This window comes from Vitis riparia, unplaced genomic scaffold, assembly GCF_004353265.1.
Source record: "Vitis riparia cultivar Riparia Gloire de Montpellier isolate 1030 unplaced genomic scaffold, EGFV_Vit.rip_1.0 scaffold349_pilon_pilon, whole genome shotgun sequence".
NCBI classification, from domain to species: domain Eukaryota; kingdom Viridiplantae; phylum Streptophyta; class Magnoliopsida; order Vitales; family Vitaceae; genus Vitis; species Vitis riparia.
In genome coordinates, this window is record NW_023269670.1 from 117,002 (window position 1) to 180,000 (window position 62,999).

The 62,999-nt window shown below is 33.8% G+C and overlaps 2 protein-coding genes across 2 annotated transcripts; one reads left to right on the top strand and one right to left on the bottom strand.

Annotated features, from left to right (window-relative positions):
• The first annotated feature begins 13,399 nt into the window (after window positions 1-13,399).
• Window positions 13,400-14,290, top strand: LOC117909782 (DNA-directed RNA polymerase II subunit RPB1-like). The gene has a single exon (XM_034823834.1). It carries the CDS (start codon window positions 13,400-13,402, stop codon window positions 14,288-14,290), a length of 891 nt encoding a protein of 296 aa, XP_034679725.1.
• Window positions 14,291-43,447: 29,157 nt separating this feature from the next.
• Window positions 43,448-46,715, bottom strand: LOC117909779 (ankyrin repeat-containing protein At5g02620-like). The gene is made up of 6 exons (XM_034823831.1): window positions 46,666-46,715; window positions 46,442-46,584; window positions 45,845-46,321; window positions 45,517-45,666; window positions 44,396-44,835; window positions 43,448-44,240 (listed from the first exon to the last, which is right to left on the bottom strand). The coding sequence occupies exons 2-6, from the start codon at window positions 46,560-46,562 to the stop codon at window positions 43,638-43,640; spliced, it is 1,791 nt and encodes a 596-aa protein (XP_034679722.1). The 5' UTR covers window positions 46,563-46,584; window positions 46,666-46,715; the 3' UTR covers window positions 43,448-43,637.
• Window positions 46,716-62,999: the final 16,284 nt, after the last annotated feature.

A 62,999-nucleotide genomic window follows, 5' to 3' on the forward strand; every position in this document is an offset into this window, starting at 1 on the left:
AGTGCCTTGATTGTCGTAGCCATTACGAGGTAAAATGCCAATCTTTAAGGCTCATCAACACAAGATAACAGTTATGAGCTGGTAATCATTGACACAATAACACACAATCAAGCGCTCTCACATGTGTCTAGTAGGGCTTGCCATGCCTTAGCGTTTGCAAGCCGAGCGACTTCATAGAACAGAAAGTCCTTTAAGACAAAGTGCTCGTTGGGCACTAAAGTGGAATATGTGACCTGGGGAAAGACAGGAATCACGAACGACTTTGGATGCTCTAGAACGGTCTTTAAATTCTTTTCCATGAGCAATATGAGATGAGTTTGTTTGGATTTATCAATCTTGAACAACTTGTTGAGACGAGTGAAAGAAGACTTCCCTACCCACTCAACCAGATGCCCCTGTTTCTCTTTGCATGCATAAAAGAAGAATGTGTTAGATGACCATTCAACTAGTTTATGCAGTGATATAATAATAAAACTCAGATGCAGCAAGTACTTCGTATTTCAAGGGAATGTTTGGTTTGAAAAGTTGGTCTGAACCCTCAGTTGACCCACTCCATGGATTGAACACTAGAAAGTTAGCCTAACCTTTACTTGAGTCGGGAAGGCCAGTTACAAACTAGAGAGATAGAATGTGGGCTGACAAGCTAAAATGCTCCTTAGGGCTCATTTTGGTCGTGTAAATGAAGAGGACCTCCAACAGGGAGATATCCAATTGATATAATGCATCCAAAACACTGCATACATCAAAATTCAGATGACATTGGGGTGGAAAAAAGCAGGTGGAATTTTAGAAAAGTGGAGGAGCTGCTTGAGAATGATGGAATAGAGAGACGGAGTCCTATTGCAAATTGTTCCTTGGTGAAGTAGATCATGTTATGAAGAAGCCCATTTGTCAATGAAGCTTTCCTGCGTGATGATTGAATAGAGATCGAGTTAGGGATGTAGATACGAACTTGAAACTCTTGTTTGGAAAGCTTGTCTATAAGGTAGTCCGTCCTGGAACAACCAATTCTAGAAGTCTTAGATCCATCGCGCTATGACTTGCCGCTTGTGGATGCAACCCCTTCCCTATCCATAATTGCAGGCGGAATAAGGGTTGAATAAACACATGCGCGGCAAAAGTGCAAACCAATCAGCACAGGGATGACCTAGACGGATGATCAACTTAAGCTAACCCTCATAAAGAGACACGTTACTTGCCCTAGACAAGCTCACCTTAGATGAGCTAAAATGAGAGACTTGTTAGGCAAGTTATGTATAACTACCTAAACACTCATAGAGACAAAGCTCTCTACTGGAGCTAAAAAATGCTAAGGAATGAAATACAAAGCAACAACAAACAAACAAGAAATACAAACCAACAACAAACAAGCAAGAATGTTTGAAGGCAAAGTTATATTCATGATGCAGAAAACATCCAGATTTGCTAGAATGCATCCAAAAGAAATAACTACAAGAAACCATAAAGTAGAGTGAAAAACGAACCTAACGAAGGAAACCACAACTGCTGATAGTGAGAATTGTAGGTGAGAATAGTTGTTGACAGTGACCACCAAAAGCCAAGAGCATCGCCGGTGATAATGGTGAAAATGTAATAACACGGGAATGGTAGAGAAACAAATAAAGCAAAGATGAAATGAAACAAAACTCAAAAAACAACTAACCTATATAAGGTTAGTTGTCTGCCAAGTTGCCTTAATTGATGTGACCCTTCGAAAGCGTGAGCAATGGACACGTGTCCCATGGAGCCAAAAGTTTCAAATAGTCAAGTGGCTCAATTCTTCCACCTGGCCATCTACTTACTATTTGGACATAGCTGCAAGACTCATAGGGCATTGTGGGCCACTCACAGTCGTCCCATATAGTCGTTTAGATCATGAGATAGTTGTCTAGATCATGAGATAAACATCTGGATCATGAGACACAAGGCTGAGTGGTTTTTCCATCTGGACCAAGGGTAGTAGATGAACATCCAAATGATCGGGCAATGAATATGGTACCCGAGATGCCTGTAAGCATTAATTGCAATAGGTAGTAAGTGCCTTGATTGCTACAACCATTACGAGGTAAAATACTAGTCTTTAAGGCTCATTAAGGCGAAACAACCATTATGAGCTGGTAATCATTGACACAGTAACGCACAATCAAGCGCAATTAAAGCTTCATTAAAGCACCTTAGGAGATGTTACACTTGAGCAGGAATAAATAGCCGCCCATGGCCACAAGAAAGGTACGCTGCCACTATTTTACAACAATCTTTCCTTGCTCAAGTCTTTTCTCTCTCTAACTTAAGCTTTAGAGGGGACATGCTTGAAAACCCATCCGAACATTCCTTTGTGCAGGTCAAATTGTCGTCCACGCTTTGAAATCTAAACAAACTTTATTCTCATTGATCATGCACCAACAATAATAATCTTATATAGAAAGTTTTTTCGTTATCTATTATAGAGAAAAAAGAAATTATGATTATAGATGAAATGGGCACCATAAGGAGTACAAGAAATCATAGGGTAGTTGTCTTAGGGCACGAACACAAGCTAACCTTATTGAAACTGTGTTCTCAATAACACAACCATATAATTCTAGAGAATATTCTTCAGTTAGGAATAGTTGCCCTCTTGGCCAATTAGGAAGTGACACATGGACTTATAGTGGAAGATAAAAACCAGAGAATGTTATGGAAGAATCTATGTGAAAATTATTTAGTGTAACAACAGTAAAGAATGGAAAAATTATTGTGAAAATGAATCAAACTTACTTTTTGATCAACTTTTTGTGTATTTGAAAATTTATATCATTATTTTTAAATATTTAAGCATTTGTAAAATTTAAGAAATAATTTTTTTTCTACATTTTATCAATGAAAATTATTGGAGGGGCAAAAAGATTTTGTTGTCTTTATTATTGTTAAATTTAACTCTCTTGCAAAATAGTTCAGCAAATATGCACATAGTTATTAATTAATATATTTTTAATTAAAATAGATTTGATAGTTGAAATGGCATCTTAGGATGGCATGCATAAGAATATTACTCTTTGGATAATATTTTTAGAGATATATTTCAATAAATTCAGCTTTCTATACAATATTTTTAAGTGGTATAACTAGAAATTTAATAAATAGAAAGTTGAGAGATAATATATAATATCAAATTAATGGGGAGCTTATAATTAATAGGTGAAGTTTTCTTGTCCTTATGGAAGGGAATAATTTAATATTGCCTTTGGAAGAGGAGAGAGTTTCTTGGTTCATGGGGAATAATTTTCCAAGAAAATATGTGGAACCTATGTATCTTTTGAGTCTATGATCACTTCCTTTGCTTGGATCAAAAGAAATTAGGTGCATATGCCATAAGTTTGTGGTTAACTAGAGCAGACCTGTGTATCATAATTTTCTAAATTTTTTTAGACAAACAAACTCACAAATTATACAAAACTTAATGCATTCATTTCATTAGTAAATCTAGTAATTATATTTATGAATTAAAGTTGGTCTACAAGAATTGTATTATTTCTCTTCTACATAAATTTATTTATTTTTTTTAATTTTCTGGTTAGACAAATACACTCAAAATCATATAAGACTTAATGTGTTTAATTTATTTACAATTTCATTAATTTTAAATTTTAATTTGGTACTAAAAAAAAAACCTAATTATTACTACAAATTCAAGGATTAATATTGATGTGAAATGACTTTTTTGTTTTTCCTCATACAACTACATATGAATTTTCTCACTAAATAAATGGACTTCTAATCAACTAAAACTTAATGTGTTAAATTTATTAATAAGTCTAATGGTTTTCTGAAAAGAATTTAAAACTAAAAAATAAATCCAATTAGTATAAAAAAATAATAAACTAAAGCCAGTCTAAAATAACTCGACTCTTTTTCCTTTCGGACACAACTATATTTTTTTGAATTTTCCAATGAGATTATGACACTAAGATTTGGTTAATATTATTTTTGATAATAACAAAACAAGGTTTGGAGTTATGATTTATCCTAATTGTATTAAGGTAAGAACATTTCCAAAGAAATGATAAAAAAATGTATCATGTTAAAGAGAAATTAAGAAAAAGAGGAAGGTCTCAAAGAAATGGTATTCCAAGATAGTACTTCTAGGATCTTTTTGTAAGATTGTTGGTGTAGTAAACTCATATTGTATTATATTTTTATTTAAATACCTCAAATCATTCAAATGCCTAAATCAATTTTACTTATTTTTATAAATTCGATGAAGAATCTTAATAAGTGAAAACCACCTTTGATTGATGTTATTCTTGGTTAAAAAGGTTTTCACAATGTTAAGAAGTTTATCTAATTAGTTTTCCCTTAGGATTTTGTGCTAAAGATGCAAATTAAAGTTCCAAATATTTTATGCATTTTTTTAAATGATTTTATAAAAAAATGAGTCAATTATTTCAAGAACAAAAACTCATGTTTTGACATGCATTTGATAATTAAAAAGAGTTTTTCAACCTTGATTAAGTTTTTATATTGAAACAATTTGAGCTATTAAAGGTCATTTGTGCATCATTTTCATATATATATTTTTGTATGTTTAGCCAAAAGTTGACCAAAGTGATTGACCAATTGGCCTAGGAGGACAAGTGGTTCAGGAAAATTTCATAAATTAAATTGGCAAAAACATATTTCAACCGGTTGAGATAGAACCTTAAATGGTTAAGTATCGATTGAATTAGTTGCTTGATTGAACAAGCTTCTAGCACCCAATGGTCACCTCTTATACCTTTTGATGTCCAACAACTAGAAGCGACTTCGACTAATCGACCTTAAACTATGTCTAATGGTTAGTTTGAGTTTTCAACTCTTATTGAAAGACTTAATGCTATTTGTTATGTATGACAGTTTGTTCAAAACCATTATTGATCATTATTTGAGCCTAAAGGGAGTATGTTTAAGTACACTTTCCTTGTTAACTTGCATTTTATCTTGATGCACCTCAATTCTTATTTTATTAATTTGTATCGAATTGTGTGTTATTTTTATACTTGGATTATTCTATCATTTGCAAACCTTGTGAGGTATTGCCAAGTGTGGGAACATTTAAGGAAGCTTAAGAGTGAGGTATCTATTACGAGGGTGGTTTGGAACCATAATCCAAAAGGAATAAATTGGAGACTTTGACTTTAAAAATCTAAATATAAACATAATTCATGTGTAAGGCTTGAAGGTTTGGGAGCCTTGATTAGTGGAATTCTCACTTGGATAAGAGCTTGAGGACAGTGAATGTAAGTTGTGTTGCATCGAACCACTGTAAAAATTAGTGTTTGCAATTTATTTTTCCCACTCTCCTTGCTTTATGTGCAATTTTTTCCCATTATATTTGTAATATTATTGCTTACATTTGTCATTTTCATTCTCAATTGTTTAAATTATAAAACGTGACTATCATTCTATTTACCCCCGTTTATGGTGATTACCTTAGGTTGGTTAACACTTAAAACCTAACATAGGTAAATGATCAACACTAAAAAGCTAGTGTTTTTCCATGTATAAAAAATAGGTTCTTGTAAAGATTTTGGATGCAAATCATTGTCTTCTAATCTAAGTATATGCTAACCCATTTATGGATTAAGATTTGAATTTAGTAAAAAAAAAAACAAAAAGAAGATAAAATATGCATAAATGCAAGTATCAAGGCAACTAAAGATACAAGGATGATGGAAGCAAGGTGTAGAAGTTGAAAAGGGATGAGAATGAGTTTGGGATGAATGAAATCATGAAAAAAAAGAAGAATAAGAAGAAGAAAGGTCATTGTTGAAATTCTAGATGCATTTGATACAAGTTCGATACATGCAAACTCATTTTGATCTAAGGTCAAGGAGTTCACAAAACTGTAGAAAGAAATATCCTTTATCATAATCATTTAGATACAAGCTAAAGAAAATCGATACATCAAGTCCTAATATATAAATTTTGATACCTAAACCAATAAAGGGTTCAACATCTAAGTTCTAGCAGAAAAAAATAAGCTTTTATTGATTTCCAATATAATACAAGGAAATATAACATTTGAGACAACGTATCAATATCAATGCCATTTGGATACAACCTCAAAAATTAGATACAAGTCAAAACATATTTTATTTCTTTTTAGTACAATTTAGATACAAGACCCAGATTTAGATACCTCCCAATACCTTCTAATACATTGCGAAATATGGAGGTAAACTTGATATCAAGCTAAAAGATGCACAAATTTAGAAATATTCATTGGATTCAATCCGACACCATAAAGGATGTATCAAAATTTTCAATGCCACAATGGATTTGCATGTTCTAGCTCGAGACTTGCTCTATTCAACTCTATTGTTTGATTTAGGACATTTTAAGTATTTAATTAATGTTTTTAAGGTTAGGAAGTAGGCATATATACTTTCCTTTGAATTGTTTTTTATCTATACAATGATCATCGAAGACAATACACATTCTTTCTTTTTTAATTCATGTTCCATTAATTCTTTCTTTTGAATTAATGACATGAGTTGAATTAAACATGAGTAGCTAAACACTTTATTATCCATATGGAGGAGGATCTCCTAAGGGAGAACAGAAATGCACCCATGATATGGTGAGAATGAATCCGTACTCTAAGATTCGTATAATCTCAATGTTTCAAAAGGAGTAAGAACTCTTAGATAAATCTAACAGGATAAGGTATGTTTAATGCCTATATAAATTTAATGAATGGTCCCTCCATATTGGTTTATTAAAATCCAATTTGACTATTCATATGGAAAACCTTGGATCAATATTTAAAAGTAATTAAAATCTAAATTTAATTGAGAAACGAATGTGAAAGAGGGGGCTATCATTAGAATAATCGAAATCCTATTACCCATAGGTTTCAAACTTTATTAAGTAATCTTTTAATCATTATAATTTGATTTACTTTTTCATAAAAATTTCATTTTCTAGTTTAACTAAAGTTATAGGTTAATTAGGGAAAAGATATTAAATCCTTACATCATTAACCAAACTGCTATCACTATAGTTGTTTGTTTTCTTTCTTTTTCTTTAATCTTTTGGCTTGAAAAACAAAGGCATGACCTTGATTCATAAAAATTATTGATAAAAACACTTTTTAAAATTACTGTCGAACACACTCTTAAAGTTATTATGCCTAAGAGTGAATTGATAAAATGACTTTGTATATGATTTTTATTTTTTCTTTTTATTATAGGCCTCATTTAGATTTTTTTTTAAATTTTTGAAAAACAGAAAGTGGTAGCAAGTTCCATATAAAATGTAGGAACTCCTAATGTGTTCTTATAAATTACTTTCAAAATTTTTTAAATCCAAGGCAATAATAAAAACTTTTTAATACCTGAAATTTTAAATAGATTTTAAAAACCATTAATTTTTCAAGATAAATCTTTTAAGAATGAATGTTTGTGAGTCCATCCAAATTATATAAGAATTATTATATTTTGTATAGAAGTTTCTACCCTTTTCTATTTTATAAGAATGACCGGTTTGGACTTCGGATTACATACTGCCGGCTGAAATTGTTCCTGTTCTGCAATGGGAGGTGAATTATCCATGGCTGGTAACAGTTAACCTCGACGGTCTTGATAAACAGTACTAGAATCAATTAGAGGGTCGAGTGAATGGTTGTTGGAACCTGCAGGGGGCAGTGTAGAAGTCCTTGAATGATGGTAACTGCCTGCCAATTCAAATGGCCTGGAGCGTGATGATAGCTCATCCGGTTTGTCTACTGCTAAGTCTAATATCCAATATCCCGAAAGTGGCTTTTAATTAGCTACTGAAAATAATGCGGCGCCACCAACACTAAGTCCTGTAGCACAAATTGTGTGAACACCACCTGCTTAATTTTCTCATGTTTATACTGGAACAGTGATGTAGGTACAATAAAATGAACAAACATAGCTTCTTAGTTTGCTAGAGCTAGCATGTACAAATTCAAAAGTTAACAAAAATAATAATAATAATAATAATAAAATAACAAAAATCCTTTGATTTCATCGAGAATGATACTCAAATGATTTTTTATACTTTTCGGTAAAATAAGCAAAGATGATGTTGATATTTATTATAAGTCACTATTGAATTTATACATGGCAATTGACTTTCTATGAGCTACTTAAAATGACAAGACCAAGTCCCTTTTTTGTCTTATTGTACAATTTGTAAGAATCAGTTGTATCACCACCACCCTCCTAATTTTCTCATGTTTACATTGGAAAGTATTCTTTATATAACTTTTGGAAGTTTCCTAAATTATATCATAATCCTACATAGAATAATGTTTATATGATACCACTTTTATTTCCACACTACTATAAATTAAGGGATAACATATCTAGGCATATTAGAAATTGTAAGACCCAAATTTAGATTATTTAGGATATCATTTTATCATACATTGAATTCCTATGAAGCTCAAATTTAAAGGAATGCTTGAAGTCAATGGTATGAAAAGCATTTAAACATAATTTGTAGATTGCACTAACCTCTTGAAGGTTCAAAACTATACAAAATTTCAAAAAATATATTCAACAATTATACCCAAATTTAGAGAAGCAATATTTAACTTATTATTTTCCAAAATAATATTTGAACAATGACATAACTACAATAAAATGAGAAAATGTAATTTTCATAGAACAGGCATGGAAAATTTCAAATGACTTTTAGATGGTCAAAATAACATGGTTTCTTCAACACCAAGTGATATATAATATTCATTACATTAATTTATTAGTCGGCTTTGTTTTATATTAAAATTAGTCACAATCATGTTGAATCAACAACCCTTCTCTTTCATATTCACACCCAAATGGACTATAATTAAAATATATATATTCATTTGTTTTTTATAAGTCAAAGTCATATAAAATGAATCAACTAGTACTTCTCTTATTTTCACATTGCAAAGGATTTTAATATTTTGCAATAAATTATAGGCTCTTATGTGCTCATAAAAAAAAAATTAAATTTCTTCATTTCCACAAAAACGTTGTATAGAACAATTGGTAGAATGATGTAAGAAGTTTGATAATTTCAGGTTCATAATTTAGGATTGTTTGGTCTATTATATTACAAGTAATATTTGTCTCCCTAAATTTTGGGTAACTTAAAACCTGACATGAGACTATAAAATTAAATATCTAACCCTAAGCATTATGATGCCTAGGATGACACTCAACTACTAAACCTAATTCTTTAAGCCATTGTAAGTTAAGTCATTGCTAAAAATTAGATCAATTTGATGGAATGCATGTAAATCTAACACAATCTTTCAGAATAAATGAATTGATATTTGTTTAACATAATTATTTTAATAAAATTCCAAAGTGATTCATATCCTTTAACCTGATGCTCTTTTTTCTATTATTAGCTTTTCACAACCGACATTTGCATCCAAAAAGAAATAAAACGGGAATAGATGATGAGAAAATTATAAAGCAAATGTTAGTAAAATGCCTTATAACTCGACAAAAAAATCATAAGTTGTCGAGTGCACTTCACCACCGCTTGAGCACCTTGGGTGCTTGAGTGGTGTTAAGCGCTTGAGCAATCCCAATACTTGAGTGCTACTGCTCTCTTGAGCATCCCCTGTTTCTTTCAATATTTATAAAAAAAAAAAAAAAAAGTTTTCATTAAGTAAAAAGATACCATTCATCCTTATACTTCATAGGAGCTTAAATTGTTACAAGCTAAACCTTCTTAGACGTACCTATGACTTCCCAATTGGATAAATAACAACCCTCGATCTTCAATGGAGACTGAGTCACTATCCAAAAAGACTTTTATGATCAAACATTAAAAAGAACAAAATTGCCAATATACAAACAAGACTTAATGTCCTAACAATTCATAAATACTTGCTATTCATGAAGCAAGTCATATATGTATATGGCTAAGATCTATGATCTAACACGTTCGGGAAATCATGTGGATTCTCCTCTATCAAAGGCAACTCGACAATGTTATTTAAAGATAATGTTACATGCATTACATTAATAAAAAGGGGTTATATTAAAGGAGACAGAACTAAACATATTACACCAAAATTCTTTTATACACATGAACTCTAGAAGAGTAGTGAAATTGATGTTCAACAAATATGCTCAAGTGATAATCTAGAAGATTTATTCACAAAGTCATTGTTAATCTCAACATTCAAGAAGTTAATACACAATAATGGAATGCGTCAACTCAAGGATATTGACATGAGGGGAAGTATGTTTATAAAAGAATGTTAGTGTATTGTACTTTTTTTCCTTTCTTCCAAGTTTTGTCCTATTTGATTTTATTGGTAAAGTTTTTAACGAGACAATCTTAACAAATGAAGAGCAGTTTAAAGAATTATAAGAATATTATACTATTTTCCCTTCATTGGGCTTTTCCCATAGGGTTTTTAACTAGCAAGGTTTAATATGGTGGTCATCCAAGGGGGAGTAGTGTTGTAGAGTAGTGAATGACCACATTGAATTTCATTTATTGAAGTTCATTTGTGAACTTCCATTTCATCATCTTAAAGATATGTAATGGAAGGTCATTTGGTGAAGCCTATAAAGGCTTCTCATACCTTGTATAAGCATCCATCTCGAGTAAGAAAAAAATTATCTCTTAATTCTTTTCCCTAATTCCCTCCTTCCCATTATATATATTATTAAAAGTAATATACATTTCTCTCTACTTTTCTTTGCATTGCATTTATTGCCGTTTTATAACAAGATTGATATTTAAAAGTAATTAAGAGCTTAATTTAATTGAGAAACAAATGTGAAAGATGGGTATCATTAGAATAATCTAGATCCTATTACCCATGAGTTTCAAACTTTTTTAAGTAACCTTTTAATCATTATAATTTGATTTAGTTTTTCAAAAAAAAAAAAAAATCATTTTTTTAGTTTAACTAAATTTCTAGGTTAATTAGGGAAAAGATCTTAAATCTTTACATCATTAAGTATTTCATAGTAGTCTTGGTGGCATGGACCAAACTACAATCATTATAGTTGTTTGTTTTCTTTTTCTTCTTTATTCTTTTGCTTTGGAAAACAAAGACATGATCTTGATTCATAAAAATCATATTTTAATTATTATTATTATTATTTTTCACAAATTTAAAGCCAAACCAATAAATGGATTCTAAATCAAGTGAGACTACGTTAAAGAAGATTTATTGCTTTTAATTTTTAATGAATCTAATAATTTAAGTTTAGAATCCAAAAAATTGAACTAATTAATTATAGATTGAAATAAAATTACTTCCAAACACTTTATGTGGGAGTATTAAATATGTACATTAAATGAAAAACTTGGCTTATTTACATATTAAAAAAATATTAATTTTTTTTTAAATTTTATTTTAAATAAAATGTTATTAATCATTATTAGTTTTTAATTATCATTATTAATTTGTTATGCTTTTATGAAAATGTTAATATTCATACTTTATAACATATACTAAAATAGTATTATTATTTAATAAAGAAATATAAGTTACGATTTTATTATATTTTTAGTCTTTATATTTTGCTAAAACTATTTATTTGTTAATTTACATGTAATTCAAAAGTAATTTTACTTTAATTAGAGTTGAACTTAATTTAATTTATATTATGAACTAGACAAGTCAAAATGATCAAGGTGCTCTATGATGATGAAGATGAGGTTGACCAGGGGTTAAATTAAATTTACAAATTGTTTATAAAATTAAAATAGAAAAATTACTTTAAAAAAATTAAATTTATTTACACGAGAGAGTTTTTGTCCTTTGAAAAGTTTTTAACATCTTTATATTTACAAAATACCAATAAATTGTTTTGTGTTGTTCAACTTTAATACAATTTTTTAAAAATAAGTACAAGAAAACATGGGCGTAGGAGTCTTAAATTGTTTTGTTTTTGAAGAAAGACTCAACCATATAACAAAATAATGTGGTATAGTGTTGATTAAGTTCATAAATTTGAAATTCGATATAATTTCAAGTCACTAAAATGGGTTACTAAATCTAATTTTACTTTATATATTACGCTCAAAATATTTATGTGTTAATCCTTAGACCTAATTTGTCAATCTTGCTTAAGGCTATGTTGAGTTTCTAGAAAATTTAGGTTGTGTTTGATTCCCAAAAAATGTGAAGGAAATAAAATAAAAAGGAAAAGTAGAAGAGAAGAAAAAATAGAGGAAAATAAAAAATAGATTCAAAGTCAATAAATTATTTTTATATGTTTTTTTAAATTCGTTTCATTTATTTTCCTCTATTATATAAAGATTAAATAATTTTAAACTGTATAAATTTCTAACTAATTTTAATTATATTTAATTTTCTTTCGTATTTTCAATAATGAAATCAAATATGAGAAAATCATTTTCTTTAACATTTTTTTTTCTTTCCTTAGTACTTTTTGGGAACCAAACATAATATTAAGAAAAAGAAAATAAAAATGAAGTTATGTTTAGTTCCAAAAAATTTGAGGAAAAATATAAAGAAAAGAAAATAAAGAGAAGAAGTATAAGTAAAAAAAAAAAAAAGTGAAGGAAAATAAACAAAATTTCGAATTCATAATTTATTTTTATATGCTACTTCAAAGTAATTTAACACTTAGATCTTCAACATATCTGCATGCTTCAATTAAATAATTAAGTTTTTGTAATTTCTTCTCGATCATAATATGTTTATGCTCTTAAATTTTTACATATATATAAATTCGGCCAATCAACGAGTAAATTCTTCCAGAACATATACGTAACAACTACAAATGAAAGATGCATAAATTCAACTACCAAATTAAATAATTTCAACATGAAAGTTCCAAGAAATTCAAAGTTGTTATTTTATGCCCAACTATTAAAAAGTCCAATTTTACCAACAAAATTTTATTTATATATAATTAAAAAAATTCAAACAGCGGAATTAATTAAATGGTTGCTTTCACACTTAGGGGACTTCCTAATAGATATTAATTAGGTAAGTATGAATATGATTTAGTGTTGAAGAAGTTGGGCAATTTTGACTAGTAAAAGTCCTCTTCAGAGGGAGTTTAAAAGGATGATCAAACTTAATTTCTTCCACGATTCGTAGTTATCCCTGATTCTTCTCAGGCAGAAATATAGCAATACCAGCAAGCAGCTACGTCGGATGTACCATCTTTCCTCCAACCAATAGCAGGTGCCCTTCTTGAAACAAGCATCAGCCCTCCTCGCCGTGGATTGTCGTCAAGCTCTCAACATCAACGCTCGTTGAATTCTGGGCGTGTACAGTCGTCCAGCCCCCAGCCCCCAGCCTGTACCGAGGTCAAGCAGCAACACACAGCAAGTAGCAGGCATTCCGGGTCAAAGACCGTCCGGCCTTTCGCCTGAATCACCATTTGCCCGAACTACGCAGAGAAGTATTGGAATGGATCCTCAAAATTCAAAAGAACCATTTGCACGAAGGACACAGAACAGGACTCGAATGAATCCTACTCAACACTCATCGAACCCTTTTGCACGAACTACACAGCATAGGACTCCAACGAATCCTACTCGATTCTCATCGGGCCCTTTTGCACGAACTACACAGCAAAGGACTCCAACGAATCCTACTCAATACACATCGGGCCCTTTTGCACGAACCACACAGCGTAGGACTCCAACGAGTCCTACTCAATACACATCGGGCCCTTTTTCACGAACCACACAGCGTAGGACTCCAACGAATCCTACTCAACACACATCGAGCTCTTCTGGGAATAGGACCCTAACAAATCCTACTCAATACTCATCGAGCTCTTCTGCGAATAGGACTCTAACGAATCCTACTCAATACTCATTGAGCTCTTCTGCCCGAACCACACGGAGTAGGACTCCATCGAATCCTACTCAATACTCATCGAGCTCTTCTGCACGAACTACACAGAATATGACTCCAACGAATCCTACTCAATACTCATCGAGCTCTTCTGCACGAACTACACAGAATATGACTCCAACGAATCCTACTCAATACGCATCGAGCTCTTCTGCCCGAACCACACGGAATAGGACTCCAACGAATCCTACTCAATACTCATCGACCTCTTCTGCACGAACTACACAGAATAGGACTCCAACGAATCCTACTCAATACTCATCGACCTCTTCTGCACGAACTACACAGAATAGGACTCCAACGAATCCTACTCAATACTCATCGACCTCTTCTGCACGAACTACACAGAATAGGACTCCAAGGAATCCTACTCAATACTCATCGAGCCCTTCTGCACGAACTACACAGAGTAGAACTCGAAACAATTCTACTCGATAATCATTGAGCCCTTTTGCAGGGAACAGACAAACTCATTGATGTTTGGGTAGTTTTAAGGTTTTTTGCAGTTTTGAGGTGCTATTGTGTAGTTTTGATGCGTTGTTCTTTGCGTACGAATTTTGGAATGTTGTTTTATGATTGAACTAAAGTGTAAGTCTGCTTCCTTCTTCCTTGGTCACTTTCTTTGTTGTTAGAATGAGTGCCTCAAGTTTATTTGGTTTTTCCTGAAATCTAAAAGTCTTCTTCTTGATGATTAATTAGCCAGTGTTTGTTGAATTTTTGTTTTCAATTTCAGTTTTTCCAAAGATTAAAAATTTCCAAATTGATGTTCCTCTGCCTGCTAAATTTCTTTATATTTAAAACCATTGTGTTAATTACATTACCACTCATATCAAGTGTAGTACCAGAATATGGAGTTAATCTGAGTGCATTAATAAATAAGGAACAGAAAGAATTTCATTTGATCAGGATGAAATTTTTGGATGAACTTATTTTGGATGAAAACAAAGGAATATTAAATTTGATGGGGAGAATGAATCCGTTTAGTCACACCAAGTGTTTGCAACAAAATTACTCCATTTAAGTCAAATTAATCATTGAGCTAAAGAATAAATTTTGGGTATTGGCCACCAAGAGGAAGATGATAACACTTAGGTGGGACATTCCTCTTCAATTAAGTAGTCTTAATAAGTTCGTACCAACAATTAGGTCCAAATTGATCAATCAAATGCAGGGTGGTTTGGTTGGTTGGAATGGCCACATATAATATTGATTTTCAGATCAGTCAACGTTTTCTCCTCAGTGGTGGTAGGATTTAGATTTTAAATTTCAAGAGTGAGTAGGCCTTGGAATTTAGAAACAAAGCATGTTCTAATCCTTGAATTAGCTTCTCATATTCAAAACTCTCTTTTTTTTTTATATTCTTTTCCTTTTTTTTTTTCACCCTTGAAGGAATGACTTTAACCTTACTATTGATGCTTCATCATCAGATTATTTATTGGGGGTTTTTTCTGCTTCAAATAATCTCTTTAACCTCAATATTTAACATTAATTTATAACATGATGTAAAAACTTACCTTCTTGACACTTTACCTATTTACATATAATACGAATGTAATTAGATTAACTAATACACTCTATGAACATCTTTTTTGCCTCATAGGTGTAAACCTTTCCCAACATTGATTGCAAACAAATTAGTGGTATTGAATTCCAAAAAAGATTCAAAGAGAAAAAGAGAGACAAGAAAATTTAGGATTTCTCATTATGAATTATCTTTATAATAGGTACAACACCATTAGAATTTAAATAGACCTAATAAAAGGAAATAAAAACTAATTTACTTTTACTTCTAAAAAGAAAGAATATAATTCTAATGTAGTAACTAAATAAATAAGAGATATAAAAACTAAATAAATAAATATATGGTAACTAAATATATAATTTTAATATAGTAACTAAATATATTGATAATTTCAACTAGCCAAAGATAGTTCACCTTCTTGATATATTTGGGATCTTCGTTGTTGAGAGTTCAAAGAAGCTTTAGCTCGTTTTTGCTTTAGAGTTGCCTAGGTATCTTGCTTATGTTGATAATGTATTTGAGGGCATTGTTAGCCCAATTATGGTAAAGTTTGATCTTGTGGGTCCATCATTTTCTTTTGATGCATTGCTAGGTTTTGTCTCTTATTCAAACAATGTACCTACTTCTTCATGTATGGATTTGAGTACTTTTTTAGAACTTGTTTAGCTATTGTGATGGTATTCTTCTTGTGCACTCTATCCATCCCACATCATAGATCATGGAGATTCATCTATTCTAGGACATCCTAGAGACTTGCTTGGAGTATGCCACATGTCATTGGAGAGTTGACCTTGGAGATGACAACATGATTGACATATTTAGATGGAAATCAATTCTTAAACCCAACTAATGTAGTTCAACTAAAGAAGTATTATGTTTGAGACCATGGTGGCAGGATGAGTGGCCATCATTTCAATTAGTCTTGCACCTTATTACCCTTAATGATATATAGATTGTTGCCAGCCCATTGAGCCTCATAGATACATTATAGTTTTTCCTTTCCTATAGCCTTGCTTACCTTTTTATACATTGGGTAGAGGCCTTTTGGTGTATATGTATGCTTTGATAAGTCTCATGAGCTTTGGACTTATAGGCATATCTTCCTCATCCTTGTTATTATCACTTTATCATCTCATTTTGTTTTATTTCCTTATTATCTCCTTTTCATTCTCTTCTTTACTTTTATCATTATTTGCTTCATTTTATCTCTTCCTTTACTTGGAATGGCAATTCTTCGTATTTTAGTGCATAGAGGACAATTATATCACCTTCCTTCACTTCATTCTTTGGCATTGATATGGAGATTTTATCTTGAGAGGTTGTATCATGGGTGAGGGTTCACATGTTCATCAATGATTGGGGAGAGCTTGGTTCATTCCTAATATTTTCTTGTTGGAGTTTGATTTATTGATGATCGGAGTATGCACATTCATTCAAAAAATAAAATAAAAATAAAAACAAAGAAAGAAAAAATAAATAAATAAATAAAAAGCATAATGATATGTTTGTGTCTAGTATCCTACTCCATTAGGCACTTATATAACCTTTTAAAGATTGTTTATTGGGTTTATCTATCATTGAGGGTTCATGTGAGAGTTTTATGAGATCCTTTGCTTCTTGAGTCACTATTGTTATACATTTGAAGTGTTGAGAGTTCATGTTAGAGTTTTATGAGATCATTCACTTCTTAGATCATTATTGATATATTTATGGATGTGAGAGATAAATAACCTTTTGCTTGGGTCTCTAGATCATTGTCTTTTCCACCATTCCATCATTGGTGATATGACTTTTTCTTTTTTGTACTGGTAAATATTGATCATCATTTATTCTACTTTCTCTTTGTCTTTCTATGTTTTCCCATTATTTGTTTCCAGGTAGTTCTTCCACATTTTTATTCCTTTCTTACATCATTACATGTTTTTGATTCGATACCTTCTTTGCATCATTCATATATTTCATTCATTGTTTGACCATTTATCTTTTCTCTCTTTTTCCCACTGACATTTTCTATTGGTTACCTTTAGTTCATGACTCATGAGATTTTTTCCATGTATTACATTTTGTGCATGAGGGAATGGGTTTGATCATTAGGTATTTGAGCCTAGTTTTCATTTTATTTCTTTCACCTTATTGCCTTGGCCTATGTTTTGTTCCGTGTCTTAAGGCCACCTTAAGGCCATGTGATCAGATGTTATCTTTGACAACCTTTACTTAGGCAAGTGTTTGGGATTTGGTTGATATGTCTTTTTTTTTCTAGGAGATGCTTCTTTAAGGCTTGGAGATGACACATGGATAGACGTAGATGATTATTTGATTTTGTTGTGGATGTTTGATGTTATCTAACTTTCCGTTCTGCTTTGCATTGACTACCATACTAGGGCATATATATATATATATATATATATATATATATATATATATTTTGTTGAGATTGCTAGCTTGTCATTGGTTGGCATGGTCACTTTGGTTTATGATGATAGACGATGATTTAACTATTTGGTTTTACCATATTTCCTCAATGGAGTTTCTCCCGAACCATTGAGTCATGCTCATATTTTTTTATATCATTGCTATTCTAGATGGAGTTACCTTAGTGAGCAATGCTTTCATCCATACTCTTAGTGGGGTAGTTTAGCATGATTACTTTCAATTCTTAGTGGTGTTTGCTTTGAGCTAGTATGATAGGTCATTACACATGTACCTTTTGAGTTGATTGTCTCATTCTTAGACATGAAGATGATGAGTTAGTGTCATTTGGTTACCCTTGTGACCTCGCACTAGTTACTATATTAGGGCGTATTCCTCTTTCTTTTGTTTAAGATGAGTCCTTAGTAGAGCACTTTCTTTTAGCCTAGATTTTTTCATCAATCAGAGATTCTCAATGGACTATTTTTGAGGTAGCATCAGCTCTAATGGAGTGTTATTTGAGATTGAGACATTTTTTTATCATCATAACTCCTTATTGGAGTGCTTTCAAGATAAATTAGTTTGATTATTATGCATTCTAGTTCCTTAGTGGGGTAAATTTAAAGGCATGGACAATTTTTAGTGGATATGCTTTGTGGTCATCTTGAGTTCCTAGTGGAGAGCCTTCGAGACAGATCAAATTGATTCTTCTATATCATGATTGATGTAAAGATAGTTTTCAATAGAGTGCTTTTGAGATGGATCATTTGTTTATTAGCCTTGTGGATTGTTATTGAGATGGAGATAGTCCTTAGTGGAGTATTGTTGGGTTTAATGATGATTTTCATCATTTTGGGTTCCTCATGGAGAGTACTTCTGAGATAGACTAGTGGATTATTGTTGAGTTGGAGAACATTAAGAAGTGCAATGTGCATATCCTGTATATTGAAGCATATTTCCCCACTTCAAGGTTATCAAATTCACATTAGATTATGTTGGGCCTTTATTAAAGACGTGCTTCTATTCTTGAGATTATCAGATCCCTCGTCTTTTTGGTTATTATTTGAGTTTTAATTTTGAGTATTTTTCCTTGAGACATTGATAAATTCTTCATTTTGATTTCTTAGTGGATTATTGTCGAGTTAGAAATAGTTCTTAGTATAGTTTGTAGATCCTTTACATTAGACCATATTTTCCCACTTCAATGGTTATCATATTCACATCAAATTCAGTTGGGGTTTCATCAGATGTGTGCTTTTAGTCTTGAGATTATCATATTTCTAGTCATTTTTGTCATCCCTTTGAGATTTGATTTAGAGTATTTTCCTTGAGACATCGACAAATTTATATTTGATTTTTTTAGTGGATTATCTTTAAGTCAAAGACATTTTAATTACCATAGTTCATCGAGGAGTACTGTAAGTCAGTTAGATGAGTGAGGATGTCTATGCTTTCAGTAAAGTGGATGAGTATAGTCTATTTTCATTAGCATGTTTTCTTAAGAAGTGTGTTGATATTTCATCAGGGTGTCTAGTTTGATATCGTTTTATTTAAAATATTTAATTAGCATATCATTCCCCATCATGGAACATTTTAAATGGTATATTGGCAATTGCAATTCAAGTATTGGACAGAGCTTTGATATGACTCATGTTTATGATAGAGTTTTAGGTGATGTAATGGCTTTTTAGTATTATGACATATTTTGGATTCACAATCTAGATACTTTTGAAACATATAAAGTCTAGACTCATTGAGGATTGATCTTTTCAAAGGAGTTTAGACATGAGTTTGTAGTTATTTTTAGTTGAGTATTTGTGATGTAGAGATGTTTTAGTGACATATGCTTACCATTCCATTGGTCCTACGCGCTTATGCATTTATAGCAAGGCATTGTGTTAGATAAACTGGGAGGCATGAATGATCATTATTTGATATTGGGGCATTCCTCCTTATAGTCTTATTCTAGTGGATGATTTGTTGACTTTAGTTATCTCTATTAACGGATTGCCATTTAGAGGATTTTATTGATTATCCTTGCACATTAGGGCATACCCACTTCATTGAGATTATTTGATCTTCTATTGACTTCATGACCACTTGATTCATTTGCTGACCACTATGAGTTATCATCTTTAGCGTGTATCCCTTTTCTTTGAGTTAATTATTTCAATCGCTCAGTTTTTTTAGTCTCTCATTTATTTTTGGCTACGAATCATATTCCTTTGTTCCCATTTCAATTTTAGGTGTTTAGAGCCATTTTTTTCAATTTAGGTGTTCAGAGCCATTTTTTTTTTCAATTTAGGTGTTCAGAGCCACTTTTTTCAATTTAGGTATTCCGAGCCACATTTTTCAATTTAGGCATTCACAGCCATAGTTTAGGCATTCAGAGTTGCAGTTTTAGGGATTCAGAACCACCTTTTTCAGTTTAGACATTTAGAGTCACAATTTTAGATGTGTAGAGCCATCTTATTTAGGTATTCAAAGCCTCATATTTAGGCTTTTAAAGCCATTTTTTCAATTTAGGCGTTCAAAGTCATGGTATTAGGCATTCAAAGCCACTCTCATAGTTTAGGTGTTTAGAGTCATAGTTTTAGGTGTTTAGAGCCATCTTATTTAAGTATTCAAAGCGTCGGATTTAGGCTTTTAGAGCCATTTTTTCAGTTTAGATGTTCAAAGTCATGGTGTTAGGCATTCAGAGCCACTTTCATAGTTTAGGTGTTTAGAGTCGTAGTTTTAGGTGTTTAGAGCTACCTTTTTTAGTTTTTGGTGTTTAAACTCACCTTTTTCAATTTAGGTGTTTAGAGCCTTGATTTTAGAGCATTTAGAGCTAACATTCTTAGACATTCAGAGTCTACAGCTTGGAGTTGTTCATTGCATCTTAGTTTTTAGAGTTTATCATCATTTTAGTTTCCTTAGTGGCATCTCTTCATTTCAATTTCCTTTTTGGCATCATTTTTCTTTAAGAATCATCTAGGGCAAACCCCTTTTTTTGAGATAGTTATATTCTCATTTTTAGTGAGTTGATCATCCCTTTATCTTAGTTACCCTTTGGTGGTTTGAATTTGAGTTGTGGTTTGTGATCTTCCTTAGGTGTTCAAAGCCCATAACCTAGAGTTGTTCATTGCATCTTTGTCTCAAGTTTATTATATTTCAGTTTCATTTGTGGCATCCCTTTGTTTCAATATCTTTTATGGCATCATTTTCTTAGAGTATCATCTAGGGCAAACCCCTTTTCTTGAGGTAGTTAGATCCTCATTTTTAGTGAGTTAATCAGCCTTATCATAGCCACTCTTTAGTGGTTTGACTTGGAGTCGTAGTTCTCAATCTTCCTTAGGCATTTAAAACCCATAACTCAGAGTTGTTCCTTACATCTTAGTTTGGAGTTTATTATGATTTCAATTTTCTTTGTGGCATCTCTTCATTTCAGCTTCATTTATGCGATCTTTTTCTTTAAGTATCTTTTGGGGCATACTCCCTTCTTGGAGATAGTTAATCACCCTTTATTGGTTTGATTTAGAGTTGTGATTTGCAATCTCTCTTAAGCATTCAAAGCCTACAACCCAGAGTTGTTCATTATGTCTTACTTCAGAGTTTATTTATCATTCTAATTTCGTTTGTGCAATCCTTTCATTTCAGTTTCCTTTATAGCATCCTTTTTCTTTGAGAATCATCTAGGGCAAACCCCTTCTTTGAGATAGCTAGATCTTTCTTTTTAGTTATTTGATCATCCTTATCATAGTCACCCTTTAGTGGTTCAACTCGAAGTCATGGATCACGATCTCCCTTAGGCTCACCCCACAACCAGTATAGTTCATTACATTCACAGCCCTAAGTTGTTCATTGTGTCTGTAGCATTGAGCTATTCATTACATCACAACCTTGAGTTGTTTATTCCTCTATAGATTTAAGCTTGGCATCAATATGGTCACCTTTGAGTGGTTTGACCAAGAGTTAGCGTATCACACTCTTTTTTTTTTATCAATTTTAAGGCGTTAAGAGCCCACATCCTCAAGTTGTTCTTTGCATCACAACCTTGAGCTATTCATTGGATCACAGTCCTGAGTTGTTCATTACTTCATAGCCTTGAGCTATTCATCATTTTCAGTCTTTTTTAAGTGATTTGACCTAGATTTTGAGTACCATAGTCCCTCTTTCGATGGACTTTAAGGCATTCAGAGCCCACATTCTCAAGTTGTTCATCACATCATAGCCTTGAGCTATTCATCGCATCCATAGCCTCAATTGTTCATTGCATATACATTTTAAACACCTTCATCCTTTGTATGCATAGTTTTTTATTTTCCCTAGTTGGTGATCCTGAGTTTTAAGCTTACCATGTCATGTGCTAAAACAAAATTTTTGGTTTTTTTTAGTTCTTTGGCATAGTTCACTTCATTCCACTTATTACTTGTATTTCCCACTTGTATTCCTTTTTCCTCTTATCATATGCAATACTAGATGTCTTCATGTACTTCTCTCTTAACTCAGATTCATCCCTTAGTCACCCATTGACACTCATATGGCCTAATTTTTTTGAGCCATTGACCAAACTTCTCTATTTTACCAAAATACTTAAGCCTAATATGTAGTGGCTTTGGCCAAGAAAAATCAGAGAGAAAGCTACTACAACTTTTGTAGTATTTCGGGTATCGTCCTCAAGGATTGGCTTATGGGATTTGTCAATACTAGGGTAAATGAATTGCTTTTATTTGAATTCTAAAGTGGAAAACGATATGCGAATAAAGTGAAACTAAGTAAAAGAAATTAAACTAAGAACAAAATGAATATTGATTTTAAATTCAATTGATTCAAGTTTGGGGCTTTCCACAATCCAACTTAGTGTATAGAAATTAGAGAAAATAAGTTAAGTAATATGATCTTAGGGTTTTGGGACCCTTAGCCGCTCGTGATCAACTTGAATTCTGTAACTCAAAATTGCATTCAAAGCCTAATTTTTCCTTTTAAAAACTAATTCCTAAAACCATAAAAAGAATGAGATTGATTATCAGTTTAAGATTTGACTTTTTAACCTTCCCTACTCCTTATAGCTTTGTTTTGGGGCAAATAACAATAGATAAGACCATAATAACTAATGATGAAAAGTTACCAAGAATCACTAGTATCGGGTAACAACCTAGCGTATCATTCCCTAAACTAACTCACAAGGATATCATAAAAATTGATAAATTGTAATCCAATCAATAATCAATCTCATTATTACAATAATTTACCCATTATTCTTATAAGTTTCTAGCCCTTAGGTTTTTATGCTTCAAGTCCCAAGTTGGCTTTTTAGCTTCTCATGGGGGTGATATCACATTCACAATCCATAATAGGGTAAAAATCCATAATTTGAATCAAAGAAACTAAAAACAATATATTTAATAAAGAAGAAAAGAAAACAAACAAAAGTTTCGTCTTCTTCCACCTCTAATGTCAAACTCCCTGGAAGATGATCTAAGATGCCTAAACCCTAGAACTAAGAGAGTTTGTATAATATCATCAATTACTTAACATGTTGCACACATTAGCCACTTATTACAAAATAATAACCTAAAATGACTAAAAAATAAAATAAAATGGTGATTTCTAGTCATATGGCCCCACTTAAAGAGGATGAAATGCCCTAGATGCAATTCTTGAGGTAGATGAGGAGAAACATCAAAGTGGCAATGGGTGAATTCAAACTTGGGGTCATTTCGAATTCATAAGTTGAATTTTGAAATCATTTCGAAATGGTTCTTCAATTTTGTGCAGTTGTCTTCAAATGGCCATAACTTCTTCATTTCAATTCCGATTTGTACAAAATTTGAAGTGTTGGACTACTGACTTCCTGAGCTTCAAAATATATATAGTATGACTAAAATGAACTTCAGGAAGTGTTCCAAATTTTTCATGAAATTCAGAGTATATGTTGCCACTAGATTTTGAGTTCTAAATTTCCATGCAGCTGAATCTTGCTTCATGCCTCATTTCCCATGTTTTCTTGCCTTCTTTCTTACTCCATAATGGTCATTTCTCATCTCTCAAACTCATGATATCCTCATGTTTCCTTTCCTCATGGTTCATGAGTCTTGACTCCCTTATTTCCTCATTTAACCATTTCTTGATCTTCCAAAATCTAAAGTGATTCAACTTTCACTCTTTTCTTCCTTTGAACCTGAGATAAATCTCTAAAATATAAGTTAAACTCATGGCTAGGGCCTTAGCATCGATTTAGGTCAAGTTGGATGATTTGAGTGTCCTTTGGGGCACAAATCATAACGAATATGTGCCATTAGAGCACATATTTTGGCTCTAATCAGCCACTTTTGAGGGTCTTTTGTTCAAGGCTCAAATGGACCTTAATTGTTGCCTTAGCCACCCTTTGAGCTTAGTTTAAGTTTCTTCACTAAAACGTTCTTCTAAGCTTAGGTCACTTAGAATATTTTGAGATTTAGTCCACTTAGATATATTTTTAGATTTAGTCCACTTAGATACTTTTTCAGGCTTAGGTCACTTAGACAATTTTCTTAGGAATAGGTTCACTTAGTTCTTTAAGTTCAATTTTGAGTTTGATTGCTTGATTTTGATTTTTGATTTCATGAGATGAATTTTTTATCTTTGGTTCTATGAGCTTGATATTTTGTTTTTTTATTATTATCCTATGCATTAGTTTCATATTTTAATATTTATAATTATAATTTTGTTTGTTTTATTTATTTATCTATTTGTTAGAAATGTTACATGAGACTAATGTTCTGATTTTTTAATTGCATGAATTGATGTTTTGATTTTAGATATGCATGTGATTGACATTTTAATTGCTTAATTTTGATTTTGAATGTATGTTTGATTTTTTATTTTTTGAATGCATAATTAATTGATTTTATTGAATGATTAATTTTAGTGCATAAGTGATTATAATTGAATCTTGATTTGTGGTGCATGCTTGATTTTAATTTTGAGTTCACTTTAGATTATTGATTGTGATTGCAAGTGACTTTAAACTTTAAGGGGTGAGAAATAATGATGGTTGGCCTCTGGTCTTATCATTCTAATCTTTTTTCATTGCTAAAAATATATATATATATATATATATATATATATATATATATATATATATATATATATATATTTCAACTTATTATTTCATTTGTTTTACTTGGTGTTTGATCTTGATGTTTTGTTTGCAAATAATTTCTTTCATTTAAAAAAGAAACATTTTTTCTCAAAATATTCCACATTAAAATAAATTGTTTGGCCACTTGGATGGTAATCTAGATATATAGGAGAAGTTACCTAATTTTTTGTGTAATTAAATTCCCTTTCTATATATATATTGATTTGTTTTGTGATCTTCCTATTCTGACTGCATGTTGGAAATTTTATATAGTGTTTAACTTATCATTTAATCTGGTATTAATTGGCATATCATGACTTGGTTTTGACTTTTGTTTTGTAATATAGACATAATAAGGATATTACTCACTTTTTTCCAAGATGAAATAATGGTTCTAGGTATTTATGTAGGATTTTTCTTATGGATGCTTATGTTTTGATTATTTGCGAAGTGACTAAAATAAGTCATTAGTTTTGACTTTTTTAGTTCACTTCTTAATTTATCTAATCTTCGGTATGTGTTGTATAGACATGTCATGCAAGATATATGAACAATGTTTTAAGCCCTAGACTCACTTTTGGTATTTTATATGGATTTATTTTTATAATTGCATGTTTGTTGGGAACGTGGATCCTAGTGTTGCATGTTATTCAAACTTGTTAATTTTTTACTTCTTAATTTAAGTAATATATATATTAATATATGTATGTATGTATGTGTGTGTGTGTGTATACACATGTAGTATGTGGGGTTTTTGATCTCATTCTTCCTCTACTTATTATTATTACTTGTAAGCTCACCTCCTTAATCTTATGCAAGTGCATTGTAAGCTATGAATGCTATCAAGGTATGCTCTGATTACTACCAAAAAGTGCTATTTTGTAGACCTAATTATAATGGTTTTAAGCACCTTTGAGTAGTAATCATATTCATTTAACCTAATTAATTCATTAAGGTCCTTAGTAATTGGTTTTAACCATTTTGTGGCAAGTTTACATGTTTATATCAGCTTATGAATCAATTCAAGCATGCCAAATGATGGAGGAGCTACTTAGACAAGCCAACTAAAAAAGAAAAGCAAAGAGAAGCAAAGAGAAGCAAAGAAAAGCAAAAGAGAAGCAAAGAGAAGCAAGGAGGAAAATAGAGGACAGCAGTGCAGTCTTCTTTGGCACTTTTGGAGCACTTCCCGAAGTCCATTTTTTACATACTATATATCATTTTAAAGCTCGAGAAGTCAAGAATCCAACGCTTCAAACTGTGCACGATTTGGAGCTGAAACGAGGAAGTTATGGCCTTCGGAAGACAACTGCTCCAGGTGTGCGAAAATTTCGCACACCTCCTGAATGGTGTGCGAATTTCGCACACCCCTCCCCTGTTTTGCCGACTCCACACGAGATCTTTTCTTTTAGATATTTTTGTATAAATTTCCATTCTTCTCCTTGTAATCCACCAATCATAAGATTTCTTAGCTAGGAAGGTTGGAAAAACTTCTCTATATAAACTCCTTTGCATCCGTTGATGGAAGATATGTAATATACCCATATATATTGAAATATACCACAGAGCCTTGCTCTGTTTCTCCTTCTCTTCTTTTTCTTATTTTCTTAGTAGCCAAACATCCTTGGTGGATGAAATCCCCAAGGATGAGAGGCTAACCTTTTAAGTTTCTCAAAGTATGAATGTTATGTGATGGCTTGGATGCATTCCCATGGAAATTTCTCGCACCCGGAAGGTAAGGTAGTCGTTTTTCATTAATAGTTCATTAATGCAAAGTTTAGTTTTTATTTCCATTGAACAACTTTCAACGGCCAATACTTGATAAGCTTTTGGATTTCTATCCATTAGTTATCTCCTACGAGCTATTGGAAGGTGAGGTTTTCAATTCCAAGTTTTGCATTAATCTATTAGAACCAATTTCAATGGCCATTGAAAGGTGAGTTTATCACCTGGAATGACTTTGAGTTGCCAATATTTGGTAAGCTTTTGGCTTTAGACCATTAGTTATCTCTTACGAGCCATTCAAAGGAAGTCTAAGGTGAATAACCATTGATGAAATTCACTACCATTTGTTTTGTCATTTTAAAGGATTAAAACTTGATTTGCTAAATCCATACCGGTTCGGGAAGCAAGCATCACCATAGTTGCAACCCCAACGCGAGGAGCCTATCCTGAGATTTCCAATTTGCATAAGAGCCAGAGCATAACTATCCTATCTTTGAGAAACTTGTTTTTACACCCTTTCATTTTAGTCTTTAATGTTAGCTTAAATTAGTTTAAATCTCTCTAAAACATTTACATCTTCTTTTAAAGCTAACATCCATAAGAAAATCACCTATTTTCCTAATTTGAATATCACTTGTGTTTGCGAAAACCCTTCCCAGTGAACGATCCTAGAACCACTATGCTATAGTAGCTTGGCTACTTTAGTAATAGTATCTAAGGTATAAATTTTGTTGATACGCCTTTAAAGCTAAGCTACCATGAGTCGCATCATGCTCCTTGCATCTCATCTCTTTAATTTTGTAAATAGACAAACTTTGTATGAAATACCCTCATGCTTGATATTGTTTTTTATGTTTTGATTGTTGTTTGATTTCTTGAATGTGATGAAATTCATGTTGTATGTTATATTCATTGGACTAACCTTGATGTCTTCTTGAAAGTGCTTCAGGTTTCAACTAAGGTATGCTTACATTCTTTTCTTATATAGATCATAAGGTATCTTCCTAGTACATCTATCTTAGGATGGATAGAGATGTTCTTCTGTTCCCTCTTCAACCATCCTAGAGGATTCATCTTAGATGCCTTTTAAGGCACCTTTCCTCCTTGCAGCATCTTCCCCTCCCCCTTCCCTCCCCCCCATTCTAGGTGGGAGTGAAATCTGATTCGTTCAAGGCCTCCATGAATTAGACAACTATGACATCAACACTCCAACTCCTCCTTCCATGGTTTACTTCTCCTCAACTTCACGTAAAAGATGACACTCAAGGTATCAAACCATAGAAATAAGTTCCAAAGAAAGGGCATGAAGAGTTTCTAACAGTGAACAAGATCTTGTGTCTTTTGAATGGTTGGCCTCCTAAATTTGCAACTTATGTGGTATTAGCATTCTCTTGCTTCATTTTCTCTAATCACCCATTTTTTTAATCTTCTAGCCTCTTCCCTTCCTTTTTGGAAGCTAGGATAACATGATCACCTTTAACGTTCTTAGATAATTTAGTTAGTATTATGAGCTATTAACCAATTGGAAGGAAGAGTTGAAGCAACTTTTGCTATTCTTGAGTAATGAGGTCATAACCCAAGTTGAAGTAAATGAGTTGGTGGATATTTGGTAAAACTTAATATTTATTACTTAATATCTAGAGTTAACTTTAAGTTAAATTGTTCTTAAATTGTTAACTCAACTTTTCACTTGTCTACTTTAAGTATTAAGTTCATCTGGTAAATTGAACTTAAAATTTATATTAAATCATCAAATTAACACATCTATCCTCATTAATTTTAACTAGTATTTATCCTTGTTGATTTTAACTCATATTTTTTATTAATTTTAAATGATATATTTATTTATAAAATATTCATATTTAAATTATTGTCAATATATAATATAACCACAAAATATTTATTATAAAAAATGAGTCATGGATGTGGAATCATAGTTCTAAAAAATAGTTTCAGTAGTGCAGGCAAATGAGGGTAAAAAGATTTGAAATTAAGAATAAGTAAACTATTTTGACTTAACACTTAAAGTTAAAAATAATTTTAAGTTGTAATATTAAGTTATTTTAGCATATTTAATCTACTTAATGACTTAAATTAAGTTATTAAGTGATATTAAGTCATTAAGTTGATTTACCAAACTCTTTTAGTCTTGGCTTAGAGAGAGAGAATTACTAAAAACATGCAAAACACGATGGGAAAAAAAGAAAAAGAAATAGGTCACTCTTTAGACATTAGGTTCCATATTGCATGCAAAGAATGAAGTCTTTTAGATCCAAGCTTTTAGGTTGTAGGAGGCAATGACTCTTTAGAGTTAGGATGATAATGTTGAGGTAGAGTTTTTGGCCCCTTGTTCTATATTGGTTACCTTGGAGAACCAATTTCATCTAAGTTGAAAAAAGGTAAGGAGGGTCATCTAAGCCAAGTATAAGTTATCCAAGGCTTTACTAAAGCAAGTTTACACCATTTATTCCTCTAATATAGATGTCACATTGGTCTACAAGGAGATGTTAGCTACCTAATCTCTCCAGCCAAACTAAGGCATTCTTTACTCAGGTGAAGGCAACCTTCAAGTTTGGTAAGATTGTGGGTTATACTAAGGCTTTGGTGGAGGTTAATGAAAAAGATGAAAGTGGTGCATTAGGTAATAATGGAGATGACGAGGCATAAGATTGTATCTTTTTTTTCTTTTTCTTTTTTGCATTAAGCATCATTGTACCTTTCTTTTTTTGTTAAGAGAATAATGGTAGGGCACCTTTCCTTTATACATATTTTGTTAACGAGGCATTTTTCTTTCACTATCTCTCATACATTATTGTTCTTTCTAATGTTTCTTTGGTAGTTAGTTGCTACATGAGTATTTTATATAGAGTTGTTCCAATAAGTTGGTTGTCTTGGAATGACTTTGTTCCTTTAGGTTGATGTTGTTGAGGGTTTGTCTGCTAGGGGTGAGATAAAATAGAGTTGTTTTGAGGAAGTGCTTGACCTAGAATGACTTTATACCCTTTCATTGATGCCTTTGAGGGCTTGCTTGTAGACCCTCTATTTTGTCCTTACTATCATATGCATTTTTATACTTGTCTTCCCTCACCCTATTATTTTTTAGACTTAGGATCCTTTTCTATTTAGCCATTGATTGTGTTCATGCTCTTGTCACTATTTTTGTGCCATGTTTGGACTTTTCTAAAGAGATTTATGTGGGTCCTCATGTGATTTTTGTAACCCTTGGGTTTAGTTTAGGAGACTTGTTTTTTAGTATGCCCTTTCTTTGAATTTAGGTTTTTTTTTTTTTTTTTTAAGGTTCATTTTAGCTTTTTTGGAGAGTCACTTGTTTAATGTTTTTAGAGGTGCATTTTAGTTTTTTAGAGAGCCTCTTGTTTATTTTTTTAGAGGTTCATTAGATTTCTTCATAAATGCATTTTTTAAATTTTTATAGGTTCATTTAGATTTATTTTAGAGTTACTTGATTAAAGTTTCAAGGTCCATTTGGATTTTTTAGAAAATTGCATGAAGTGCGCGCATGGTTGAGAAAGGATGAATACATGGGATTTTTATGGAGTGAATGAGCTAAAAGTGATCACATTTTTCTTTTGGCATGGAGAGGTGACAAGAGTTGAATGTAGGAGCATAAATTTGGAAATTACTAGAAAATTCTAGATGGAAGGCTGATTAAGAAGGGTGTGAAACACATAAGTTAATGACTTTTTTTTAGCATGAAGTTGAAAGTGCATGGTTTTGGTGTGAAATATAGAGGCTGTTGATGGAAGTCTCTAGAATTAAGGAAAGAATAAAGTATTCTAGAAGAATTTAAGCTATTAGTGTGCATGGCTTGCATGAGGGGAAGAGGGTATGAGATGTGCATGATTTTGGAGGGAATGAGAGAATCTAATTCGGTTTGAGAGGGAAATCCCTAGAGATGCAAGTGATAGAAAGAAGAGGGAAATTTCTAGAACTTTGGAGGAAATGAATGAACTCAGTTTGGAGATGATCATTGAGGAGTACACAGTTGAGGGGAATCAAAGGAAGTCTTTAGAATTGTGAATGAATAGTGAGATTTTTGGTGAGAAATGCTCTAGGAGATCATTTTAGGGTACACAATTGGGAATGGAGGAGTTGAATTCAATTAAAAAAATTTTCTTTTTGTTTTATTTTTATTTATTTATTTATTATTTTATGAAGAGAGACATTTGAATTCTTTTGAAGTAGTGATTGAAGGCAATCGAATTTTTTTAATGGTGAGTGCACAACCTAGGGGAAGAACATTATAATTGATTTATTTATTTTTAATGGAGAAATGAAGAGTTGCATAAGATTTTTAATAGGAAATATGAGTGTATGAATTTAGTTTTAATGGAGAGTTGCATCAAAATTTTAATGGAGAAAATAAGTGCATGAATTTGAAATGGAGAGGTGACAAGAGTTGAATGTAGGAGCATGAATTTGGAAATCACTAGAAAATTCTAGAGGGAAGGTTGATTAAGGAGGGTATGAAACACATAAGCTAATGACTTTTTTTTTAGCATGAAGTTGAAGGTGCATGGTTTTGGTGTGAAATATAAAGGTTGTTGATGGAAGTCTCTAGAATCAAGAAAGGAATAAAGTATTCTAGAAGAATTTGAGTTATTAGTGTGCATGGCTTGCATGAGGGGAAGAGGGTATGAGATGTGCATGATTTTGGAGGGAATGAGAGAATCTAATTCGGTTTGAGAGGGAAATCCCTAGAGATGCAACTGATAGAAAGGAGAGGGAAGTCTTTAGAACTTTGGAGAAAAGGAATGAATTCAGTTTGGAGAGGATCATTGAGGAGTACACTGTTGAGGGGAATCAAAGGAAGTCTTTAGAATTGTGAATGAATAGTGAGATTGTTGGTGAGAAATGCTCTAGGAGATCATTGTAGGGTACATAATTGGGAATGGAGGAGTTGAATTCAATTAGAGAATTTTAATTTTTTATTTTATTTATTTTTATTTTTATTTTATGAAGAGTGGCAATTGAATTCTTTTGAAGTGGTCACACACAACATGGCATGCTCTCAATTGTTAGAAGTTATTAATATATATGGTTACTATATTGAAATTATTTTCTTTCCTTTTCGAAGTAAGGGTAAATTAGTCTTTATTTTCTTTTATTAGGTCTATTTAAATTGTAATGATGTTGTACCTATTTAAAAGAGAATTCATAATGAGAAATCCTAGATTTTATTTTCTCTTTTTTTTCTCTTTGATATATATATATTTTTAATTTCAACATGGCATCAAAGCTTGGTTTAGCAAGAAGCAATGGGTTCAAGCCACCTCTTTGCATCTTTAATGGGACTTTTGATTTTTGATTTCATGGAAGAGAGTTTAATCTCATACATTGTTTTCATATCTATTTGATCATGGGATATTGTTATGGGTGATTGAATCATTCTTTTCCTGTTTGATCCCACTATTTGATTTTGTATTCTTTTGTTGGATATGAATCCAAATTTTGTCTATTTTTGTTTTTTGGATATGAATCCAAAATTTTGTTTGTCTCTCCTTCAATGTTGTTGGATATGAATCCAAATTCTGTTTATCTCTCATTTTTCTATGTTGTTCAATATAAATCCAAATTCTATATGTCTCTATTTGTTGGATATGAATCCAAAATGTTGTTTGTTTTTGTTTTTTGGATATGAATCCAAATTCCATTTGTCTTTATTTGTTGGATATGAATACAAATTCTGTTAGCTTTGTTTGTTAAATATCAATCCAAATTTTATCTATCTCTTCTTCTTCTATTTCTCATTCTTCTATGGTTTTTGTGTCTTCTTCTGTCTCTATTCCTTGATCCCTCATTTCTTGATAAGTTTTGTGTTGACTTCTATCTCTTTTTCCTAGATGGTTTAGTTTTGTGTCTTCTTCTTTTTCTTCTTCTTCTTCTCTCTTTCCTCGATAGTTTCAACTTTATGTCTTATACTACTTCTTTAAGCATATAACTTTTCTATTCCTATTGAGTCTCATAGTGTCTCTATGTTCGAACTTGTTCGCATTGATCCTTTCTTGGATGATATATGATATAGATAGTTTTCATGTAGATATTGGTATTTGGTACTTCAATTAAACAGTACAAAGCTTAATTTGCCAAGGGATTTCTCAATAGTAAGATTGCAAAGTTGTTTACCAAGTCATACTCACTTTCGCATTTTCGGTTTTTGATTGGCAAACTCTTGATGCTTTCTGCAAATGCATCATGAGTTTATGGGGGAATGTTTGAAGTTATTAATATATTTAGTTACTGTATCTCTTATTTATTTAGTTACTATATTGAAATTATTTTATTTCCTTTTAGAAATAAGGGTAAATTAGTCTTTATTTTCTTTCATTAGGTCTATTTAAATTGCAATGATATTGTACATATTTAAAAGAGAATTTATAGTGAGAAATTCTAGATTTTATTTTCTCTTTTTTTCTCTTCGAATCTTTTTTGGATTTCAACATCAATAACTTTTAGCACACACACACCTCACACTTACAAGATTTCTTGTTTTGTGATGTGTGATTTTATGTGATTGTTTGTGTTTGTTAACGATTTCAAAAGAAGTAATCCATCTTTCTAAAATGTTGATTCATTTTTATTTTTATTTTTAATTTATCTTAGACATCTTTAGGTTATGAAAATTTCATTTCCAAAATCATGTAACCACTTTCTTTCGGCATGTATGCTTACCCTAGTTTTCAATTATTTTCGATTTTCTTACACATGAATAAAATTCACCACTCCAAATTAATGAAGTAATTCCCAGCTTTCATAAGCTTTATCATGATTATTGAAGGTCGGGAAGTGTGGATTAATTCAGGTATATTAAATCAGGCCTTGGTGAAGCTCTACATTCCAAGTTTTCAAAACAACCTCCTACAACCATGAGTTTTTGACCTTCAAGATATTAAATTGAGTTTGGACACTTTAGAAATATTCTAAAATATTTATCATGTTTGGATGACTTTTTAAACTGCTTAAATATGTTCTAGAATTTTTTTTTTCTTGAACAAAAATCAATCTCTAAGCAAATAATCAAAATTGGTTTTTTATAAGGTCCAAATTCAACTAAGTTTTCGATGCATGAAATGTTTCTGTAAAATTAAAATGGCTCAAGGAGTTTTTAATTTATTTTGATATTTTTATCATATTATAGGCTTCTTAATATGATTTTAGGCTTTTATTTCACTCAAAATAATTTCCCATATATGAGTAATAATTCCACCATTCTATGTGTATTGTTTTGATTCTAATATGAAGCTAATGAATGTCTAATTTTCCATGTATGAGTAATTTCCCATTATGAATTTTGACTTGATGCATGTATTTTTTATCATACTAAATATTTTTCATGCACTCTAAACATCCTAAATAGATTATACAATTTTTTGGTTTGATTCTATAACACTCCTAAGGTGGTTAAAAAAATCATCTTTACACATAATGACATTTTCCCCTATTTTTAAGTAAAGTATTACACAACCTTTGAGACAACAAAAGTTATAGGTCGTCTCTCTCTCTTTTGTTTGTGACTTTTCTTATTTTTTCTTTAGTCTTTTTGTCTCAAAATGATCTTTACTGCCCCCAGGTGGTAGCCGAAGTTCATAACCTTATATGGCAATGAGATCACCTTTTCCAGTGATTGGAAGTAGCTAAAACCATGAAGGCATAAATTTCTCATAGCATGGATGGAAATAAGGAACTCCTGGCTAGCTTGGAGATGATGAAGAGCGAGGCTGCTACTATCCAGAAGTTGGCTAAGGAAGGTGTCGATCTACTTAGGAAGGCCGAGAAGAAGAAGAAGGTGTCTCAGGCTGAAGCTCGTCGGTTGGTTGAGGAGAAGACAATTATGGCGGCTGAGAATGAGAAGGCTGGAGAATAAACTACCTGGCTGAGGCAAGAACTACAAGACTCCAGGCAGGGTTTGCAGCTCAGAAGGAAGTTTTGGAGACAAACTATCATAAGCAGGTGGATAAATAACATGTTCTTCTACGGCTACCAAGGCTATATGAAGAAACATGGAATTGCAAATGATATTCCAAGCTTTCCTTCAATTGATGATGAGGTCGTTGGGCGACCCTGCCCAAGGAAACGGACATGCTTCAAGAGGCGGTTCTTTTAGCGAGCGGGCTTGATTTCTTTTGTATTTATGCACTTTGGTCAATTGTGGCCTAGACTTTCATATTTTTAAATACAATAAATGTTTTTTTTGAGTTTTTTTCTTTAATACGATTACACTCATTAATTTTCTTTTAAGTGTGCTTGTTTTAGCCATTTGCTCTTGCTACACTATTTTCATAAGCAACGTTTATTGATAGTATTGATTTAAGTTAGTTACATTCCATGGGCACAGTAGGGGTGCGTCGTCTAGCGTTTGGAGATGGTACGCCCCTGAGTCTCCTGCCTTAATTACAACATAAGGCCCTTCCCAATTAGCTTGTAGTTTTATGGCTCCTACTTCAACTGTGTTCTCAAATATTCTTCTAAGGACTAAAAATCTTGGCTGAAAAACCATGGTCATGGCCTTTTGTTATACTAAGCAATTTCCCTCTGATGGTAAGAAGATATCCAGATAACTGCATCTCATTGCATTTTTTCTGCCCAATCTAGTTGTTTTATGAGTTCTTCATCATTGTCTTTTTGATCTTGCATGACTATTTTGGCAATAAGCATGCCAATTTCAGTTAGAATGATGGCTTCCATCCTATAAGCAAGGGTGAAAGGAGTGGCTCTCGTTGGTCATCTGGATGTTATTCGATAGGCCCATAAGACTCCGGGCAACTCGTCCACCCATTTCCTTTTGCTCTTTCCAACTGTTTCTTTATGCATTCAATAGGGTCTTGTTTGCCGCCTCTACTTGTTCATTGCTTTGTGGATAGCGGGGTGTTGAGTATAAATTCTTGATGTTTAACTCTGAGCAAAATGTTCAAAAGATAGCGTTGTCAAACTGGGGACCATTATTCCTAACAATTGCTCGTGGAATTTTGAATCGACAAACGATGTTTTTCTAGACAAACTTGGAGACATCTTTGTCTTTGATGCTGGCATAAGCTTTTGGCTCTACCCACTTGCTGAAGTAGTTGGTTGCAACGAGCAAAAACTTCTTTTGTGCTACTCTAATGGGCAAGATCCTAACTATGTCCATTCCCCATTGTGCAAACGGGCAAGGACTTGTGACCAAGTTAAGGGCTTCTGAAGGTACACAAAAAATGGGAGTGTGTCATTGAAACCAATCACATTTTTTGACATAGTGATTACTACTCAGAAAGTGCTATTTGATAGCTTGTAATTAACTCTTTTAAACACTTTTGAGTAGTAGTTGTTACCTTTTAACTCAATTAACATATTAAGGACCTTTGCAATCATTTCTAATCAAATTGCGTAAGTTTTGGTGTTTTTGTTAGTAATTTGATCACCAAAGCAATCCGAGATTGAGGAGAGTTCTTTGGAATCCATGGCAAAGCAATTGGAAGCTCATTAACATGAAGAACCAAAGCTTTGAAGCTTTATAGTCCTTTGCCATAAGCAAATCATGAATGCAAGGAGGGGAAGCAAAGAGAGAAATCTAACATGAAGCATTCAAGAGGACAGCCACTGTCATCCACTTTTGGAGCACTTTTTGGAGCTCAATTTATGCATACTATATGTTGTTTCGAAGCTCGGGAAGTCAGCAATCCAATGCTTCAAACGGTGCACGATTCGGAGTTGAAATGAAGGAGTTAGAGCCATTGGAAGCTGATCACACCAAGCTGAAGGCAAATTTCACGGGCTGCGAAATGGTGTCCTTCACGCTGCGAAATTTCGCAGCCATCTTGCACACCTGCGAAATTCTCTTGATGCTTCCCGATATTTCCGACCGACATTTTTAGATTTTTTGCTTTAGATATTTGATGTCTAAATCCCCATTCTCTCCTTGTAATCCACCTATCATAGGATTCATTAGTTATTAAGCAAGAACAAAGGGTAAATAGCCTCATATATATTGTTTGTAATTTCCATTATAGCCACATCTCGGGAGCTTGTTCTCAAAGAAAACTTTTGTATAGTTTGGAAATGAAGTAAAACACAGAGTCTTTGCTCTGCCTTACCTACTCACTTTGATTGTATTGTATTTATTTTTTCTTACTAGCCAAACAAGCTCTGAGGATGTTTCCTCAGAGAATGGTTGGCTAGACTTTTAGTTCCTTGGAGCTAAGGTAGCCGGGAAAGGCCCCAAATGCAAGAATTGGTAGTTTTGTTGTTTCAGCCATTAATGAAGAGAAAGTGTGACCCATTAATGATTTCTATGTTTTTAGTTAACTTAAAACACCTTCAATTCACCTGAGCCAACACTTGGTAAGGCAAGTGATCTCCGTCCATGGAGATGCACTAGTTTATCTCTTGCGAGCTTTTGGGAGGTGACTTGAAGGTAGGATTTTCTAGAATTGCCAACACTTGGTAAGCTTTTGGACTCTAAGGAGACATCCATTAGTTATCTCTTGCGAGCTTGAGAAGGAAAGTCCAAGGTTAATGATCACCTCTAATGAAAAATGTTAGGTGAGAGGCACGAGTCATTGCAAGATGCATCAGTGAGAGGGAATTAGTGCTGAAATCCATAAAAGGGAAGCATCTGTACAACACCGATTAGAGAATTAACTATATGTTAATTCTATAATGCGAGGAAAAGATTCAAGTGACCAGAGCTCTGTTTTTGCATGAGGAGCCTCCCCTGTGAACCTAAAACTCCAAGGAACGTTTTTCTTCATAAGTAATTCTCATTACTTTCTTTTTAGTTAGCTTAAAACAAATCCTTTTTCAACCAAAGTTTATGTTTTCTTCTTAAGCTAACCTTGAAATGAAAAGGCACCAATTCAACTTTGAATTGGTATTAGTTGTAAGTTGAAAACCCTTCCCAGTGAACGATCCTAGAGCCACTATGCTATATTAGCTAAGACTATCTTAATGCATGGTGATATAGGTTATAAATTTTGTTGATTACTCCCTTCTGTGGACCACAATCAAGGAACACCAACTAGACACGAATCGGAAGGCACCATTGTCAGGTACCATTGAGAAGACATGAATCAACTGAGACACCAATTGGGAATGAATCACATAGTTTTCAACGTCCCGCTTCATGGTAGGCTAATAGAATCCTTGTGTGTAGGTGCGAGTGCCGAAGTTCGTTCGCTGTGTGATTTCCACATACACCCTCATGGAGTTCAGTTATGACATATTTGACCTCTAACTTGCTCAAACACTTTAAGTATGGACCTCTAAATGATCGTCTCTAGAGTTGATCATTAATTAAAGTAAAATGTGTTGCTTGTAGGCAAAGTATGTGTGCTTGTTTCCCGTCTTCTGACACTTCTCTTGTCTGGTGGTATTTTATGATGTCGAGCATCCATCCTAAGTATGTTTGACTGGTATTGCATACTGGCTCAAGAGTAATTGAAGGTACGAATTTGAGGTAGACGAGCAACATTATCGTCTCGTTTATGGGAAGAGTGGCAGTTATTTCGACTAATGCATCGGCACTTCTGTTCTTTTCTTGTGGCACCCGTTTAATGATCCACTCATCTAGCTTTTTCAGGCATTCTTCGACCATGGCAAGGTATCGGGTCATGCGCTCATCTTTTGCTTTGTATTTTCCTTGAATCTTTCTGACAATTAACTAAGAGTCATTCTTGATTTCTAGCTTGTCTACGACTAATATTAGGGCAAGATCTAGCCAACAAGGACAGTTCATATTTTGTCTCGTTGTTGAAGGCGAAGAAGCTAAGACGGATAGCTTGCTCTATTAGTTCCCCGAATGGTGATTGTAAGATCAGACCTACTCTGGATTCAGACATTCTGGATGCTCTGTCTACATGAAGTGTCTACCATTGCTCTTTAAGGCGATCGACCGGATGTGTTTGTTTTTTAGGGAGTTCAGCTATAAAGTCGGCCATAACCTGCCCCTTCAAGGATAACTGCAGCTAATACTTGATTCCATACTCACTCAACTCGATTGCCCACTTCAACATTCATCCAGATAGGTCCGGCTTATGCAAAGTAACTCGAAGTGGTTGGTTTTTAAGTACGGTCACTTGATGAGCCTAGAATATGGGCGGAGCTTTCAAGCAGCATTCTTTAATGCTAGAGCAGTCTGCTCTACTTGAGAATACCGAGTCTCAATGTCTACCATTGCTTTGCTCACATAATAGATGAATCTCTGTTCTTTGTCTCGTATATGCCGAAATAGGACAACACTAACAGCGTAGTCAGATATAGCCAAATATATATAGAGTTTTTTGCTGGGCTTGGGGCTGCTTAGAATGGGTGGTTTAGTGAGGTAGCATTTGACTGCTTCAAATGTCTGCTTACACTCGTCTGTCCAACTGAACATGCTTATGCCAATAAGTGTGAAGAAGAAAAGTCTCAGCTTGTTTATGAAACAAGCTATGAAACGACCCAAAGCTGCGAGATGGATTGTGAGGCGTTGCAATTCCTTTTTGTTGTTTGGAGTGGGTGTTCTAAAGACAACCTTCACTTGATTTGGATTAACTTCAATTCCTCTTTGGGTTAGCATAAACCCTAACTTCCCTACACTGACACCGAAGACACACTTACCTGGATTAAGCTTCATTTTGTATGTTTGCATCAAACATAATGCTTCTTCCAAGTGTTGGACATGCTCAGCTCGGGTTTCACTCTTTACAACAATATCGTTAATGTGGACTTCCATAGTTCGGTCAATCAAAGACTTGAAGATCTTTGTCATTAGTCTCTGGTAAGTAGCGTCAACGTTCTTAAGCCTAAATGGCATGACTTTGTAATAGTACAGCCCTTATAGTATGACAAAGGTTGTCTTCTCCTCGTCTGGTTAGAACATAGGGATTTGGTGGTATCCGAAGAAGGCATCTAAAAAGGAAAGCATCTTATACCCAGTGGTGGCATCGAATATCTAATCTATCTAGGACAAGGGAAAGCTATCCTTTGGGCAGGCGTCATTCAGGTTAGTGTAATCAACGCAGAATCACCACCTTCCATCTTTCTTCAGGACTATCACCACGTCCGTCAACTAGTCCAAATATTTGACTTCTCTAATAAATTCGGCTACCAATAGTTTATCAATTTCCATCTGAATGATTTTTTGTCCGTCTGGATGAAAATGCCAGACCTTTTACCAAACAAGCAAAGAAGTGGGTGAGACGTTAAGCTTGTGGGACTCCACAGCCGGATGAATTACTGGCATATCCGCATGAGTCTAGGAAAATATGTCTTTATTGCGCTGAAGCATATTCCTTAGTAGTTCTAGTTCATCCTTAGTTCTAGTCCATCCTGGGTAAGTAAGGATCTAGTATAGGTGATTTGATCTGTGTCATGTGAGAGACATAGTGGTTGGAATGGATCAACTGTTGATGGATCTTTCTCCACCAGGCTTAGTAATTGCTATTGCTCCCTTGCATTTGATGGCTCTAGACGTGCCTCCTTGCTAGCTAGATGTTCGGACTCTAGCACCACTTGATAGCATTGGCACGCGACTAGCTAACTGCTAAGGAGATCAATTTGTCCTTCTTCGGTGAGGTAGCTCACCATTTGATGGTAAGTGAAAGGAATGACTTTCATTCTATGAAGCCATGCACGTCCCATAATGGCATTGAATGGAGACAAATTGTCGACCACCGAGAACCGCATGTTCAGTGTGACCGGATCAGCTTGGACGGGTAACACAATATCACCCAGGGAGGTTGTTGTAGCTCCATTGAATTCGGACAACAAATGTCATGGGTTCTCTAGGGCAGATGGTGAGTGACCCATTTGCTCGTAGGTCAACATTTACAAGAGGTTGGTTGAACTACTCGGGTCAACTAGGATTCTCCTTACGTCAAATCTGCATGCCCCTAGTATTATGATCAGGGCATCTTCCTGTGGTTGTAAAACCTGATTGACATCTACTAAAGGGAAGGTGATTGTATTATCCATTAGATGCATGCTTCCTTCTACGAAGGTGTGCTAAATGAAATTAATTTGTTCTCTTACAGAGGCTGCGCGGAGTAACCTTCACCTTTGCCACTTTGAGTTGTGATTATCATCTATTAGACCTTCGTGTATGTAGTTAATGACAACTCTGGGAGCTGACAGAGATGTAGGAGCTTGGACGGCTGCCTCTTGCGTCGTTTCTCTTTGTCCACTGGTTATGCAAACATACTATTTTAGGTGCCCGACCTTGATAAATTTCTCTACTAAGTAATGTAAACTCTTACATTGTTCGGTGGTGTGGTCATGATCCTTATGATAGGAACACCTTCTATTCCAGCCCCGTTTAGTCGGATCCATCTTAATTGGCTTCAACCATCTGAAGTCTGACAAGTCGCAGATCTGCAAGAAGAGTCTCTCATAGGAGATGCTAAGGGGGGTGAGTATCATTTGTTACTATTGCTGACTATTTCCCCTTTTGTTAGCTTACCTCGATTGGTTCGAAGGCTTAGGACTTTCCGCCTTATCATTCTTGGTCGGATGTTTAGTGACTAAGACTTGTTGAGAAGCTACTCGGACATCGTCTTCGAGCATAGAATACTTGTCCACTCGCCTGAACATGTCATCCACCGTCACAAGTGGCTTCTTTGCGAGGGACTTAAAAAATGGAGTGCCTAGGCTGGTGCTTCACTTAAAGATCTGCAAGATAACGTCTATACTGCAAGATTCAACTTGGAACACTACTTGCCCGAACCGCTTCATGAAGTCCCTTAGTGATTCATTCTCCTACAACTTGATGTTCTACAGGGTGCTTATGTTTTGCTTCTGGCGAGCGGAACATAGGTAGTGGCCTACAAAGGCTTCCGAGACATCCCAGAAAGTGTTCATGGAATTCTGCGGGAGACGATGGAACTATGAGAGAGCTTGGCCATGTAGGTTGGTTGAAAAAAACTTTGCATATTAGTGCATTATTCCCTATGTCGAGGGACATGAGCTGCCTAAAGTGCATGATGTGTTCAAATGGGTCGCTCATTCCATCATACATTGTGAATTTTGGCACTATGAACCCTCTAGGTAGCTCATAGTTAATAATATGGGGGCCGAACAGCTTGGTGAGCATGTCATCCAACCATCGACTGATAGAGTCGGGCGAAGCTCGCGTCATCGATACTTTCGCCTATTGTTGCTTTGGTAGCTAAAAGGATCATTCTGACGTACTTGTTGCAGTTGGGGAACCTAGATGGGCCCTCAAAGTTTCTGACATACATGGTTGCCCCTCCACGCCTGGTTCTTGAGGTCCTAGTTAGGCTCACATCGCATTAAATAAGTGTGACCTTTTGCCACACCTCATTTTCCTTGATGCCCAAGTAGAGTTGGTACCTTTGTTTGGCTGCGTTTGGCAAGCTGGTGAAGACTCCTCCTTGGATCGTCTCAAGTAGCTACCTGAGGAGAACTCTGTGCTTTCGGGGCAAGACGCCTCAATGGTTCATCTTAAGGTTGTTTGTCGATTATGAGTGTGTCGGATTTAAGAAGGGCTCGTTGCTAACATTCGAGCCCGCTTCATTCTCTTCTTTGAGCCGTTTTGTTTGACGAAGCAGAGTTTACATCTACTGCTCGTTTTCTCGTTGGTGTCTCTCCTTTCTTTCACGCCAGGTAAAATAATCTTCATCACCCATAGTTGATGATTAGTTTCTGGAGGGTGTTGACATCCTTAGTCTTTTCCATAGACAGTGCCAATGTTGGTGTTGTGCTAACTGGATACAGGTCCGTCTAGCTTCACTAGAGTCAGACATACTTCTTCCCAGCATAAAAAGGATGTCCGGACATGTGTTCTGAGCATGCCCCTCCAAAGCTTGAGTTAGGAATCAACAAGGATTAATCCACCTATTTTGAATGGCCTTGTATGCGCCTACCGTTTTCACGCTTCTTAAGGAGTTTTTATAGAGCATATGGCACCATCGTCACAATGTTGATTGTGCATTCATGCCTTTCTTGCGATGATGATTGCCATTAAAGCTGATTACAAGCCTTAATAAGGTAGTCAACGCCTTTACCTCATCATGGATTGGGCAATCATACCAAGCAAGAGCTGTTGATTAGTGCAATTTGCTTATTTTCTTGCAAAAATCTCGGACCATGTAGTTGACTGTGCATTTACGTTTTTCAATGTCGCTAATTGGTGTAATGACTAATTGACACTAGTTTTTGAATGTAAATATCATCTAATCCATCGCTCAAGCATCAAGTGTGATTAACCATTTGTTCAATGCCTAGAGACTTCGGCTTGGTTGGTTTGTCCATTTGGAAGTCTCAGTCGGCTTGGTCTGTCCATTCCGTTTGGTATTGAGGAAGAAGGAAATCTTTTGCCTCTTACGCCAGACAAAGCTCATCTTGGTTCAGATGTATCGATCCTAGATGAATTATCTGTTTACCTTGGACAACCAAAGGATCTTGAGTTTGGGAAGGACATGCAGAAGGAAGCCTCCCACACTTACTATGGGGCATAATCTCTCTTTTGATATTTTATTTAGCTTTATTTTGTGATCATCATATCTATGCTGGTCTATTTCTGAATTTTTAAACACGAACATTGCATCTTGTTTGAAAAAAAAAAAATTATTTGAAAGTTATGTTATTGATAAGACTTTCATAGGTTACAAGCATGATAAGGTTAAGTCATTGAGTGACTATATATGACCTTATAACTTTCCAAAAAAAAAAAATCCATAAATAATTCAGTAAGATAATTTACAAAATAAAATTTGTATTGACACTCTTTTTATGGTTAGAAAATAAACAAAGCTTTGCAAAATGTATCCAAAACTTAGAGACACTATTGTAAAGATGCATTGGTATAAATATATGGTGCATAGATGTTGTAGATGCAAATCAAATGTAAAGTAACTAGCAAATACTATTGGTATTGAACGTCCACTGAACTTAGAGAAGGTTCCCAAAGTGAAGTCTCTCAAACTTCATACATTTTTCTAAGCAATTCGAAACGCATAAAGTAGAAATACAATTAAATTACATCTACTTGAACCACAAATTTTACGGGACAAAACTACAATGATGAGGCCAGGATTTCACTGGTCAAACATGTGCTTTCTTGGCTCAAAGAGAAACCTAGAACCATATGTAGAATTGATTACATCTGCCAAGAGGGGATATTGCAGTGAAGCAAATAGAGAGACTGGGCCCGTGGCAAATAGAGCAATGAGAATAGGTACCCATGCGAAACCATGACGATAAACTATGAAAAAGGTTATGGTAAAAGTCACCATCATGGTTATAATAGAAACAAAGAGTGTTGTGAGGCCAAACATCAATCTAGAGGGTAATGAATGGAGGAAATCCTGTTCCGCATAGCGTGAGGTGAGGATGGATAAGAACATTAGGATTGAAGTTGAGGAGGTGAATAATGCTAGTCCATCTGACACCGCAAAAACCATTAACAAAATAGGAGTGTCTGTTTGCTGACTGTGACCACCTGGTACAGTGAAGGCTGCTGAAAAAACTACAGTGGCTATAAGAGTGGCGACAAGCATAGATTGAGCGGCTGTTTCCCGCATCCATTTCTCTCCATCCTTCATCAAGTCTCTGTGCTCCTCAGTGAACAAAGCCCAGGGTGTCTTACCTTGCCTGTTTTTCTTTTCTCTGTATGTAGGTTGCATGAGCTTTTCCACCTCCTAAAAAATAAGGAATTTGTAAGATAAATAATAAGATTTGAATACTAAGAGAAGGAATGTCTCCATTCCAAGGAAACCTATTTAGATCACAATAGCTCTGTTAAATTCTAAAGGCATATGGACCAAAAGGACTATGCATATGTTGTAATATTTACCTTAAACCACAATAGCTCTCTTTGCATTTGAAGGGCTGCTCCTGATATAATATTGAGCTCACTTGGATGTGCTAATTTTCCAACCAAATGCAGCATGTTGTTACCATTCTCATCCCTATATGTCATTATCATATCCTTAATTGAGCCTATCTCATATATAAGATTGAAGATTCTGTCTTGACGATGCAAAGCTGCAATATGGAATATACTCCTAGTTTGGCTATCTACTCTCCATATTAGATCAGGGTAGGAGTGAAGAAGCTCAGTGAGAAAGATGGTGTTCCCTAACTCTGCTGCTACAAATACAAGTCGATAAGGATCTCTGATCAGATCTGCAATCTTTGAGTCAGGTAGTTGTATAACCTGCTTCCAAAGGCATTTGACAAGTTTAAGGGCTTGCTCTTTCTTTGAAATATTGTGTCCCGCTTTCTTACCTGAAACTGTGAGTTAAAGAGAAAATTGTTGGATGGAATAACCATAAGAAAAATAATAACCACATTAGATACGTGTAATGGTGACCCTACATTCATGAATAACACAAACCATTGAACAATATTAGACAAATGGACAAGTCAGAAGGGAAAAAGAAAAAGAGGCTAGCATGGATGGTGAAAGATTACAGCTATAGTTAAGCTATTCATGTCATATGATGCATTATTTAGTGTTTGTCTGACTGCTAACTGCTAAAGAAACATACCCCACACAAATAATCTTGACCAACATCAACTTAGGAAGAAATATTAAATCAAAACTAACCAAAGAGAAGCCAGAAAAGCAAAAAATAAAACTATCAAGGACGGTTGTTCAAAATATAGATCATCTTCAAGACAGACTGCCTTCCATTGTGAGAGAAATGGAATATTAAGTGGATTTGGGTTAAAGTTAACTAATTTGGTATTGCAAAAGCCATACATGAGCTTGCTTGTCATCAAATATGGAAAGAGTAGACCCCAACCTGTAGCCTCCAAGTTGAAAGATAAACTGAACAAGTACGATACATCTTTCCCTGTCAATAGGGAGCTACCAGTTTATGATTGCCAACAGGGTTCCCTTAATTCTAACAAAGATGATTATTAATTAATAATTAATGTGCACAACACCACTTTCTGAAACCAACTTACTTGAATTAAAGAAAGTTGTCCATATTCCAATCCGAGTTTCACCAGAGAATGCAGAAGGCTTTCTAGCCAGAAGATGCAAAGCTGTCTCATAATTCCCATCTCTAATGGTCGCCAGCTTAGGGTGGGATTCCAATATAGCCAAGGCTACCTCTGCATGAATGAACAAAATATAAAAAAAAAATAATTTGCTACCTCTACTGGTGGAATATTATATAGTTCAGTGAAGAAGCCATTTCATGGAGATCCAGAAAAACTAAAATGATGAAAATCAAAACAACAAAGAACCAAAATAAAAAAAATAAAAATAAAAAAATAAAAGTTTAATTACCATATAGATCAGTACTGATGCAGGTATTAAGTATCCCAATCCAATCTTCATCCTTTAAATCTTGATGATTAGTCTGATTGTAGAGATACCACACCATCTCCCTATGTCCTAATAGAGCGGCCATATGGAGTGGCATCATTTGCTGATTACCCCGGATCATGGGAAGGTGATCATTCTTTTTCACCATGACCTCTGCAATTCTCACTGTTCCAGCTGCAGCAGCAAAACAAAGTGCAGTGTTCGAATTTTGATTCTGAAGTTCCAAGTCGTTTGGATCCATCAATCCCACCACCTCCTCAACAAAGTGAGTGCGTTTTGCTGCAGCTGCAATGTGGAGAACAGTGTCCAAGTTTCTTGTGATGCTTACACGAACGGCTGTTGGGTGTATTTCAAAAATACCTCTTGCAGTTTCCCAGTCGCCTTTCAATGCAGCTTGATAAAGGGGTATGCATACATTGAGATAGAAGGCTCTGTCTCCTGTTTATGTTTGAAGAACCAATATGCTACATACATCAATTCAGATAGCCAAAGAGGTGGCCTTCTAAGATTTAAGGATTGGAATTCATTAGAAAAGTGAACAAGAATAAGCTAAATTACCAGAAAGTGGATCTAGAGAAGGCGTCATGTTTTGAGGTGAAGTCAAAATCTCAATTTCAGATCCATTTGGCACTTGTGGGCTTGGGGTTGAAAGAACATCTGTTCCTGCTGCTGCCATCATGGGCAAAGGAGAAGGTTTACACCTGTAAGGCAAAAGAGATGTTCATGGAGTGTAAGTAAATCCAATTAAAAGCCAAAAAAAATAGTAAGGTTAAAGCAAGAACCTCAAGGATGAAACAGAGAGTGGAAAAGATCGGTGAAAGAAGAGTTTGCAATATCATGAGCTAATTCAAGGATTATATAATAAGGAATCTCTCTACCTCTTTTAAAGTCAACAAGGGTCATCTTAGAAAATGCATTATTTCTAAATTTAAAATTTTTATTTTTGTTGTATTTAACTGCCATTATTGACTGTAAGACATAGACTGATCGAAAAATCGATATTATATGTGGAAACATCCCACCAATCCAACCACCCCGATTTGATTAACGTTAATTTTGATGCATCCTAGCCATCAGGTCAACGACAAGAAGCAAGAAAAATAAAACCTGGGTGGTCTTCATAAAATCAATAGATAATGGCTAATGGCCAGGATGTTCCACCTAATTAATTCTTGTCATCTTCCTCTTGGCATGTGAACGCTTAAAATGTTTTTAGCACAATAGATAGATTAAAATTAGATAATAAACCATTTTTGTGTTATAAATAATACAACATTTCAATAGAATGAACGAATGTAAGTTTCTATGTTTGCTAAATTTTTTAAGTAGGGTAATGGAAAGAAATGAAATTGGAATGGGAAGGAAAGAGATGGGATGAATCAAAATTTGAATAAAAAAATTCATTAATATTTTTTTAGACGACTAAGAAATGGAATATGAACGAAATCAAGTGTTTTAAAGTGTTTATTAGATGGAGAGGAAAATAAATTAGGTGTATGATTTTATCATCATACTCTTACACAGAAATTTTTCATATTAACTATTATGGAGAAAAAAACAAGTTTTGTAATTGTAGAGAATGGAAAAAATTATAGTGCAAATGAATCAAACACATTTTTTGAACTTTATATTTATTTAAAAAAAATATAATAATTAAATCTTTGAATATTTGTAAAATTGAAGAAATTAAATTTATTTTTCTCTATTTTATTAATGAAAATTATTGGAGGCACAAAAATTTTTCTTTCTTTCTTTCTTTCTTTTGTTTTTATTATTGTTAAATTTAATTCTCTTGCAACAAAAGTTTAGTAAATATTGAGAAAATAAAGGCTAATCTTTAAAAGAGAAAACACCCAAGAGGGAGGGTGAATTGGGATTAAAAAAAAAAAATTAAACACAACAAAGTTAAGCACAAGAGAAGCAAATAAAAAAAGATAAAGTTAGACAAATCAAACTCATATTTTATAGTGGTTCGTCACTTCCTTACCTACGTTCACCCTTCTCAATCTCTTAACCGAGTGAGAGTTCCACTAACTTGAAGCTTCAACCAAGCTTCTAATCACTTTTACACTTGGATTCCGGCTCCAATGGGCTCTTACACAATCTATTCAAGTTTCAACTCACTTGAAGGCTTTAACACTCAATTGACAAGTATGAATCTCTTAACCTAGCTCAATAATGGCTCAAATACAACTCAAGGCTAAAATGAATCACAAAGGTGCACTAAAGAGCATGCAAATGGAGATTTAATGCACCAAGAAAAGAATGAGAGCTTTTAAGGCAAGAATAAGTAGGTAAACAAATAAATGCAGGTGTTCTCTTGCTCATAAATGAAGTGGAGCTCTCTATTTATAGGTTTCTAACCTCAGGAGCCAAAAAACCAAAAAACAACTTCAACCGTTCAAGTTGGGGGTCAATCAGTTCACTAGCCGTTGGAGCATTTAATGTTTAGCAGGTGACAACTACCATGACTGGAACTTGACCGGACCTCGACCGAGAAGGCAAATCCCTTGACTAGGAAGAAGAGGCTACTAGAAAAGAGAAATTATTTTTTCACCTCTTGATCGGGAAGAGGGAACCGATCGATCAGTACCCTTGCTAGTTGAGCCAGTTTGGACAATGCCTTGATCGGTTCACCATTTTTGGCTCGAAAACCCATCTTTTTTGGTCTTTTTGCTTCTAACACTTAGGCAAGGTCCTTAGGTAAAATTATATGCTAATTTGGAAACCTTTTGCCTAAGGTTCATTTGATAGAACTCGGATTTTGATGGAAATGCTCTCTCTACTTTCCTTACCCAATAACCATCTGGGGCCTTCTCAAATTTCATCATTCCCATGGACTGATCATCATACGTATCATAAGTGTTGGGGGCCTCAAAGTTCGTCTCTCTACTCAAGTCAATCTCGACATCCTTGAACACTCTAGTAAGGAAGCGACCATAGGGGAGTACGCGAGTCATGCTCTCGCAACATGAGATCATGTGCATCATCATCAAGTACCCCAAATGAATCCGTCTCCCAATCAGAATGGATTCAATAAAGAATGCCTCATAATAAGAGACCTCATCTCGATGTCCACCCCGTGGTAAAAAGATGGAGCACAACATATGGTGTAGCACTTTGCTGATGATTGTGAAGTTGTGTGCCGATGGTTTGCCTATCCCCTAGGCATCTGGAAGTCAACAAATCCTCTTAATAGCCTCTCTGGGCTAAAATCCTAGCACAACGGGCCACATCTTGGACCCATATACTTTGAGTCCAACCGAAGCAATATCGAAAATACAACAAATGCTCTCTAGGTCCAGACGAATCTCAACTCCTCTAATAATAGAAATAATTTTGCCACCATGCCATAAGTCGCCCTTGAGTAAAAAGCTCACACCAAAGTCAGGAAAATCGACTTCAAAACAATGACCACAAGCAACCAACCCATCCTAGTGAATAGACCCTCGAATCCGAAGTGCTGAAGTTGGGGAAAATTAATATTTCTCCCGGGAACTACTCGTCTTTGAGCAAAGTGTTGTTTGTACCGCTGGTAGTCCTCCACGGAACTGAAAAAGGCGGTGTCAAACCTCACCTTTCAGCATGCCTCTAGCTAAGACGACTCAGCTGGGCGCTTGCCCTATGCCTTAGAGGCAACGAACTCTCGCCTAGGAGCCATGTGGAAGAAAAAGAAGCTCGAGCAAGGGAGTGGTGGCTGGTAGAGAGAGAGAGACTCACACCTAAAACCTTGGGAGTGCAGAAATGGAAAGGAATCAAAGTTGAAGCTGACTGTGAAACACGAGAGGAAGATAAGGCGGCCCAAATCTGAAACCCTAGCATCCAATCTTCCTAAAATCCAATCCAAAGGCTTCAATTAGTCCAAAACGCACTGAGATCAGTCTCTAGAATCCAAAATCAGAGAAATCCTGAAGAAACAGAGGAGAATAGTACAGAAAATGAAGCGCGAGAGTCTTTTAATATCCACAAATCCCGATGAATCGGTCGACCAGACTAAGCTTGGTTGACCGCCTGGTCAACGCGGTCAACATTTTGACTTTTCAATTTTTGCGCACTTTCTCATTTTGTGATTCTCTCCCTGCCCTTTTCAGTTGAAATCCCCAATTTTTAATACCTAATGCCAAGGGAATTTTGAATTTTGGTCGAAATTTGACCATTATCTAAGTATATTTCCATATGATGCATATGACATGAAATTCATGCAATTAGAAGGTACATTCATCAAGAATTCATTAAGCAAACATTAGATCATAAAGAAATCACTCCTAGTTTTCTTTTAATATCAACAAATTGTTCATCACTTAGAGATTTTGTAAAAATATCGAGAAGTTGATCTTTAGTGCTTACAAATTCAAGTGTTATGTCACCATTTTGTGCATGATCTCTAAGAAAATGATGTCTAATCTTTATATGCTTAGTCCTAGAGTGTTGCACGGGATTTTTGATATACTTATGGCCCTAGTATTATTACATTTAATAGAAACATGCTCAAAATATAAATCAAAATCACTAAGTGTTTGTTTCATCCAAAGGATTTGTGCACAACATAAATTGGTTGTTATGTATTCGACTTCCACCATTGACAAAGCTATCGAATTTTGCTTCTTACTATGCCATGAGACAAGTGAGTGTCCTAAGAAATGACAAGTGCCACTAGTGTTTTTTTTTTTCAACCCTACAACCGAAAAAATCGGCATCCGAAACCAATTAATTCATGAGAATTTGGTCCCACTCAGGGCTTATTACTGCAGCAGGGATGAGAACCTCATTGTATATGGTTATATGCCATTGGGAATCCTGTCTACGCTTCTGCATGGGAATAGAGAGGCTGGCAAAACTCCACCAATTTGGGAAGCTAGATCTAGCATTTCCCTTGGAACCGCCCGAGGGATTGCCTATATCCACTCTCAAAGTTCTGCAAGTCCGCATGGAGACATCAAGTCATCAAAGGTGACAGATGCTCCCAAATTCTGCTGCAAACAATCCATTGCCTTTCCTATTTCCTACTGGCAGTGCTCCTCTCATTTCACCAAGAAGCGCATCTCTTCCCCACGTGTTTCAAAGCAGAGAACCAGCCTTTCTTCACTTTCTCTCCACTTTTGCTAGGGTTTCTCTTGCTTAGAATCCAAGTCCGAAAGCTATTCCTGAAGGTAGTTGACTTGGAGTTTGTGGAAGAATGAGGCATATCTTCTGTGGGAACTTCGAGTACGAGACAAGACAATCGGATTTGGAGCGTTAACCAGCCTTTCTTCACTTTCTCTCCACTTTTGCTAGGTTTCTCTTGCTTCGAATCCAAGTTCGAAAGGTATTCCTGAAGGTAGTTGACTTGGAGTTTGTGGAAGAATGAGGCCTATCTTTTGTGGGAACTTCGAGTACAAGACAAGGCAATCAGATTTGGAGCGTTTGTTCTCTAAATATGGAAGAGTCGAGCGTTTTGATATAGAATCTAGGTTTGCTTTTGTTCTGAGGATGATCGTGATGTTGATGATGCAATCCAAGGTCTTGACAATATTCCATTTGGTTATGACAAGCACAGGCTGTCTGTGGAGTAGGCCAAGGGTGAACGTGGCCGTCATCGGGAGGGTTTTTAAAATCTTTTCAATCACATCAAATTTAAACAAAATATAAGCAAAGTAAAGAGATAGAGTTTAGAGAATTCAAACTCGAGTTTATAGTGGTTCGGCACTTGCTTGCCTACGTCCACTCTCCTCAACCTCCTAACCGAGTGAGGGTTCCACTAACTTGAAGCTTCAACCAAGCTTCCAATCTTCTTACACTTGGATTCCGGCTCCAATGGGCTCTTACACAACCTCTTCAAGATTCAACCCTCTTAAAGGCTTTAACACTCAGATTGTTACAAGATATAATCACTCAACCTGGCTTAAAGATGGCTCAAATACAAGACAAAGCTAGGATGACAAACAAGAGTGCACTAAATGATATGCAAGCGGTGATTTAATGCACAATGAAATAAATGAGAGCTTCTTGATCAAGAATAGGTAGGTGGGCTTTGAATGCAAGTGTTCTCTTATAAAGAAATGAAGTGGAGCTCTCAATTTATAGGTTTCTAAGCTCGGGAGTCAAAAACAGCAAAAGGTAACCTCATCCGGTCGAGCTAGGGGTTGACTGGTTCACTAGCCGTTGGAGTATTTAATGCATGACAGGTTACCGTTGCCTCAACCGGACCTCGATCGGTCCTCGACCGGTAATAGAAACACCTCGACCGGGAAGAGAAGGCTACTGGGAGAAAGAAAAGATTTTCGACCTCCCTCGACCGGTAGACCGATTACTCAACTGGTTGAGCCTTTTTGGCCCCGAAAAACCTATTTTTTGATTCCTTTCTTTTCTAACACTTAGGCAAGGTCTTTAGGTAAATTATTAAGCCAATTTTGAAACATTTTGCCTGAGGCAAATTAGTTAAAAACTCGGGTTTTAATGAAATCAAATTTTTAAATAATAAACCGAGTTTTCTAAGATGCATGAAATGTATGAAAATCCTAAGTGCACTCATGCATTCATCTTACATTAGTTTCCTATGATTACAAGTCTTCCAAGCGTCTCGATCTTGTATCCATTTGGTCCTTTGATGAATTTTCGAGTTTATACCTGAGATTCTTAAACATTAAACCAATTAGTCACTTAACCATGGTTTGTTATCATCAAAACCCAATTAGGAGAACCCTTGTGCTAACATTAACGATACCGAAAAACTATTTCAAATGGAGACCTTTCTTGGCTTTTGATTTGTCATTTGATTAGGATAATAATTTATTGAAATGATTATTGTTCTTCTTTTTTTAAGCCCCAAAAAATAAATGAACAATAAACTAGACATTCTCAATCTAGTTTCTTTAACATATAAGGAAAGCATGATTTTGCATATGGTTAAGTATATGATATTTTAAAATAAACTGGCAAAAAGTAGTAATGTGGGGAAAAAATATACTTAGTATTGCATGATATTATATGGTTTAGTATAAATGATGCTTAAAATATATAATGACACAAGGAAAGCAAGAAGATTAAAGAAGGAAAACATCAACCGTTTGGATGATCTCGCTTTCAACTCAACTTGAATGCCATGAAGGTCTCTCTTAATATAGTTTTCATAATACTCTATTTTACTTATTGTATTACTAGTGACATATAGGAGGAAGTACTTACTTTGTCTGGATTATATTTTTATATTTATGCAATTGGACAAGTCTTTAGTGAATCATATTCTTAGGCAAATTTCACATAGTATGATTTAATACTTCATTAACTTTTTTTCCATTTTCAGCATACCTAAATGCCTATATATATATATATATATATTTCTTTATAAGGAACACTCGTTAGTTGTTAACTCCTATGTTATTTTCGCATAAAGAGGCTTTTAGGTAATGTGTGTCTCTTATTGTTGACTAAAAATATATGTCTTCACTTATTCTTTACTTAAAAAACAAGTGAAGAAAGAATAGAATATAACATAATAAGAAATCTAGTACATTGCTAATGATACTTAATAATGTATCATTACCTCACTAAAAATCAACTCAAAAGCAAATTATTGGTTTGATCAAGTTGTCTCCTAAAAATGGACTAAATTGACATTATTTTAGAATTTAGTAAAAATGATAGAAAAAACGAGGCAAATATTAAATTAAAATACTTGAAATTAAATTAAAATTAGTTGTCTAGTCCAAAAATATAGAATCAAAGTCTCCTATACCTAAAAATGAAAATTAGTTGTCTAGTCCGAAAATATAGAACCAAATTCCCCTATTCTTGAAAATGAAAAAAAAAAAAAATTCCAGTGAATGATAGGGTAAATTTTTTATGAGGAATGTATAGTTTTCTTTTCTCTCTTCCTCCCAAACCGGAAATAAATAAAGTTAATGGAATGAAAAGTTATTGTGATGCTTAATAAAATTTGATAAAATTAGATAAGTATCTAAATAATTTTTCATCTTGTTGGCTCTTGAATTTTATGCACCACGAAACCTTTACTAAGAACTCATCATACTGTATCGTATATTTATCAAGCACAATACAAGTTTTAAATTTTTATACTTCTCACCAACTTAGCTATCAAAGAAAATACAAGTGTTTAAAACTCAAACATCTTGAACGTATGTAACTTGGAACAATTCCTTTTATGGTCCAATTCCTTCATCTCTAGGAAGCTTAGTGTCACGGACTTAGTCGTTCACTAAGCTCGTGCAGCACTTAGGCAAGTCAAGATGCTTGATCTTGCTAAGTCAGCCTTGATCCCCAATGCTTAGCTTGCTCGGCTAAGACACTCGCGACTCGAAAGCTTAAGAAGCTTAGTAGGCAACTCCTTAAAGAATGGAAGCTCTTTATTGCTCAAAGAAGCCTTTACAAGTGTTTTGGATGCTCACTTGCTTGGTTAGGAAGTGATTTGGGTGGTGCCTTGGCCAAATGAGGCCCTCACCTATTTATAGGCACCAAGGGAACTCTCTAGAACCTTGGAGGGTTCCTTACAAATCAAGAATATTCTAGAACTCCCTACACTAATCTATGTACATCCTTATGTACAAGAAATCTCTAGAATTCTCTAAAAAGCTCTGGACTTCTCTCATGCCTTCCACCATAGTGTAGAGATGTGTGGACATCTCTAGGCATTTCTAGAACCTTCCACACTCTTCCCACCAATGGCTTAGTGTAGATGGCTCCAGGAGTCTTCAGAAGCTTCCCTCCTCCTATATAAGCCCATGGGGAGGGTCATTTGAAGCATCCTGTGACACTCTCCCCCACCGATGCCGTCGACGTCCTCGTCGTTGCCTTGTTCTGAAACCTCTCGATGTGTTTCCAGAACTTTCTCAAGGCATCCGCATGTTCCCAGCTTACCTGCCTCTTGGGTAGTCCTTTCCATCGGACTAGATACTCTATCACAGGAGGGACCCCTTGTCTCCTGGTGACCCGTTCAGCCAGGATATTCTTCACCTCCTTCTCCCGTGAGGCTCCAGATGGATGCAGACCCGTGCACTTTCGATGCTTAGAGTGCTGCTTCCTCTTACCCATTGAGTTCACCTTTCCCTTGGTGACCTCTTCCATGTGTGTGCGGGCTACCTCAGCTCGCTCCCCTTTTTCCTCCTTTACTTGCACCCCTGCTAGTAAGGAGGTCTTAGGCGTACTAGGCTTCGGGTTGAATTGGAGGGCACCTAGTAGCTGCATTGAGCCCATATGTGCTTCGTCCTCCTGCTCCCTCTCCTCGATCATGGCACTAAGCGCCTTCCTCTTTGGACAATCCCGTGCCCAATGTGGTCCGTCACATAGGAAGCATTTGATTTTAGGCGTGAACTCCTTCCTTTCCGCCTTACCCCTTCCTTCTTGGACGTTAGGCGCCTTGCCTGATCCCTTTTTAGGAGCATTGTGGTCCCTTGGAACCTCGTCTCCCCCACCCATGGCGTGGCTACCCTCGAAAGGCTCATCCTTGGGGAGTCTCCCCTTCTATAATCCACCAGGGACTCGGCTACTGCTATGGCCGTGGCTAGGTCTTGGACACCACGCCTCCTCAACTCTTGCTCGGCCCAGCTTTGCAGGTTGTCCATGAAGTTGAATAGCAATTCCTCCCCAGTTATGTTAGGAATCTCAAGCATGAGTGAAGAGAATTCCTTGACATAGTCGCGTATTGAGCCTGTGTGCTTGAGACGCCTCATGTTTTTCCTAGCCAGGTAAGCCACGTCCTCGGGGTAGAACTGCCTCTTGATCTCCCTCTTGAAGTCCTCCCACGTCTCTATGGTGCAAATGCCTTTCTCCATATCGGCAAACCTTCGACGCCACCATAAAGTAGCTGTGTCAGTAAGGTAGAGGGTTGCAGTTCTCACCTTAGCCGCCTCATCCGTCAATGCGATAGCTTCGAAGTATCGCTCCATATGCCATAAGAAGTTATCCAACTCTTTGGCATCCTGTTTGCCACTAAACCCATGTGGCTTCGGCACCTCCACCCTAGATGCCTCATGTGTGGCCATGACCCGTGCCGACACAGCGGCCTTGTAGATGGCCAACTCCTGCCTAATTTCCTGGTCTCGGGACTCCATCCGAGTGGCCAAGGCCTCTATCCTTGACTCCATGCTAGCAAGCATGCTCAAGACCTTTCCTTGGAAGGACATGAACTCCTCGTGTGACACTGGCTGAACTTGTGAGACTTGCACCCCCTCACGAAGGTCTTGGATCTGCTCCCTTAGATCCTCTAAGCCCTTCTCCATGCCTTGCTAGATCAAGTCCAACCCCTCTCGAGTGTCCGCCATGGCTAGCTCCACCTTGGCTAGCCTTGCCTCCATGTTGGCAATGGCATCACGAGATTTATCCTTCTTGCCCCTGCCCCGTGCAGTAGGCTCGGTCTCCCTCCCATGGGTTTGCTCGCTACTCTCCTCCACGTTAGAGCCCGACATGCTTCCTTTGATATGCCCACCTCTTAACCGTGCTCTGATACCACTTGTCACGGACTTAGTCGTTCACTAAGCTCGTGCGGCACTTAGGCAAGTCAAGATGCTTGATCTTGCTAAGTCAGCCTTGATCCCCAATGCTTAGCTTGCTCGGCTAAGACACTCGCGACTCGAAAGCTTAAGAAGCTTAGTAAGCAACTCCTTAAATAATGGAAGCTCTTTATTGCTCAAAGAAGCCTTTACAAGTGTTTTGGATGCTCACTTGCTTGGTTAGGAAGTGATTTGGGTGGTGCCTTGGCCAAATGAGGCCCTCACCTATTTATAGGCACCAAGGGAACTCTCTAGAACCTTGGAGGGTTCCTTACAAATCAAGAATATTCTAGAACTCCCTACACTAATCTATGTACATCCTTATGTACAAGAAATCTCTAGAATTCTCTAAAAAGCTCTGGACTTCTCTCATGCCTTCCACCATAGTGTAGAGATGTGTGGACATCTCTAGGCATTTCTAGAACCTTCCACACTCTTCCCACCAATGGCTTAGTGTAGATGGCTCCAGGAGTCTTTAGAAGCTTCCCTCCTCCTATATAAGCCCATGGGGAGGGTCATTTGAAGCATCCTGTGACATTAGGGTCTACTTCACATGATTTTGAAAATTGTTTTTAAAACTAATTTTTAAGTGGAAAACTTAAAAATAATTTTTTGGAATTTTTCTAAATAAGGGTGGTTGACAAATTATTTTTTAAGAACAATTTTTAAAGAAAAACAAAAATGAATACTTGAATCATTTGGATAAATAAATTTTAATTATTTTTAAAATGATTTTTTATTGTTATTTTATATAAAATAAAATAAAATTGTTATTTCAATTTATGCATAAAATTAAATTTAATTCAAGTGTTAATAAAAATAATTTTGTAATTAAATAGATTAAAATATAAATATGTATTGGTAAAATATGAATAATAAATATTTTTTTAAGTAAAATATGGATAGTAAAAGTATATTAAAATAATAAATTATATTTTTAATGAAAAATGATACTATTTAGGCATGTATTATAACATATACATATTAATATCTTTATAAAAATATAATTAATTTTTTAAAAAATAAATAATAATAATAATTTAAAACAAAAAATGATTATTTTTAATTTTTAATATACAAGTAAGTTAAGTTTTTCATTATATAATTTTAATATTCAATTATAGTTACAGTATTTTGCATTAGTTTTTGTTCAATGTTTAATTAATTGGATCAGTTTTGTAATTCTAAATTAGTTTTAAAAATAGTATATTCATTAAAGAATCTACAGTATTAAGTTTTGTTTAATTCAATATCACTTGATTTTGAATTTATTTACCTAGTAAGATACAAAAAATTATAGTTTCTCGGTAGAGGATGAATAGTTCAATCATGACTCACTCTAAACCTACTATTTTGTGGTACTACTTGGATCTATTTTTGAGATACAATTTATTTTTAGAAATTAATAAGCTTATTATTTTGAAGTCTATTTATTTAGTGATAAATTTAGAAAAAGTAGTTATGTTAGTAGCAAAATAACAAAGTCATTTTTGACTTGGTTTAGTTTATAAAGTTTTTAGTGGTAATTGGGTTTTTTTTTTTTAATCTCCAAATAATTTTCTAAAATTAATAAATTTATTAATAAATTCAACACATTAAGTCATTCTATATTTGGAATGAATCCAAATTTTCTAATATTAATTGATTTAGTATTTAAGTTTCAAAATTTCTTTTAAAAATTGTAGGATATGTTAATGAATCAAACACATTAACTCTTACTTAATTTAGAGTTTATTTACTTAGTAAAATAATTATGAAATATACTAGAAAAGTCATTCAAAATGAGTTCAAATCATGACATTTTAATTTTAATTGGATTACTTTTGAGTTTCTCAATTTTCTAGTATTAATTGAATTGACTTTTAAGTTTTAAGTTTTTTTTAAAAAAAAAAAATTGTAAACTTTAGGTATTAAGTATCAGTTAATTCAGAATTTATTTGTCTAATGCAAAATTTTTGAGAAGTTAAAGAAATTTGTTTAGAAAAAACATGTATAACTCAAATAGATTATATTTGAAGATTTTGAGTATTGGGCAGTATACTATTTTAAAAATAGTTGTTTTTAGAAAATTGTTCTTTATTTTTTATTTTTAAAAATTATTTCCATATAACAACAATTAAACAATGTATATAAATTTTTAAAAATGATTTTTATTTTTAAAATAAAAAACTATCTTTAAATCATATGGTCAAATAAGAAAGAAAAATTAAAAATGAATATATATATTCTCATTCCCCAACTCTCGTTGGATTGGAATAGAGCCTAAAATGGTGTAGGGACTAAAAGATGAAAGGATGAATTGGCCCAGTGGACTATGGAAATGGACAAGTGGTTGGGCCCGTTTGTCGGGTCCAGAGCTTCTACGATGGGTGACCTTTTGATTCACTCTTGAGGCCCGTTTAGATTAGCCTTCAAGAAGGTGTAAGTCTTTTAATTTTTTGTTTTTTAAATTAAGTTTTATGAGAGTTTTTATATTTATTTATGAAAATTTATTAAAATTAAATAAAAAATTTAAATATTTGATGAATTAAAAATCTTATCATTCATTCATACAGTGACGTTTTGATTAATTGAATGTAAGAAAAGTTTAATTTCATAAAAAAAATCCAGTGATAATCAAAATCAAATTTGATATAATTGAATATTTTTATTGATTAACTTCCATTCTAGAATTAATTTGGATGGTTATCGTGTATTTTATTTGCAGCATGTACAAGTATGATTATTCTCTTGGTTATTTTCTGAAAAATAAAAGATAAAAGTGTAATTTTGCTAATATGAGATGGATATTGCCCAAAACCATAAGATTGGATAGAAATTCTATGTTATATGTGGCCTTTAACACAAACCCACATTAGTAGTACTCCTTGGCCTCAAACAAAGGAATAAGGGTAAAAATATAATTAATAATAAATAAAAAAATTTCTACCTTAAAAATTTTATTGGGCCTAAAGTTTAGAATAAGAATTGAAATTATAACGTAGTCAATCCACTCAAATCAATTCAAAGCAACCTCAAAAGACTAAGTTTGATTTGATTTTCTAATAAAAATTTGGTCGGTTTGAACATTGCTAGTATGAATCAACCAAGTTAATTTGATCAAGTTTTCTCGTAAAATTGACTCAATTGGCCTTATTTTTAAATTTAGGTAGAAGGAAAGCAACATAAGGTAAACATCAAATTAAAATCCTAAAAAAATGAATATTCATTGTCTAGTTGAAAAATTATAAAAATATTTGTTCTATTAAAGATAAAAAAATCTTTAAAAGCTATGAAAAGACTAAAAGTTTTAATTGCTTCCAGAGGGTGTTTGGTTTTTTGGCTTTTTGTTGAAAGTAATATGTTTTTAAAATTTAGGTAGTTTGTTTTTCTACTTTTTTCATGACTTATTATAAACTTTTTACTAAATAAAAAAAGTCAAAATATTTAACTTTTTATAAATGGAAAAGATAACATATTGGTTTTTCTTTACTTTTTAATATTTAATAGAAATAAAATATTACAAAAAAATCATAATATTTAACACTATTAAGTATTAAGTTTCTATTTATAATTAAGTAAAACAAACAAATACCACCTTAGAGTGTGTTTTGGAGTGATTTTAGAAAATATTTATAACATTTTTAATACTTAAATAACAAAAAATTCAAGTGTTAGAAAGATTAAAAACACTGCTTAAAATCACTACCAAATAAACTTTTAAAGTAACAATAAATCAAAAGTATGTCAAAATATTTTGAGACTCTTCACTACTATATAATATATCAATAGTTAGGGTCATGAGTATATTCTTTATACAAAGTATAAAGAAATTAAAATTTTTAGGGTATTTTACATGTTTATTGATTTGTGCTAAGTCGTTAATTAAAATGGCTTGTGATAGAAACCATCAATCAAATATACCTACCATCAACCAAATGAACTCATTTCCTACTCCACAAATTCCGGTCCACACAACTTTAGTTAGAAAAGTTAATTTGATAGATTAAATTACTTGGCCCTTGACTTTAAAGGCTTTACAAACTTTAATTGGTCTTCTCCTAGTGTGCCAGCTTAAAATTCCTCTATAGATCTGAAAAGAAAGACTTAAAAGCATATTTGAAAGACTTCATGTCAAATTATTATTTAATTTTAGTCATAGTAACAAAAAGTACTACAAGGCAAAATGCATTGTCAGTTACTATTTAAGGTTATTTTTTAATTATAAACTATAAGCACAAAGTAAAAAGAATAATTAAAAGGAACAAATTATTAAAGATAGCTTCATCACATACTTTTTTTTTTTTTCTTTTTGGTTCTATTGGAAAAGCTCAGAATCATGCACAATTATGAAATTTTATTACCTGGATAATACTTTTTTGGTTGCTCCCAGTATTGCACTTTATCTTCTTTCAAACCTCATCTATTATATTTTTGGAAAAGGGGAAAATTGTGAAACATGTTCTTGGTGATAAGGATATGGGATTAGTGAATAACTCATTAATTAATCAATATTTAAGATTGTTTTATCTCCAAAGGTTTTTCTTTTTCCATTAAATAAGAGATGTTAATTTTAATAAAATCAAGACACATCCAATTATTGAGTTATTAGTGATTGTTAGAGGTGATTAAAGATAGTTAGTCTCTTTCACAGAGAACTAGATAAGCTTGACAGATAGAAAGTTGTTGGCTTACGAAAAGTAAGCATTGTGGGATAGTTAATCATTCGGTTTGGCATGCGTTTAGAGGTTAACAAAAAGTGATTGCTTTCTAACGGTTGCTTTCTAACGGGAAATAATTTACAAAGAAGTGAGTCATGCATTCATAATTCTGAGTTGTTGTAGATTAGTGTTTTTGAATTATTGTACACATTGCATTGTTGCTTATGTAAAGTTGAAGATATACCTACTTTTCAAAGTTAGAGTTAATTTCATTTCCATTCTCTCATTTTTAAATTAAATCCACTTAATCACTATTTATTTGAAATTTGGTCAAATACCTCTTTTACCCTTTTCATTTATTAATTTTATTTATCTATCCATTGATTTAAAGTAAGAGAGGTATTTAATGCAATTTCAAACTAATAATGACTAAACGTATTTAATCAAAATTAAAAAAAAAAAGAGTGAAATTAAACCTTTATAGCCATGCCCAACATGTATTTTTTATATTTGTGCTTCTAGTCAACCGGCTTGTTGCACAATCAACTAGGCTTATGGAGGTAGGTTTAGTATACATTTTCAGTCCATTACCTATAATTTAAGCTTTTAGTCCAATTTAATGATCCTAAAGCTAGATATCATGTCCCCTTATGAGCAAAATTGGTTTGGTTTTATCATCACCTTACATATTTCCTATGTTCAACTATTTGCCAAAGGCCAAAAGCAACTTTTTTCTTTTTTCTTCTATTTATTTTTATTTTTTTTCCCAAAATAGACTTTCTTTTTTTTTTTTTTTTTGGCAAAAGCTATTATCATTTTCTTTAAATAATCAATGAAAAATTGTACTACTAAAACACAATTTATTATACCTTTTTAAGCTCATCTATATCTTTTTTGAAGAAGAGGAAACATACCTCCTCAATAGAAAAAAGATATGAAATCTCATCTACTAAACACCCATTATTTTACCTACAAATATCCTTCCTTATATAGCTTATACAAGAGGTATGGATACTTTCAACAATTAGAAATGTTTTATGTTCGTGGTAGTGCATTATATCGTAAATTTAATTAAAAGAACATTGTCAGTGATACATTTGAATATACTCTTTGTATTCATTGAATGTCTCGCCATTTGTATTTATGATGGTGATGAGTCAGGGAACTTATTGGGGCACAAAGATATCTATATTCATCATAAAAATTCCATCAATGGTTCATCATATCTTTCTTATAATTATCTAAATATAAAAGAGAAAATCACATTTGTATAGAAAGTATCAAATTAAACAACAAAAACATAAACAATATTGTTAAAAAAATCAAGGAAAAATTTTCAAAAGAATTTAAAAAATAGCAAGTATATAACTAGAATTTTTTTCTAATAATTTTAATAATTTTTTTTTTTATAAATTTTCAAATAATTTAATAATTTCTCTAATAAAATTTATGAGTTTTTCAAATAAATAAATATAAAATTAATTGAAAGTGATGGAAAATTTTTACTTAAAAATTATCTACTATATAGTAAGATGGTAAAATGAGGGTAGCACCATGGCTATGAGCCTTGGTAGTTAATGTACATTAGGTCACATTAAGTGAAATATAAGTAGTTAATAAAAGTTTAATATCTATAATGATGTATAGTTAATGTACATTTCTCCCATTTTTATATTATCAACATATCTGGAGGCAGTCTCGGAAATGAATACCCAGTGAAGACATAATTATGAGCTACATTGGTCTTGATGTATTGGTTCGGATCGATATGCAAAATATAATAATTAGAAAGTTTAAATTATTAGAAAATATGTATAATCAAAATAAGGTAAAAAAAAATTAATAAAATAAAATTTTCCCCCAACTAATATTGTTTAAATATTTATAAAAGCATTAATTGATTTCCTAATATAATTAAATTTTAAAATATTATAAGATAAAAATTTGTATGATATGATAAATTTAAAATAATTCAAGAATAAATATAATTTT

Excerpts from the sequence above, each read along its gene's own strand:
- LOC117909782 (XM_034823834.1), top strand. The coding sequence starts at position 13,400 with ATGGATCCTCAAAATTCAAAAGAACCATTTGCACGAAGGACACAGAAC.
- LOC117909779 (XM_034823831.1), bottom strand. The coding sequence starts at position 46,562 with ATGATGGCAGCAGCAGGAACAGATGTTCTTTCAACCCCAAGCCCACAA. Across the intron at positions 46,322-46,441 it reads TTCTCTAGATCCACTTTCTG|GAGACAGAGCCTTCTATCTC; the intron begins GTAATTTAGCTT and ends AAACATAAACAG. Across the intron at positions 44,241-44,395 it reads GAGAGCTATTGTGGTTTAAG|GAGGTGGAAAAGCTCATGCA; the intron begins GTAAATATTACA and ends CTTATTTTTTAG.